The following is a 56,219-nucleotide window of genomic DNA, read 5'->3' as shown; positions in this document are numbered from 1 at the left end:
CTGGGTAAACTATTAAAGTATATCTATAGTCCACCAGTAAACGAGTCCTATCACTCGACATAGACCTGAGAAGAGCCACTCCAGCAGAGGAAGGAGCGCACTGCTTGCCAAACCGGTCATTTAAAAAAGCCAGAGCTAGACGGTTTGGCAACTGCGACATGGGGACAAAGATCGTACTTTTCTGGAGGAAATGTCGCTCATGGGTCTGATGAAGACAACAGAATAGAAACTGTTGGCGCATGAAGAGGAGCATTGTTATGTTCTGGAGGAAAAAAGGGGGAGGCTTGCAAGCCTGAAGAAACCACTCTCCCAAACCGTGAAGCAACGGGGTGCCAGCTCACGTTGTGGGGGTGAATTTCTAACAGGAAGGGCGTTGGGTGCAACTTGCACAAACTATAGATGCGCATACATGCAGGTAGGAAAAGTATGTGGATATATTTGAAGAAACATCTCAAGACATCAGTCAGGCGAAGTTAAAGCTTGGTCGCAAATGGGTCTTCCAAATGGACCAATGACCCAAGACATACTTCCAAAGTTGTGGAAAAATGGCTACAGGCACCAGCAAAGTCAAGGTATATGGAGTGGCCTTCACAAAGCCCTGACCGTTCAATCCCAGTAGAATATTGTGGGCAGAACTGAAAAAGCCTTGTGCGAGCAGAGGAGGTGACTAAAACCTGACTATAGTTACATCAGCTCTGGTCAGTGAGGGTTTGACCCAAGTTAAACAATTTAAAGGCAACCCTACCAAATACTAATTGAGTGTATGTAAACTTCTGACCCACTGGGAATGTGATGAAAGAAATAAAAGCTGAAATAAATCATTCTCTTTACTATTATTCTGACATTTCACATTCTTAAAATAAAGTAATGATCCTAACAGACCTAAGACAGGGCATTTTTACTAGGATTAAATGTCAGGAATTGTGAAAACTGAGTTTAAACATATTTGGCTAAGGTGTATGTAAACTTCCGACTTCAACTGTATATTCGCCTCAATTTACTCAAAAAAATTCTAAATGCTCATTAGCAACAGAGAAGACCTCAGCAAGACTACTAATTCCTGCAGGAAATTACAGGCAAATATATTGATCGATTTGTGCGGTTATCAAAACGCCACGCCAGGATTAGCCTACACAAAACACAGACCTTATATGAAGAAGTTTTAAAATCCTCTACAGAAAAATGAATGGTGGAAAAAACGATTGGAACCATTTCAGGGTTTTAACGCCTGGTTTTGTGGGTATTATGCCGTGGCTAGCTTCACATAGGTGTTCCTCGTCCGAGGTGAGCAGCATGATTATGAAATGGAGTTAGGTTGGGATGCCACCGGGCRGCATGCAAAGTCGGGAAAAGAGGAACATTTGGACACAAAATTGTGGATTTCTGAGGAGGAATGGAGGTGGAAAAAGAGGAAGAAGAGATTGAAGAGAATGATGAAAGCAGATCGAAGAGAATGACGAAAGCAGAGGTTGGATTTGAATCTGAGGAAGATGACCATAACAATGGAGATGGGGTGTCGAAGAAGATTGGTCTTGAGTGCAAATAGAGTGAGCTGTGCACCTGACCGAGTTCTGGCGGTGAAATGGAAGGGAATGAGGGCGAGTTAAGTGAGGTGGAAAGTGTGGTGAAGAGTTCAGAACCAGAGCCTGGCATCAATGGACATGATAAAGAAGAATCTGGTCCAGTAGGAGTTKCATTTTTGGAGAAYGTGYARRRTTGCCTTTTGACAGATCCATTTGTGGTTTCAGGCTGGGTGAGAAAGGAGTTGGGTGCAGTTGAATCAGTGAAGGTAACCTGTAACYTTAGTGGACTTGTGATATCTTTTTGTYTTTCTTCTGATCAGAGGGAGCAGGCACTCGGTGAGTCAGAGTCTCTACCAGACAAAGTCATGTTAGGATATAGCAGTTATCCTGTTAGAGCCTTTTGTGCTGAATCCACTGCTCTGTTTCAGGTGTTTTTTTGTTATTACATACAGCCGGAAATAAATGTTGGATATCAGTGAGGAGGTAACTCACCAGCATTACGACCAGGAATACGACTTTCCCGAATTGGATCCTTTGTTCGTACACCCCAGGGCAATTGAACTTATCCCAGAGGCTGCTCCAAGACGCCACCAGCAGAGAAGAGGTTTTCGGAGTGGACTTCTAGGCATGCACACCATCCACCACTTATTACTCACTCATGTTAAGTCTCTGGACAATGGTCATGTCACAGCAGTTTGTAGGAGGGAGATTCCAAGATGTGGGAAGTGTGCAGGGAGGCATGGGATAGAATATTGTGTGGATAAAGTTTTGTGTCAACTGCAGGGGTGCCCATGTTTCTGTGGATCGGACATGTCCGGTGCGAGAGAGGCAGGTTGAGGTGGCTAGAGTCAGAGTAGTGCAGAAGGTGTCGTATACTGAGGTAGTGAAGAAAGTAGAGGAGGATGGGTCAAGGGTGAGGGATCCTGAGAGGATCCCTGTGAGTAGTAGACCTATGCCTCCATRGAGGGATAGGCCAACGAGTGAAATATGCTTCTGTAAGGTTGGCTTCTTAGCGTTCATAGCAATGGTTATCAACTGTACCGCAGAAATGGAATGTAAATCACAGAAAATAGATGTTGTGGTGGATGCTGCAGAAAAAAGTATTTGGGTATACGAGATTTGACGTCAACAGGGTGTGTTGAGTGGTGGTGTACCGGCCTCCCAGGCCGTTGGCATGGTGCATGAGTAGATGGGGACAAAGTATTGGAGTGGGCTAGTGGGTTTTGAATGAGTGTAAGGTTAGTTTGAAGGGTGTGTTTTATTTTAGATTTGTAAATTTAGTATTTTATTTTCCCCTTTTCCTATTTTGTATTACAAAGTATAATGGATTTATATTATAGTCCAGTTGGGGGCGGTAATGCAACATATTTGACGCAAACCGAAGAAGAATAGGTGTTCCTCTTTGAAAACAGCCTGATACAAAGTTAACACACTCCCACACATTTCTCCTCCTCCGTTTCGCAGCACGTCCACCACACCAGGAAGTCAGAGTCGGGTACGTACGCGCTCTATTTTTGTCTGTTCTTGAAGAACACATAATGCATAATTCAACCTCATAAACGGACATTTAGAAGTTAAGACTATCCTGAACGAAAGGCAGTAGAATAAGACTGCTTGTCTGGACCTGTGACTGACGGGGGTGAACGCTTTTGTCTCTTCAGTTTAAAACTTTAATGCWCTGATCTTGCAAACAAAGATAGCCTATGCTTCGCAAAGAAAGTATCGAGTAGGCCTATTGTAGCTGTATTTGTCATATCACCCCCTATATGGAGCTTCAGCAACCCTTATATAGTTGAATACGAAACGTAAAAATGTTAGATTGTATCAGTTTGGATTGGAACGTTGCAATGTTAGTCTGCACCTGCGCGTTCTTATGGAAGATGTGTCAAGCMTTGTACTTTCATGGCGCCTTCCTGTGTGGTAGTGGTCTACACTGAAGCTTACCCTTCCACCTGTAAGACAAGAACACATTTTGTAATATCTACAATGATTTCCCCCCCCCCCCTGGGTATCATTTCAAGTCACCAATTTCAAGACACCAGACGTCAAATCACTTACTCAAATCAAATTTAATTTTTCACATGCGCCGAATACAACAGGTGTAGGTAGATCTTCCCGTGTATTGCTTACTTACAAGCCCTTAACCAACAATGCAGTTCAAGAAATGGAGTTAAGAAAATATTTGCTTGTTCATTTTTTTAAAACTTTTGTTTATTTAGTAACACAAGAAAATTACATAACGAGGCTATATACAGGCGATACCGGTAACTGGTTAGTCGAGGTAATTTGTAAAGTGACTATGCATAGATAATAAACAGCGAGTAGCAGCAGTGTAAGAACAAGGTGGGGGGGGGGATGTCAATGTAAATAGTCCGGGTGACCATTTGATTAATTGTTCAGCAGTCTTATGGCTTGGGGGTAGAAGCACAGTTGGTTAGGAGCCCGTAAAACGGCAGCCATCTCTTCCGGCGCCATCCAGAGCGACTCAAACGCGATAGCCACATCTGTAGTGTAGCCTACAGTAAGCCAGGCAACAATCAATTTGAGACCCATATGTCTCTCCAGAATCTTCCCTATGTGCTCTGGCAGTAAACTAACATGACTTAGGCATGTAATTACTAATATTTATGCAGATGTTTTTGTTTCAACAGCGTGGATCCAGATGTTACTAAAATGAAGCGGAAAAGCAAAGTACTGAATGATGAAAAATTCACCAAGAAACGTAGATTGGAAGCGGTTAAAGAGGAAGAAGATGGCAGAGAGGATCATGGGACAACATTTAATGACCACTCCACCTCTCCCTCGGTCAGTGCCTCCCATCAATTATCTGATCGATAGATTGATTTGTAATGGCTTACAGTTTTCTTCTATTTTTGTTGTTCATTTTTAGGGTTTGGGAGATATTGGAGTTATTGAAAGCATCACCATAAAGAATTTCATGTGTCACCATTTGCTCGGTCCATTCCAGTTCGGGCCCAATGTGAACTTCATTGTTGGCAACAATGGAAGTAAGAAAGATTTTTAAACTGATACTTTGTATTGGTTAAAGGACTCCCCATATACATGTTTTTGATGCCTTCCCTTAACTTTCTAACCCTTCTCCAACAGTCATTATAACTGAATTTGAATGCTGAATTCAAGTTAGTTTCCCCCTGTCTATAATGGCTTAGTTGCTATTCATTGTACTGTGAGTGGGACCTATTTCTGCTATGTGCCATGGTATTTTCACCTGATTTTGTTTTGCAGGTGGGAAAAGTGCCATACTGACTGCTCTAATAGTGGGCCTTGGTGGAAAGGCCACCATCACAAACAGAGGAGCATCTTTGAAGGGTTTTGTGAAAAATGGTGAAAGGTCAGTTCTAGTTACTTATATTATATTGACACCCATTCCATATCTCTCTTTTTTTATGGACAGTGTAAATTCTCATTACCGCTGAGTTTGCAAATAGATCTTTTGAATGTAATGTAAACAATAGACCAATACTCTGTCCATGTGGGTGAACTTATTTCCAGCACAGCGGATGTTACAGTGAAACTGAGAAACAGAGGACCAGACGCGTACAAAGGGGATGTCTACGGGGAATGCATTTCTATTGAACAAAGGATTTCTAGTGATGGTGTTCGGACGTGCAGGTTGAAGAGTAAAACAGGTAATAGTTTAAATCTGTCAGGTCTGTCTGGCCGTCAGGTTGGTCTGTCTGTCTGGCCGTCAGGTTGGTCTGTCTGTCTGGCCGTCAGGTCGGTCTGTCTGTCTGTCTGTCCGGCCGTCAGGTCGGTCTGTCTGTCTGGCCGTCCGGTCGGTCTGTCTGGCCGTCCGGTCGGTCTGTCTGTCTGGCCGTCCGGTCGGTCTGTCTGTCTGGCCGTCAGGTCGGTCCGTCTGGCCGTCAGGTCGGTCCGTCTGGCCGTCAGGTCGGTCCGTCTGGCCGTCAGGTCGGGCCGTCTGGCCGTCCGGTCTGTCTGTGTCTGTCCGGCCGGCAGGTCGGTCTGTCTGTCTGGCCATCAGGTCGGTCTGTCTGTCCGTGTCTGTCCGGCCGTCAGGTCAGTCTGTCCGTGTCTGTCAGGTCGGTCTGTCTGTGTCTGTCCGGCCGTCAGGTTSGTCTGTCTGGCKGTTTTCTTTATCTCTTCTCTATTTTAATCAACCTTTACCTTTTATTCCAGGGCACTTGGTTTCAAATAAAAAGGATGAATTGACTGCAATTTTAGATCACTTCAACATCCAGGTATTGTGTGTGTGTATATATATATATATATATAGTGTGTGTGTGTGTTTTTTATTGAAAGTGAATGATGTTATTTATTTTTAATTACACTACCGTTCCAAAGTTTGTGGTCACCCGCAATGTCAACAGTGAAGAGGCGACTCCGGGATGCTGGCCTTCTAGGCAGAGTTCCTCTGTCCAGTGTGTGTTATTTTGCCCATACTAATCTTTTATTTTTATTGGCCAGTCCTGAGATAGGTGCTTTTATCTTTGGCAACTCTGCCTAGAAGACCAGCATCCGGAGTCGCTCTTTCATGTTGACGTTGAGCTGTGTTTAGCGGTACTATTTTAATGAAGCTGCCAGTTGAGGACTTGTGAGGTGTTCTGTTTTTCAAACTAGACTCTCTAATGTCTTGTCCTCTTGCTCAGTTGTGCACCGGGGCCTCCCACTCTTCTTTCTATTCTGGTAAGAGCCAATTTGGCTGTTCTGTGAAGGGAGTAGTACACAGTGTTGTACCAGATCTTCAGTTTCTTGGCATTTCTCGCATGGAATACTTCATTTTCAGACCAAGAATAGACGGACAAATTTCAGAAGAACAAGGCACCACAAATGCTGTGCTCCAGATACTCAACTAGTCTAAAGAAGGCAGTTTTATTGCTTTTTAATCAGAACAACGTTTTCAGCTGTGCTAACATAATTGTAAAAGGGTTTTCTAATGAGCAATTTATCTTTTTAAAAGGATAAAACGGGATTAGCTAAACACGTGCATTGGACACAGGAGTGATGGTTGCTGATAATGGGCCTTGGTAAACTTCTATGTAGATATTCCATTAAAAATCTGCCGTTTCCAGCTACAATAGTCATTTACAACATTAACAATGTCTACACTGTATTTCTGATCAATTTGATGTTATTTTAAATGGACAAAAAATTTGCTTTTCTTTCAAAAACAAAGACATTTCTAAGTGACCCCAAACTTTGMAAAGATAGTGTATGTCCATATTTGAAAAGCCTCTTTTGCTGTTTACTGTAAATCACAGGTGGATAACCCAGTCTCAATTCTTAACCAAGAAATGAGTAAGCAATTTCTCCATTCAAAAAGCGAAGCAGATAAGTATAAGGTACAGTTGTAATTTAAGCTCTTTGTCCTTGTTTTGTAATTTAAGCTCTTTGTCCTTGTTTTATAATTTAAGCTCTTTGTCCTTGTTTTGTAATTTAAGCTCTTTGTCCTTGTTTTGTAATTTAAGCTCTGTCATTTTCTTGTCTACATGTTTGTGGTGCTTGTTTTTTTTGTCATTCATTTTTGTCCCATATGCAATTCTAATTCTGTGTCCACTTCATCATGCGCAACCAAAGTTCCTTCCGGGGATTACATTTTTTTTATATTTATGTAGTTCTTCATGAAAGCGACTCTACTGGAGCAGATGAAGAGAGACTACATCCACATCAAACAGACTAAAGCAGTGACCAGAGAACAGGTTGAGAGGCAAGAGGAGGTAATGCTATCGCATGGAAATGACATTTTATGGGGGCCCAAAAATAAATGTATTACATTTTTAAAGTGCATTTCATACATGGTCACACATACACTTAACGAAAAATGTTTTTTTAAATTAGATTTTAAAAAAGATGACAATGTAACACTACGTATGTACCCGGTTTGTTAGATGTTTTCAATTAAATTACCCCGTACAAAAATATAAACGCAACATGCAACAATTTTTTATTTTTTTTACTGAGTTACAGTTGATATAAGGAAATCAGTCAATTACAATAAATTCATTAGGCCCTAATCTATGGATTTCACATGACTGGGAATACAGATATGCATCTGTTGGTCACAGATACCTTAAAAAAAGGTAGGGGCGTGGAAGAAAAAAATAGTCAMTATCTGGTGTGACCACCATTTGCCTCATGTAGCGGGACACATTTCCTTACATTTTCTGGTAACCGCTCTGGTGGACATTCRTGCTGTCAGTATGCCAATTGCACACTCCCTCAACTTGAGACATCTGTGGCATTGTTGTGTGACAAAACTTCACATTTTTAGAGTGGCCTTTTATTGTCCCCAGCACAAAGTGCACCTGTGTAATGATCATGCTGTTTAATCAGKTTCTTGATAATCCATCCAGCTGACAGGTGTGGCATATCTTGGCAAAGGAGAAATGCTCACTAACAGGGATGTAAACAAATTTGTGCACAACATTTTAGAGAAATAAGCTTTTTGTCCATATGGAACATTTCTGAGATCTTTTATTTCAGTTCATGTAGCATGGCACCAACACTTTACATGTTGCATTTCTATTTTTGGTTAGTACATAAATAGGACAGTAAGTTAAGACTCTAACCATGTTTTATCTTTTGCTTTCAGTGTCTAAAGGATCTCAAGCAGGAGTTTTTGCAGAAGAAGGAGAGGTATGAAAACCTGTCATCTGTTGGTAAGATGAAGGAGACTCTGGAGGAACTCAAGAAGATGATGGCATGGTGCTTGGTAGGACTTTACTTGGTTGTTTCTCATTKACCATTTTGTTTAGTTTGGGCTAAGTCAAAGCCATTCAAAAGTGTTGGAAATTCTTTGAAAAACTGCATAAATTATTTTCTGCYAGAAAATAATATGGTCATGTCACCTTTGTTTTGTTACTTTCAGGTGAGAGAAAAGGAGCGGTTGGTCCAACAGCTACAGGAACAGATGGACGCAGAGGAAAGTAATCACAAACACGAAGAAAACCTTCAACTCTGTCAGGTATTTGTGAAGTATATTTGTCTAAGTACACTACATTACCAAAAGTATGTGGATACCTGCTCATCGGAACATCTCATTCCAAAATCATGGGTATTAATATGGAGTTGAACCCCCCTTTGCTGCTTTAACAGCCTCCACTCTTCTTGGAAGGCTTTCCAATAGATGTTGGAACATTTCTGTGGGGACTTGCCATGAGAGCATTAGTGAGATTGGGCACGGATGTTGMGCGATTAGGCCTGGCTCGCAGTCGGCGTTACAATTCATACCAAAGGCGTTCGATGAGGTTGAGGACAGGGCTCTATGCAGGCCAGTCAAGTTCTTCCACAACGATCTCAACAAACCATTTCTGTATGGACCTCGCTTTGTGCAGCGGGGGCATTGTCATACTGAAACAGGAAAGGGCCMTCCCCAAACAGTTGCCACAAAGTTGGAAGCACAGAATTGTCTAGAATGTCATTGTGTGCTGTAGCGTTAAGATTTCCCTTCACTGGAACTAAGGGGCCTGAACCATGAAAAACAGCCCCATATCATTATTCCTCCTCCATCAAACTTTAGTCCTGGCATCCGCCAAACCCAGATTCGTCCGTCGGACTGCTAGATGGAGAAACGTGATTCATCACTCCAGAGAAAGCGTTTCCACTGCTCTAGAGTCAAATGGCGGTGAGCTTTACACCACTCCAGCTGACACTTGGCATTGCGCATGGTGATCTTAGGCTTGTGTGGGGCTGCTCGGCCATGGAAATCCATTTCATGAAGCTCTCGACGAACAGTTCTTGTGCTGACGTTTCTTCCCGAGGCAGTTTGGAACTTGGTAGTGAGTGTTTCAACCATGGACAGACGATTTTTAAGCCCTACGCGCTTCAGCCCTCGGCGGTCCCGTTCTGTGAGCTTGTGTGGCCTACCACTGCCGTTGTTGCTCCTAGACGTTTCCACTTCACAATAACAGCACTTACAGTTGACCGGGGCAGCTCTAGCAGGGCAGAAATTTTACAAACTGACTTGTTGGATAGGTGTCATCCTATAACGATGCCATGTTGAAAGTCACTGAGCTCTTCAGTAAGTCCATTTGACAACCAATGTTTGTCTATGGAGATTGCATGGATGTGTGCTCAATTTTATGTCAGCAACGGGTGTGGCTGAAGTAGCCGAATCTACTCATTTGAAGGGGTGTCCACATACTTTTGTGTGAGTGTGTGTGTATATATATATATATATATATATATATGTGTATGCTGTCAGTTGGATCTGTTGAGAAATCCATTGGAGAAACTCTTATGATTTTCTTAGAAATCCTGCCTGTGTTATATCTTAAAGGTCCAATGCAGCCATTTTTATCTCAATATTTAATAATATCTGGGTTACATTTTAAGTACCTTACTGTGAATGAATTTACTGTGAWTRTTTTTTTTTTTTAAGATTCTTAGCTCAAGCAGGAATTTTGCTKGGGAGTGGGGAGGGGAAAACTGAAATGGAACTCTTATTGACAGAGGCTCAGAACTCTTTTTATTATTGGTCTATTACGGTAACTAATTTACTGCATGGTGATGTCACCATGGAAGGCCAAAACTCCATCCCACCTAAACAGGCTGAAATTTCAGGTGGTCTTTTCAAACAGCTCTTACACTAAAACGGCATATAATTATTTTCACAATTTCACAGTATTATTTKAACAGTGTGGAAATGTATTTAAAACACATGAAAATCTAGTTTTTCACTGCACTGGGCCTTTAATGTTTTCCTCTCTTTTCCCTCCAGAATAAAGTGACAGTAGCTGAAAAGAAATTGCAGGAAATCCAGAGCAGGCTTCACAGTCGGAAAGAAGAGGAGGAGTCACTGTCAGAGGACTGTCGGAAGATAAAGGAAGAAGTAAAGTCAAAGAATAAAGCTCAGAAAGAGCAGGAGGTAAGAGGCTGAGTTGAGGTCAATCCCATTCCAGGAAGTAAATGTAGGTTTACGGCCCAAATGGCACCTATTACCTATGTAGTGCACTATTGTTGACCAGGGCCCATAGGGCTCTGTTCAAAGTAGTGTACTTCATAGGGAATAAGGTGCTGTTTAGGACTAACATGAAATGTCCATTTTCCTCACTAATATCCTTGCTTACCGATACTTTTTCTGTATGTTTGCAGCACTTTGATGAAATGCAATACCTTTGTCTGAGCTGTATTTTATGCTGTTGTATTGTAGGTGGTGTACTTCCGTGCTGTGAACAAACTGAAGCAATCAGAGAAGGAACAGTCCCTTCTTCACGAGAGAATTCACAAAGTGAAAAATATGTGAGAGATGTTTGAGTGATAGTCAATGTTTGYTAGAATATACTGTGAAAGGATTAACTGCCCGTGTTGGATAGTAGTAATTGAACTACGTTTTGCCGTAGCTAGGTAGTAGTTAAACTAAATTCAAATATAGGTAGTGTTTTCAGTAGTTCAATACTTTTTAGCCATGTAGCGGTCTAGCTAACTACTGCAACTTTTTTCCCTAAAAGAACTGAAAGTATGGGTGAAGTAGGCATCACATCTTCCTAATTCTGACTTGAAACAGTTTTTGTGTTTTAATAGTCTAAATGACACGTTCTGGTGACATCTGACTCCAGATCGATCTGTTCTTTCAATTTGTGGTCTATAACATCTCAGATTTAGATAGAATAATTTTTCACMYAGTAGTTTGGATGTAGTGAACTGCTTTTTTAAAGTAACTTAAGTAAACTACATTTTTCTTAACTTCTTCCAGTGCGAAGTAATTGGTAGCTTCACAAACMATGTTTTCAGAGTAGCTTCCTCAACACTGTTAACTGCGCACACTGATTTACGTAAGCATTAATAGTCATTGCATTGTGATCTGGTCCACATTTTTTAGTTACATAACTACTGTCGTTTGGATTTCCTTGCATACATTCAGCTTTTGTTGAAATMATCTTTTGATGTAACCCTGTAGTGGGAGTCAGAACAAGAAGGCTGAGGCAGAGCACACCAAGAGACTGCAGAAGATCTCCAGTCTGAGGACGCAGTTGGAGAAGCATGAGACGCAGTGCACCGCTCTGAATCAGGAGATCAAGGACAGGCAACAGGCTCTGTTCAAAGGGAAGGAGGAGTTGGACAAACTACGGTAATGGAAAACGATTCAAAGTCTATTTTCTTTCTCTTCCAAGAATGTGGCCTTATCATATTGTACAGTATGATAAGATCAGATAAAAACCTGTTATTTTTAAATGATTAAGTCCGATGAATTCTGTTTGCATTTTTCTACCTGTGGCGTTTTTCTACCTGTGGCATTTTTCTACCTGTGGCATTTTTCTACCTGTGGCATTCTTCTACCTGTGGCATTCTTCTACCTGTGGCATTCTTCTACCTGTGGCATTCTTCTACCTGTGGCATTCTTCTACCTGTGGCATTCTTCTACCTGTGGCATTCTTCTACCTGTGGCATTTTTCTACCTGTGGCATTTTTCTACCTGTGGCATTTTTCTACCTGTGGCATTCTTCTACCTGTGGCATTCTTCTACCTGTGGCATTTTTCTACTGTATGAAACAAGTACGACAACAAATACCTACGGACCATTAGCAATTTTACACATCCTCACGGTGTTGAGACTTAAGGGGCCATGGTTCCGGTCTAGAAGCACTGTCGACTGCTCCTACAGTTTTGCTTCGGTACTGCAGTTTAACTGACGCCCGGTCCAGAATGACCATTTCTGTACACYGCCACATAGAGAAGTCAGATTTGGACATTCCTAATAAGACACTTTAGTAATCAACTTTGTGCACAAAACATCCATAAATTATTCAAATAATTGTCYCTGAAGCCTTTTTATTTTATCACTCTTTGCCAAAGATATTAACATTTTATATTCSTTCAATGTGTGGAGTAGGGTGTGGCCCAATAGGGTGTGGCCCGGAAGACTCACATATAGGCCTCAGCAACGTGATCACCACCACTTTCTGCATCAACCATTTGCTCTCACGTTCTTRTTTTAGTACAAGTACTCAAACTTCTGTAATGCTCATGTGTTGATTGAATGCTCTAGATTGGAAGAGAAGAATATTCAGGTGTCGATGGAAGCCAAACTGAAGAGGAAGAACCAGCTCCTGGCCAGTAGATCCAACAAACTGAAGCGTTTTGGAGATAACATGCCTGACCTGCTAGACACCATAGACAAGGCTTACATCCAAGGACGTTTTACCAAGAAACCTCTTGGTCCTATAGGTCAGTGGTTCTCAACCTTCTTTGGTTTAGTATAGCCCAATCATATAGTGGTCTGGCCAAATGGCACGGTCATGTGCAACAGTCTTCCTATTTACCCCCTGTGGGGAAACTTCAGAAAGATGTACTTAACATGAATTCATCTGTTTTCCTTTCTGTTCATTCATCCATCCATCCATCCATTCATCCATCTACCCATCCATCCATTCATCCATCTACCCATCCATCCATCCATCCATCCATGGTTTCCCATCAGGGGCATGTATAAACCTGAAGGACCCTGCCTTAGCTGTAGCAGTGGAGAGCTGCTTGAGGAGCTTCATGAAGACCTTCTGCTGTGACAACTACAAGGACGAGGCCGTCCTCCAGGATCTGATGTCACGCTACTTCTCTAAAGGCAARAGACCCCAGATCATCGTCAGCCCTTTCTCTGGCTCCGTCTACAAGGTTCAAGGACGGTGAGACACAATCGCTCCATCTGAAAWGGCAACATYTTCCCTACATGGCCCATGTCAATAGTAGTGCACTATGTAGGGAATAAGGTGCCATTTGGGACATTACCACATATTGTTTTGTTGTTGAATACCGGTAGCTACTATGGAKCGTATTTGATCCTTGACCATATTTAGTTACAGATATTATTAGAGTGAAACTCTGTGGATTTGTGAATACATTGTCTCATTGTTACCAAATTATTTTGTTAGATGTTCATAACAAACTGTATCTATACTTTTTGTTGTTGTCAGTAAAGCTAATTTAGTTTTTTTATTTGGTTGTGTTTCAGGGGAGTCAATCACCCAGACTACCCCTCAGTACTGGACTCTCTGAGCATAGCCAACCCAGTCATCGCAAACTGTCTCATCGACATGAGAGGCATAGAATCCATTCTCATAATCAAGGTTAGTTTCTTCCCTGATTTAAGCTCCTAGTTGAATGTGCAGTCCAACAAACCGTTTGTTTGAAGGAGTTGGCATTGAGGCATCATACGACAAAGGTAACTTGGAAGATAGAAACAACAGCATTTACCATGTTTCTAACTGTACCGTCATGGAATTGATCAGGCTGTCTTGCATAGAGTGGGAACCAGTGGTGGTTGTAGCCTGTATGGCTCCCTGGGCGAAGGACCCTYCCTTAGCTGTAGCAGTGGAGAGCTGCTTGAGGAGCTTCATGAAGACCTTCTGCTGTGTCAACTACAAGGACGAGGCKGTCCTCCAGGATCTGATGTCACACTACTTCTTTAAAGGCAACAGACCCCAGATCATTATGGCTCACTGGGCGAAACCCCCCTTAAAACCATATAWATATAAAAATATATACAAAAAGAAGATTCATAAATATCAAAAAGAAGTAACAAAGACCAATAGAAACAAATTGTMGCATATAAATACAAATAAAAAAGAGAATGGAATTATTACACTATTACCCTATTGCTAACAAAAACCCCACAAAAAACTAAATTGCACAAAGCCTATATCACACAAATACACAAATAGAATAACACACTTATAAAGAAGAGAASCTGATTATTACACAATTGRACTTCAAACAAGAAACGCACAAACTTAATTGCACAACTGTTCAGTGTGGCTGACATCTGAGGTGCAATCTAGAATGATAGAGAAGCATTTTGCCAGCTTGATGTCACTCACCATTATTGAAAAGACCTTGCTGCTCAAAAAAATCAATGAGTCCATTCTGTATTTGTGGCTAAGGTAGCTGATGGTGTGACTCGAGACCCTTTTTGGACACGGTTAAGATGCTCTTTCATGACTGGATCAAATTGTGCCATCAGTTTAACCTCCTTTTGAAAAATGTCCATTTTGATGGAGAGTAAGTGTTTCTGTGTGTCTCCTTAGTGCCAGATTTCTAATTGTCAGAGACGGCACAATAGCAGTCAAGACATGTCACACCCTCTCTCTCATCTTATCCTCCCAGCCTCCATTAAGTGCCATCTCATGATTATCAATTGTTTCCTCTTTTTTGATCCTCATTGCCAGTTCTTTCTATGTTTTCATGCAGTTGCAGTTTTGGTGTTCTGGACTGCTGTCATGTGAAGTCAGCAAAGAACTTGCATGTTTCCAGTCTGTCAGTCCTGAGTTTGCTAAATACATTTTCTTCTAAGAAAAGAGTTTGCATCAGAAGAGGCTGTTGTTTCTTTCAGAATACACCAACCAACTTCTAGGGATTTATTTTCACCACTCACCAAGGTCTTCCTGGTGACAACTTCTTCCATCACTCTCATTCCTTGGGAACAAAAGTCAGGTGCTACCTCACTTGGTCCTCTGTAAACTAGTTGTGTCTTAATTCTGTGGCTGAGGAGGTGGATGGCTCCTCATCCTGAGGCTCCGAGATCATTTCTGAAGAGGCCTGTGTGGCTGAGGAGGTAGATGGCTCCTCATCCTGGGGATCTGAGATAACTTCTGAAGAGGCCTGTGTGGCTCAGGAGGTAGATGGCTCCTCATCCTGGGGCTCCGAGATCATTTCTGAAGAGGCCTGTGTGGCTGAGGAGGTAGAAGGCTCCTCATCCTGGGGATCTGAGATAACTTCTGAAGAGCGCTGTGTGGCTCAGAGGTAGATGGCTCCTCATCCTGGCCAGTGGGTGCTCCAAAATATTTCAGGAGTGCCCCTAATTTGCATTGAAATACAGTATATGAGTCTGACACCCTAAATACATTTGTCGCACAATTAAATATACATTCATTATGCACAATTTATCAAACTTTCAGAATAGGAACCAAATGAACCATACAACCTCCTTGGCTAATTCTAGCATAAGACACCAAAAAGACTCAATATATCACAAAATATACAAAATATTAGCATAATATAGACAAGTTAGCCTACAGCCTTGGAAATTCCCCTTACTGAGCTCAGGACCTAGTCAATACAATCACACAAAACCCTTATGACGTCACCTCAGTGAAAGTTTTTTTAATATATATATTTTTTTATCCCATTTTCTCCCAATTTCGTGGTATCCAATCGCTAGTAATTTACTATCTGTCTCATCGCTACAACTCCCGTACGGGCTCGGGAGAGACGAAGTCGAAAGCCATGCGTCCTCCGAAGCACAACCCAACCAAGCCGCACTGCTTCTTAACACAGCGCGCCTCCAACCCGGAAGCCAGCCGCACCAATGTGTCGGGGAAACACCGTGTACCTGGCCCCCTTGGTTAGCGCGCACTGCGCCCGGCCTGCCACAGGAGTCGCTGGAGCGCGATGAGACAAGGATATCCCTACCGGCCAACCACTCCCTAACCCGGACGACGCTATGCCAATTGTGCGTCGCCCCACGGACCTCCCAGTCGCGGCCGGCTGCGACAGAACCTGGGCGCGAACCCAGAGACTCTGGTGGCGCAGCTAGCACTGCGATGCAGTTACGCCACAGGGTTCAATTATCGGGCCTAGTCTCTTCTCTGTATACATCAATGATGTCACTCTCGCTGCTGGTGATTCTTTGATCCACCTCTACGCAGACGACACCATTCTGTATACCTCTGGCCCTTCGTTGGACACTTAACTAACCTCCAGATGAGCTTCAATGTCATACAACTCTCCGTCCGTGGCCTCCAACTGCTCTTAAATGCAAGTAAAACTAAATGCATGCTCTTCAAACGATCGCTGCCCGCCCGTCCAGCATCACTACTCTGGACGGTTCTGACTTAGAATATGTGGACAACTACAAATACCTAGGTGTCTGGTTAGACTGTAAACTCTCCTTCCAGACTCAAATTAAACATCTCCAATCCAAAATTAAATCTAGAATCGGCTTCCTATTTCGCAACGAAGCATCCTTCACTCATGCTGCAAAACATACCCTCGTAAAACTGACCATCCTACCGAACCTCGACTTCGGCGATGTCATTTACAAAATAGCCTCCAACACTCTATCTTCAACGAAAGTTGGATGCAGTCTATCACAGTGCCATCCATTTTGTCACCAAACCCCATATACTACCCACCACTGCGACCTGTATGATCTCGTTTCATACTCGTCGCCAAACCCACTGGTTCCAGATCATCTACAAGTCTCCGCTAGGTAAAGCCCCGCTTATCTCAGCTCACTGGTCACCATAGCAGCACCCACCCGTATCATGCGCTCCAGCAGGTATATCTCACTGGTCACCCCCAAAGCCAATTCTTCCTTTGGCAGCCTCTCCTTCCAGTTCTCTGCTGCCAATGACTGGAACGAACTGCAAAAATATCTGAAGCTGGAGACTCTTACCTCCCTCACTAACTTTAAGCACCAGCTGTCAGAACAGCTCACAGATCACTGTACCTGTACATAGTTCATCTGTAAATAGCCCATCCAATCTTCCTCATCCCCATACTGTATTTATTTATCTTGCTCCTTTGCACCCCAGTATCTCAACTTGCACATTCATTTTCTGCACATCCTACCATTCCAGTGTTTAATTGCAATATTGTAATTACTTTGCCACCATGGCCTATTTATTGCCTTACCTCTCTTATCCTACCTCATTTGCACATGCTGTATATAGATTTTTCTACTGTATTATTGATTGTATGTTTGTTTATTCCATGTGTAACTGTGTTGTTGTATGTGTCGAACTGCTTTGCTTTATCTTGGCCAGGTCGCAGTTGCAAATGAGAACTTGTTCTCAACTAGCCTACCTGGTTAAATAAAGGTTAAATAAATAAATAKAATTAAAAACATGATAAAGTTCCCAGCTACCAATGTCTTTTGTCCCGGTTGTGATTGCAGGAGAAGAATGCAGCCAGGAGAGTGATGCAACAAGGCCGACCCCCGAGGAACTGCCGTGAGGCCTTCACTGTGGAGGGAGACCAGGTTTACCCTAACCGGTACTACACTCCAGACTTCAGCATGGCCAAATACCTCGGGGGAGATCTGGAAACAGAAATTCGGCAAGTACCTATTTTATTACTGTGGACTATTATTACATTTATTTTGGTATGGTTGTTGTGGTGTGCTCTTATAAAGTACCTTGCTCCGAAACACATCAGCAGTAAATATTTGTTTATTTATTTTATTTAACCAGGAAGTACCAGATTAAGATCACATTATTGGTCAATTGCACATAAGGTCCAACGGAAATCTGACTTCAGCTTTTTACCCTTTTCCCTCCGAAAGACGCACACATACGTACACTACTGTTCAAAAGTTTGGGGTCACTTAGAAATGTCCTGGTTTTTCAAAGAAAAGCAATTTCTTTGTCCATTTTAAAATAACATCAAATTGATCAGCAATACAGTGTAGACATTGTTAATGTTGTAAATGACTATTGTAGCTGGAAATGGTTTTTTAATGGAATATCTACATAGGCCCATTATCATCAACCATCACTCCTGTGTTCCAATGGCACGTTGTGTTAGCTAATCCAAGTTTATCATTTTAAAAGGCTAATTGATCATTAGAAAACCCTTTTGCAATTATGTTAGCACAGTTGAAAACTGTTGTCCTAATTTAAAGAAGCAATAAAACTGGCCTTCTTTAGACTAGTTGAGTATCTGGAGCATCAGCATTTGTGGGTTCGATGACAGGCTCAAAATGGCTAGAAACAAAGACCTTTCTTCTGAAACTCGTCAGTCTATTCTTGTTCTGAGCAATGAAGGCTATTCCATGTGGGAAATTGCCAAGAAACTGAAGATCTGGTACAATGCTGTGTACTACTCCCTTCACAGAACAGCGCAAACTGGCTCTAACCAGAATAGAAAGAGAGTGGGAGGCCCCAGTGCACACTGAGCAAGAGGACAAGTACATTAGTGTGTAGTTTGAGAAGCAGACGCCTCACAAGTCCTCAACTGGCAGCTTCATTAAATAGTTCCCGCAAAACACCAGTCTCAACGTCAACAGTGAGGCGGCGACTCCGGATGCTGGCCTACTATTGTAAAGCCTTATTACAGCATAGCAAGATTAAAAACAACCAAATCTGTGTGTTTGCTTTCTCCAACATTTTGCGTTGCATGAGGCTTGGTGCTCACGGAATCAGTAGGCTATTAAACACTCAAACAGACAACAGAAGCAGCTTCTGTCTTATTTCTGTAGATATATACAGTTGAAGTCAGAAGTTTACATAGGTTGGAGTCATTAATACTCGTGTTCAACCACTCCACAAATTTCTTCTTAACAAACTATAGTTTTGGGAAGTCAGTTAAGACATCTACTTTTGCATGACACAAGTAATTCTTCCAACAATTATTTACAGACAGATTATTTCACTTATAACTCACTGTATCACAATTCAATGGGTCAGAAGTTGACATACGCTAAGTTGACTGTGCCTTAAACAGCTTGAAAATTCCAGAAAATTGTCATGGCTTTAGAAGCTTCTGATAGGCTAATTGACATCGTTTGAGTCAATTGGAGTGGATGTATTTCAAGGCCTACCTTCAAACTCAGTGCCTCTGCTTGATATCATGGGAAAATCAAAGAAATCAGCCAAGACCTCAGGAATAAAAATTGTTGACCTCCACAAGTCTGGTTCATCCTGGGAGCAATTTCCAAACGCCTGAAGGTACCACGTTCATCTGTACAAACAATAGTACGAAGTATAAACACCATGGGACCACGCAGCTGTCATACCGCTCAGGAAGATGACGCGTTCTGTCTCCTAGAGATGAACGTACTTTGGTGCGAAAAGTGCAAATCAATCCCAGAACAACAGCAAAGGACCTTGTGAAGATGCTGGAGAAACGGTACAAAAGTATCTATATCCACAGTAAACGAGTCCTATATCGACATAACCTGAAAGGCCGCTCAGCAAGGAAGAAGCCACTGCTGCAAAACCATCATAATAAAAAACCAGACTACGGTTTTCAACTGCACATGGGACAATGATCGGGGAGGCTTGCAAGCCGAAGAACACCATCCAACCGTAAAGCATGGGGGTGGCAGCATCATATTGTGGGGGTGCTTTGCTGCAGGAGGGGCTGGTGCATTTCACAAAAGAAATAGCATCATGAGGGGAAATTATATGGATATTTTGAAGCAACATCTCAAAAACATCATCAGGAAGTTAAATTTTGGTCGCAATGGGTTTTCCAAGTGGACAATTACCCCAAGCATACTTACAAAGTTGTGGCAAAATGGCTAAAGGACAACAAAGTCATGGTATTGGAGTGGCCATCGCAAAGCCCTGACCTCAATCCTATAGAAAATTTGGTGCAGAACTTCAAAAGCGTGTGCGAGCAAGGAGGCCTACAAACCTGACTCAGATACACCAGCTTGTCAGGAGGAATGGGCCAAAATTCACCCAACTTATTGTGGAAGCTTGTGAAAGGCCACTCAAGTTCAACAATTTAAAGGCAATACTAATTTGAATGTATGTAAACTTCTGACCCACTGGGAATGTGATGAAAGAAATAAAAGCTTAAATAAATCATTCTCTCTACTATTATTTGACATTTCACATTAAATAAAGTGGTGATCCTAATGATCTAAGACAGAGAATTTTTACTGGATTAAATGTGTGGAATTGTGAAACTGAGTTTAAATGTATTTGGCTAAGGTGTATGTAAACTTCTGACTTCAACTGTATGTATGTGTATATTATTTTAATAATTATATTTGTGTGTGTATTTGTATTATGTGTATGTATATACAGTGAGGGAGAAAAGTATTTGATCCCCTGCTGATTTTGTACGTTTGCCCACAAACAAAGAAATGATCAGTCGATAATTTTAATGGTAGGTTTATTTGAACAGTGAGAGACAGAATAACAACAAAAAAATGTCAGAAATTTTATAAATTGATTTGCATTTTAATGAGGGAAATAAGAATATTTGACCCCTCTACAAAACATGACTTAGTACTTGGGCAGTACTTGGTCAGATGTTTCTGTAGTTGGCCACCAGGTTTGCACACATCTCAGGAGGGATTTTGTCCCACTCCTCTTTGCAGATCTTCTCCAAGTCATTAAGGTTTCGAGGCTGATGTTTTGGCAACTCGAACCTTCAGCTCCCTCCACAGTTTTTCTATGGATTAAGGTCTGGAGACTGGCTAGGCCACTCCAGGACCTTAATGTTCTTCTTCTTGAGCCACTCCTTTGTTTCCTTGGCCGTGTGTTTTGGGGTCATTGTCATGCTGGAATACCCATCCACGACCCATTTCAATGCCTGGCTAGGGAATGAGGTTCTCACCCAAGATTTGACGGGACATGGCCCCGTCCATCGTCCCTTTGATGCGTGGAAGTTGTCCTGCCCCTTAGCAGAAAAACACCCCCAAAGCATAATGTTTCCACCTCCATGTTTGACGGTGGGATGGTGTTCTTGGGGTCATAGCAGCATTCCTCCTCCTCCAAACATGGCGAGTTGAGTTGATGCCAAAGAGCTCCATTTTGGCTCATCTGACCACAACACTTTCACCCAGTTGTCCTCTGAATCATTCAGATGTTCATTGGCAAACTTCAGACGGCATGTATATGTACTTTCTTGAGCAGGGGGACCTTGCGGGCGCTGCAGGATTTCAGTCCTTCACGGCGTAGTGTGTTACCAATTGTTTTCTTGGTGACTATGGTCCCAGCTGCCTTGAGATCATTGACAAGATCTTCCCGTGTAGTTCTGGGCTGATTCCTCACCATTCTCATGATCATTGCAACTCCACGACGTGAGATATTGCATGGAGCCCCAGGCCGAGGGAGATTGACAGTTCTTTTGTGTTTCTTCACTTTGCGAATAATCACACCAACTGTTGTCACCTCTCACCAAGCTGCTTGGCGATGGTCTTGTAGCCCATTCCAGCATTGTTTAGGTCTACAATCTTGTCCCTGACTCCTTGGAGAGCTCTTTGGTGTTGGCCATGATGGAGAGTTTGGAATCTGATTGATTGATTGCTTCTGTGGACAGGTACTTTTATACAGGTAACAAGCTGAGATTAGGAGCACTCCTTTAAGAGTGTGCTCCTAATCTCAGCTCGTTACCTGTATAAAAGACACCTGGGAGCCAGAAATCTTTCTGATTGAGGGTCAAAGTTATTTCCCATTAAAATGCCAATCACTTTATAACACTTTTGACATGTGTTTTTTCTGGATTTTTTGTGTTGTTATTCTGTCTCTCACTGTTCAAATAAAACTACCATTAAAATTATAGACTGATCATTTCTTTGTCATTGGGCAAACGTACAAAATCAGCAGGGATCAAATACTTTTTTCCCTCACTGTATGTGTGTATATATATGTGTGTGTGTGTGTGGTGTATATACATACATACATACATACATACATACATACATACATACATACGTGTATATATATATATATATATATTATAATGTGTATATATTATATATATAATAATAATATAAAATTATAAATGTATGTATATATATATATATATTATAGCGTGTGTTATACTGTAATATATATATATATATATATTGTTGTATATAATATATTATGGTGTGTGTATACATACATACATACATATGTGTGTGTATATATATATATTATTATAATATATATATATTATATATATATATATATTATTATATTATATATTATTATATATATATAATAATATATATATATATTATAATGTATGTATATTTTGTTATGTTGTGTGTGTGGTGTTGTATATATATATATATATATATATATATATATATATATACACATATTTATGTATGTATGGATGATTTATAAAGCCTGGCACATTTAACAGTTAGGCTATTGATTATAGACCTAATTAAGTTGGTTTCCTCTCTCCTTCAATTTTCTTGGATAATTAGGCTAATGCAAGGGCTGTTTCCTCATCTCTGCTGCTGCCTCCGTCGCATTGTTCTCAATCCCAATATGCTGGGTAATTTTGCTATTTTGCACAATTGCAACATAGGGGAAGGTTCCAATTCTACAGTGCGCTATCATGGACAGTGACCATATACAACGCGGTAGAAAGCGCATTTGTTATTAAATTATATTAAATGTATTAGTGTTCCACCATTTATTTTTTACATGATTTAACCATACACAATTTCACTATCACATGATCTTAGAGTGATGGAATCCATCATCTTAGAGTGATGGAATGTGCCATCCCTGTGGCCTCCGCCATGGAACAGTCCACTGAGACAGGCATGAATCAAACAGGTGTCTTGTGCAACATGTAAAAAATAAAAAATTAGTCACAATTAATTTATTACAATCGACCAGTCGACTAAATGGGGTCAGCCCTAATATATACATATACAGGGTTTGGAGAGTTATGGGGGGCTGCCACACTGGGCGCCCGGGGAGCAGTTGTTTTGGGGGATTAAGTGCCTTGCTCGAGGGCACAATAGCAGGCAATGGCATCAAGGATTTGATACCAGCAACCTTTCGGTTGCCAGCTCACGTTCCCCCTCCCCCCACCCACTCAGATTTTTCCAGTCAGACCCGGGATTCGAACTGGCAAGCCTCTTAAACAGCCAGGCTACCTGCCACCTTCATCCCATGAGATGGTACTGTCCTTCAGCATTGTATTGATTTGTAGTTTTATTGTTCATTGTCATTGCCCAGCATGGTGGAGTCAGAGCTGGAGAACTACAAGGCCCAGCTCTCCCGGTTTCAGCTTCACCTGAGCTCAGTCAATGAGGACATCCAGCGCATGGAGGCCAAACTACACAGCACAATCATGACTCTGAAAAAGACTCTGGTAATGTGTTGAACTGTGTTATAATGTGTTTGTCACTGCTCAGTTTTCTTGACCAATTGTTAATTTGAATAGGGACATATGCAATGAAAACATTGACACATTGAACTGACAACAGTCCGATGCATTGCACCATCACTACTCTGAAAAAGACATGTGTTGTAAACGGAAGCATTGCTGTAGATGTATCTGAAAGATATTGACAAATGTCCTGTATATTAATGCAGGGTGTCATCTGTTGTTGAGCATGTTACACCCCCTATGTAACGTAGGACATGCATGCTGTTTAACAGTCTACCTGTATATTTGAATCCAGGCCACAGTGAATCAGGTCAAGGCCGGTGTGACCGAGCTGGAGAATGTTGAGGAGGAACAGACTGATGACATCAGCACTTTGGTAAAGTGTAACTTTATTTATTCATGATTCCAAATGATGCCATGATTTCCTGTAGAGATGATCGATGTTGGTTGGATTGATTGAAGTGTTAACACGGTGCATTTCATTTAAATGTTTAACTTCATCAAATGCTACAGGAAGAAGTGGCTCAAGAGAACCAGCAGAGAATCGATGGTGAGAAGAAAACTGTGGAGGAAGCGAAGGAGGAGCTGGAGGAGCATAAGAGAACTACCAAGGAAGTTGATTGCCAGTATGTTGACGTGAGGAACAGGATAGAACAGCTGGCTGAGGAGACAGAGCCACTGAAGGTACTGTAGACATGTTTGGAGTGCCTGATGCTGTAAAGATGAAAGCGCTTAATAATGCCACTTGACAGACACTTTTATCCAGAGTAACTTTAATCGTTGAAATGGTACCTAATGAAATTGGAGTTATTTGATACAAACACAAACTGTTTGTGATGACGTTGTGCTTTGTGTGTTATTGTTTTGTTCTTGACTGACCAGGAGGAACAGGGTAAGGCTGAAGCACAGTGCAGTAAACTGGAACGAAGCCTGAAGATCTTAGAGAAGAAACTCAAGGATCATCAGGACAACATGCAGGCTATGAGAAGTGATCTGGCTCTGAAAGAAGAGGAGGTCACAGTAAGAGATAATATTTGTCCCAATGTTGGAATCAACCCTAGTGCTGAGCGATTAACCAAAATGTAAATGTAAATAATAATAATTCAACAACTAATTAACCAACGTCAGTTCAATTATTTGAATTCCATGAAGTATATTTTTTTCATATCGTAATCGTGAAGGGATCTAGAGAGCAGCTGTTGCTTAGCGACGTATCGTGAAGGGATCTAGAGAGCAGCTGTTGCTTAGCGACGTATCGTGATCGTGAGGTGATATCGAGAGCAGATGTTGTTTAGCGACTTATCGTGATGTGATATAGAGAGCAGCTGTTGCCTTAGCGACGCATCGTGATGTAAGGGTTTTAGAGAGCAGCTGTTGCTTAGTGACGTTTCGTGATCATGAGGGATCTAGAGAGCAGCTGTTGCTTAGCGACGTTCGTGATCATGAGGGGATCTAGAGAGCAGCTGGTGCTTAGCGACGTTTCGTGATCATGAGGGATCTAGAGAGCACTGTTGCTTAGCGACGTTTCGTGATCATGAGGGATCTAGAGAGCAGCTGTTGCTTAGCGACGTTTCGTGATCATGCGGGATCTAGAGAGCAGCTGTTGCTTAGATAATGTATTTTCAGGTAGTGATATGCTAAGTGATTGATAGCTGGTCTTCAGCAGTCATAAAATGATGCTTTATTTACTTTGAAGAACTACAAAATAGTGATTTAGTCAGACAGGATATACATCAGCTCTATAGAGATGAGATAATGACTTGGAATTAAATAATAGTCATAAAACAAATGTAGCCTAATATACACACTACCATCATGGGACTTTTGTTGTTTTATTTTGTGTTACAMCATTCAACCCAAATAATCTAACCGAAATAGAACCGACCTCAAAAAACACAAATCAACCCATATATGGATATTTATTGGTGAATTATATAAGATGAATTTAAATTATTGCATGCATATTTTTTTTTGTCATCCTGCATGTTATTTTGCTAAATAAAAAACTATGATGAGGCCAAATTGTGCAAAATGAAATGAACATACTGTAAATGGCAGTTGTTAATCTGTTTATCAACTGTTGACAGGAATTTGTGGCCAAAGCCAAAGAGATCAGCCCAGAGCGCCAACAGGTAGATCGCAGCGCCAGGAGTATTGATGTGGAGATCACGAGGTTACGGAGGAAGATCAGCGTTCAGGAGAGTAGCCATGGAGACCACGAGCAGGTGGTTAGGTAGGGTACTCCATCAGTACATATCCAAACGGCATGAATATTTCATTAAACATTGCTCATTTAACTGTCTGTCGTCTTGTAATGTTTCATCTCTCGTGGACAGATGAGGTAAACACCAAATTAGGCAAGATTTTAGTTCTGCGTTATGGAGATTGTGATGTTAGACATTTCTGCCTGCTCCCACATGCTGTACCTACTGTGTCAAGGCATTTTGAAAATATTACTTTTCAAGGCCAATACTGTACGTTTCTTTTGTATATACAGTTGAAGTTGGAAGTTTACATACACCTTAGCCAAATACATTTAAACTCAGTTTTTCACAATTCCTGACATTTAATCCTAGTAAAAATTCTCGTGTCTTAGATCAGTTAGGAACACCACTTTATTTTAAGAATGTGAAATGTCAGAATAATAGTAGAGAGAAGATTTATTTCGCTTTTATTTCTTTCATAACATTCCAGTGGGTCAGAAGTTTACATACACTCAATTAGTATTTGGTAGCGTTTGCTTTAAATTGTTTATCTTCGGTCAACACGTTTCGGGTAGCCTTCCACAAGCTTCCCACAATAAGTTGGGTGAATTTTGGCCCATTCTCCCGACAGAGCTGGTTTAACTGAGTCAGGTTTGTAGGCCTCCTTGCCTGCACACGCTTTTTCAGTTCTGCCCACAAATGTTCTATAGGATTGACGTCAGGCTTTTGTGATGGCCACTCCAATACCTTGACTTGTTGTCCTTAAGCCATTTGCCACAACTTTGGAAGTATGCTTAGGGTCATTGTCCATTTGGAAGACCCATTTGCGTCCAAGCTTTAACTTCCTGACTTAGTCTTGAGATGTTGCTTCAAATATATCCACATAATTTCCCCTCATGATGCCATCTATTTTGTGAAGTGCACCAGTCCCTCCTGCAGCAAAAGCACCCCCAAAACATGATGCTGCCACCCCACCCCATGCTTCACGGTTGGGATGGTGTTCTTCTGCTTGCAAGCCCCCCCCCTTTTCCTCCAAAATAATGATGGTCATTAATGGGCAAACAGTTCTATTTTTGTTTCATCAGACCAGAGGACATGTCTCCAAAAAGTAGGATCTTTGTCCCCGTGTGCAGTCTATGGCGGTTTTGGACAGTGGCTTCTTCCTTGCTGAGCGGCCTTCAGGTTATAGGACTTGTTTTACTGTGGAAATTGATCATTTTGTACCTGTCTTCCAGCATCTTCACACGGTTCTTTGCTGTTGTCTGGGATTGATTTGCACTTTTCACACCAAAGTACGTTCATCTCTAGGAGACAGAATGCGTCTCCTTCCTGAGTGGAATGACAGCTGCGTGGTCCCATGGTGTTTATACTTGCGTACTATGTTTGTACAGATGAACGTGGTACCTTCAGGCTTTGGAAATTGCTCCCAAGGATGAACCAGACTTGTGGAGGTCAACAATTTTTATTCCTGAGGTCTTGGCTGATTTCTTTTGATTTTCCCATGATATCAAGCAGAGGCACTGAGTTTGAAGGTAGCCTTGAAATACATCCACTCCATTGACTCAACCGATGTCAATTTAGCCTATCAGAAGCTTCTAAAGCCATGACATAATTTTCTGGAATTTTCAAGCTGTTTAAAGGCACAGTCAACTTAGCGTATGTCAACTTCTGACCCATTGGAATTGTGATACAGTGAGTTATAAGTGAAATAATCTGTCTGTAAATAATTGTTGGAAGAATTACTTGTGTCATGCACAAAGTAGATGTCTTAACTGACTTCCCAAAACTATAGTTTGTTAAGAAGAAATTTGTGGAGTGGTTGAACACGAGTATTAATGACTCCAWCCTAAGTTTATGTAAACTTCCGACTTCAACTGTATATATCTACAGAAATAAGACAGAAGCTGCTTCTGTTGTCTGTTTGTTAACAATAAATCTGTGGAGAGGTTGAAAAACGAGTTTTAATGACTCCAAATTAAGTCTGTAAACTTCCGACTWCAACTATCTTTGTCTCCTCACCAGAGAGTATGCAGAGGCCCTGGCTAACTACAGGGACAAATCAAACCAAGTGAGAGATCTGAAGAAGTTCATAGATCGTCTTGACAACATAATGTCCGACAGGCAGACCCGGTACAAAATAATGCGCAGGTAATTCGTGATCATTTGACGCATTTCATAAAGGACAATCCCGCTTTGAAAATGCTCATGACTGTTGTTATTTATTTAAACCGCTCTAAACCCCCAAAATAATACTCTATGGCTCATTTCCCAGATACAGATTACGCTTAAGCCTGTACAAATGGATGATCTCCATTGAGCATGCTTTTTAGGACARGACTGGGCCTTTTAGTCCACAACTCGCCCTATGAATACTGATTGTCGAATACCGTATGTTGAATATTCCCACACTCTTTTATGTACCTAGGTCCCTCTCTGTGAGATGCAAGTTATACTTTAATAATTTCCTGATAAAGATGAATTGCTGTGGGTCCATGATGTTTGATCACAACAGTGAGACCCTCTCCATCTCGGTATGTGTGCTAATCCTCATAGTTTTCAAATGGCCTCCGTAGCTTTTACATAACATAAAGTATCTGTATTCGTCAGAATCAATTTGACAAATACATTTTCATCATAATTGTTCAGTTKATTTATTTAGCTTTTTACAGGAATGTGTTTGGCATTCAAGAGGACTGCGTTTAAGACCGCATTAAATCATCAGTATTTACAGACAACAGGACCCACATAACAACAACCAGWTCAAACTAGACACTCAAGCTACGGGTGTGAACCCCAACTCAATGTGTCCTGTTYTCTGTCTGTCCTCTCTAACCTCCTGGGCCTGTGTGTACAGGTGAAGCCGCCAGGCCGTGAGAACGACAGTATGAGTGACATGCGGTCTCTGTCTGGAGGAGAGAGATCCTTCTCTACAGTGTGTTTTATCCTCTCCCTCTGGGAGATCACTGAGTCCCCCTTCAGGTGCCTGGATGAGTTTGACGTCTACATGGTAAGACAGACCTACATGCATATGCTTGTTATTTACACACCTGGATTCACATAGTTAGTAAAATAGTATTTAATCAAAGTTCAAGTTAATGCTCATCTCCAAGACCTTAGTTTGAGCTGACGTGCTGATGAGACATTTTGAAATCGTTGAAGATTACAACTTCTATGACTAATTTAAAGGCCCAATGCAGTAATTTTTTTTATTCATATGAAATAATTTCTGGGTTACAACTAAGTACCTTAATGTAATACACTGAACAAAAAACTAAACTTAACATGCAACAATTTGAAAATATTTGACTGAGTTACATTTCATATACATTTCATAAATCAGTCAATTGAAATGAATTCATTAGGCCCTAATCTATGGATTTCACATGACTTGGAATACAGATATGCATCTGTTGGTCACAGATAACTTAACAAAAAAAAGGTAGGAGCATGGATCAGAAAACCAGTCCGTATATTGTGTGACCACCATTTGCCTCATGCAGKACGACACATCTCCTTCACATAGAGTTGATCAGGCTGTTCGCACAGCCATTGAAGAGGATTGGGAATGTTGTCACAATCCTCTTCAATGGCTGTGAGAAGTTGCTGGTTATGGGCGGGAACTGGAACGCGCTGTCGTATACATCGATCCAGAGCATCCCAAGCATTCTCATTGGGTGACGTGTCTGAGTATGCAGGCCATGGAAGAACTGGGACATTTTCAGTTTCCAGGTATTGTGTACAGATCCTTGCGACATGGGACAGTGCGTTATCGTGGTGATGGTGGCGAATGAATGGCACGACAATGGGCCTCAGGATCTCGTCATGGTATTTTTGTGCATTCAAATTGCGATCAATAAAATGAAATTGTGCTCGTTCTCTGTAGTTTATGCCTGCCCATACCATAACCCCACTGCCACCATGAGGCACTCTGTTCACTATGTTGACACCAGCAAACCGCTCCCCCACACAACGCCATCTGCCCGGTACAGTTGAAGCTGGGATTCATCTGTGAGGAGCACACTTCTCCAGCGTGCCAGTGGCCATCGAAGGTGAGGATTTGCCTACTGAAGTCGGGTTACGACGCTGAACTGCAGTCAGGTCAAGACCCTGGTGAGGACGACGAGCACACAGATGAACTTCCCTGGAACAGTTTGTGCAGAAATTCTTTGGTTGTACAAACCCACAGTTTCATCAGCTGTCCTTGTGGCTGGTCTGACATTCCCACAGGTGAAGAAGCCAGATTTAGAGGTCGACCGATTATGATTTTTCAACGCCGATACCGATTAATCGGACAATTTTTATATATATATATTTGTAATAATGACAATTACAACAATAATGAATGAACACTTTTTTATTTTAACTTAATATGATACATCAATAACATCTATTTAGTCTCAAATAAATAATTAAACATGTTCAATTTGGTTTAAATAATGCAAAAACAAAGTGTTGGAGAAGAAAGTAAAAGTGCAATATGTGCCTTGTAAAAAAAGCTAACATTTAAGTTCCTTGCTCAGAACATGAGAACATATGAAAGCTGGTGGTTCCTTTTAACATGAGTCTTCAATATTCCCAGGTAAGAAGTTTTAGGTTGTAGTTATTATAGGACTTTTCTCTCTATACCATTTGTATTTCATATACCTTTGACTATTGGATGTTCTTATAGGCACTTTAGTATTGCCAGCCTAATCTCGGGAGTTGATAGGCTTGAAGTCATAAACAGCGCAATGCTTGAAGCACAGCGAAGAGCTGCTGGCAAATGCAGGAAAGTGCTGTTTGAATGAATGCTTACGAGCCTGCTGCTGCCTACCACCGCTCAGTCAGACTGCTCTATCAAATATCAAAACATAGACTTAATTATAATATAATGACACACAGAAATACGAGCCTTAGGTCATTAATATGGTCAAATCCGGAAACTATCATTTCGAAAACAAAACGTTTATTCTTTCAGTGAAACCAAGTCTAAATATTGCTGTTACATTGCACAACCTTCAATGTTATGTCATAATTATGTACAATTCTGTCAAATTAATTACGATCTTTGTTAGGAAGAAATGGTCTTCACACAGTTCACAACGAGCCAGGCGGCCCAAACTGCTGCATATAGCCTGACTCTGCTTGCACAGAACGCAAGAGAAGTGACACAATTTCCCTAGTTAAAAGAAATTCATGTTAGCAGGAAATATTAACTAAATATGCAGGTTTAAAAATATATACTTGTGTATTGATTTTAAGAAAGACATTGGTGTTTATGGTTAGGTACACATTGGTGCAACGACAGTGCTTTTTTCGCAAATGCGCTTGTTAAATTATCATCTGATTTGATGATAAATTAACAGGCACCCCATCGATTATATGCAACGCAGGACAAGCTAGATAAACTAGTAATATCATCAACCATGTGAGGTTAACTAGTGATTATGTTAAGATTGATTGTTTTTATTATATAAGCTGCTAGCTAGCYTTAAACTTATCTTGGCTCCTTGCTGCAATCGCGTAACAGGTAGTCAGCCTGCCACGCAGTCTCCTCGTGGAGTGCAATGGAATCGTCCATAATCGGTGTCCAAAAACAACGATTACCGATTGTTATGATAACTTGAAATCGGCCCTAATTAATCGGCCATTCCAATTAATCGGTTGACCTCTAGTAGATGTCCTGGGCTGGCATAGTTGCACGTGGTCTGCAGTTTTGAGGCCGGTTGGCCGTACTGCCAAATTTTCTAAAACGACTTTGGAGGTGGCTTATGGTAGAGAAATAAACATTTAAATTCTCTGGCAACAGCTCTGGTGGGCATTCCTCCAGTCAGCATGCCAAATTTGTTTACATCCCTGTTAGTGAGCATTTCTTCTTTACCAAAATAATTCATCCACCTGACAGGTGTGGCATATCAAGAAGCTAAATAAACAGCATGGTCATTGCACAGGTGCACCTTGTGCAGGGAACAATAAAAGGCCACTCAAAAATGTGCAGTTTTGTCACAACACAATGCCACAGATGTCTCAAGTTTTGAGGGAGCGTGCAATTGGCAGGTTGACTGAAGAAATATCCACTAGAGGTATTGTCAGATAATTGAATGTTTGTTTATCTTCCTTAAGCCGCTTCCGACGTCGTTTTAGAGAATTMGGCTTTATGTCCAACCAGCCTCACAACCGCATTTCATGTCTATGACGTTGTGTGAGTGAGCGGGTTGCTGATGTCAACATTGTGAACAGAGTGCCCCGTAGGGTTATGGTATGGGCAGGCATAAACTACGGACAACGAGCACAATTTAATTTTATTGATCGCAATTTGAATGCACAAAAATACCATGACGAGATCCTGAGGCCCTTTTTTTTTACGGGACATTACATAACCAAAAGTGTATGAACATCTGCTCATCAAACGTCTTATTCCAAAATCATGGGCAATAATTTGGCGTTGGTCCCCCCCTTTGCTGCTATAACAGCCTCCACTCTTCTGGGAAGGCTTTCCACTAGATGTTGGAACATTGCTGCGAAGAAAAGCTTCTATTCAGCCACAGGTATTAGTAAGGTCGGGCACTGATGTTGGGTGATAAGGCCTGGCTCGCAATCTGCATTCCAGTTCATCCCAAAGGTGTTCGATGGAGTTGAGGTCAGGGCGCTGTGCAGGCCATTCAAGTTCTTCCACACTGATCTCGGCAAGCTATTTCTGTATGGACCTCCCTTAGTGGACAGCTGAAAAGGGCTTTCCTCAAACGGTTGCCACAAAGTTGGAAGCACAGAATCGTCTAGAATGAACTGTAACTCAGTAAAATCTTTGAAATTATTGCATGTTGCATTCATATTTTTGTCAGTATATTTTATTTGTTTTTATATCCTCTTTTGATCCCAGGAAGAGTAGCCSCTGCTTTGACAGCGGCTAATTGGGGATCCCAACAAAATAGTAAAATAGTAGGTCTTACTGAATCAACGCTGGAAAAAAATTGTCTCCAATTTGTTTTTCAAAGGACATGCACAATCGTCGTATCTCACTGGATCTCCTCCTGGAGCTGTCAGAACGGCAGCACCTTCGTCAGTTCTTCTTCATCACCCCCCTATCTACCAGGTAGGAGGAGATAGGAGGAGGACATTGTACATGTGTATATTGCCCTTATCCCTTATTGATCTTCAAATCAAATTTGAACACAGAAAATAAAAAATGTGTTGTTGGTGATTCTCTCACTTTTTTCTTTCAGCAATTTGCCAAAAAGTGACCACATCAAGATACATCAGCTGCAGGATCCAGAGAGGGCAGGAGGACAGGCAGGAGATGAAGACCTGGGGTAGTTGATAGATGTCAATTTGGTTAGTAAACCAAATTCCAATTTGTACTTCCGGAATTTAAATGGAGTTGACCCCAACCCTGATAGATGGTGGATTAGGCCATCGTCATGCCTAACAAGCCATTAGAACAGTYTGGGATTTTTAAACACATTCTATTAATTTTTGCTAGGAGTGAATACGTAAGTCTCTCTGGGAGACTTAAGACTATGCTTTATTGTTGTGCGCCATGCAGACGGWTGAATTATGAAGAATTCCCCCTATGATGCCGTATGTAGGCCTATATACTTTCATAGTGGCTGTGTGGATACATCTTTGTTGTATTGTCAACACCGTTACTTTCACATATCTCTATGCATATTTTACATTTTCTACATATTAAAGCTGCAATATGTAAATMTMTTAGTGTGACCCAACCAAATTTGCTTAGAAATGTGTGTTATAGTTCTCATAGAAAGCAAGTCTAAGAAGTGACAGATCTGTTCTATGTGCGCTATGTCTATGCTTCTCGTTCTTAAGTTTTGTCTCTCTTACTTTCGGTTTTGTACACCAGCTTCAAATAGCTGAAAATACAATATTTTTGTTTTTGGAAACGATATTTCACAGCTGTTTTTAGATGGTACAATGATTCTCTACACTATACTTGCTTGTTTTGTCACATAAACTGAAATTAGTCGACTATTCAAATTTTAGCAACCAGGAAATMGAGAGTGATTTTTGCATAGTGCATCTTTAATTGCTTGTAATTTAAATTCTGTAAATTAGTTTTTTGCTGATTTTTTTTATTTTTATTTTTTTTCTGCTTACTGTATGTGTACAGTAGATGTAGATATCTTTTGACTTTGATTACAGTTAGTAATACACTGTATAATTTTGATACATTGGGAACTATGTTTTGTTTCATTCTTTGTTCAGAAACAATTTGCCCAACCCTGCTATTGATTTTATCTGCAATATTTTTAGGTTACTGTATTTGGTTTTTAACATATTTGAATGCCGATGATGTGCTTTAAACTACTGTCAACTGAAAGATGTTTTACGCATCCAAGTTTTCTAACCTAATTTATATGTTAATTCTTGTTACAATAAAATGGATTAACAAATARTAGCTGATCCAACTGTCGTTGGTTGTAATACATAATATTACAGACATGGAAATACCTGTTTCTTAAATTAGAGAATCTTGAAAGATTCCAATAATTCACCTCGAACAACAACAACAAAATGCATATGTTTGGAAACCTAACAGGTTGCTAAACAGCATCATTTTTTAAAATGTTGGATAAGCAATCAAGGAAATATGTACCYTTCTTGATTGCCTGGATAATAAATAGAATCACACTTACCAGACCATGCCTTTTGTAAAAGCCCATAGATGTTTATTTGATTGAGTTTCTTTAGTACTACATAAAGAATGTAACCATGTCATTTTGGGTGCAACACATGCAACATGTATAAAAAGAACAAAACTAACAAAATACACTTATCTTTTTTTTTAATTGGATTTTTCAAATTTAGTATAAACATTTACTTGACAAAGATTCTTGCCCATGGAGTTAGGATCACCCTGTTGTAGTAATAATATAGACTAATGTTAATTAACAGCTATGAGCATTCAAGTCTACATGATGCTGTATCCAGAACTATGAAAAACAGGGCCAGATTCCACTGGTACAGTAAGTGGACTGCCTGCCAGTACATGCCTGCATAGCTTCCAAGTGGTAAATCAGTCTGGTTATGTTCAATACAAAGTACATTTTCACAATATCTGTAATCCATATAGGTGTAAATTTGACACAGGYCTGCAACCTTTAGTTTCAGAAGCTATGTTTTCATCCTAACACTTGTATCTCGTGGAGGATCCTGCATCTTTTAAAGACCATTGTAAACTTAGATTGAGATTAGAAGATGAAACCTTTGATAGTTTTTTAAAAAATTTAATAAAAAAGTACTGTTGGTGGTAATGCAGTATGTCCGGTAAACTCATGTAAGGCTTTTCTGCTCTGGAAATAAGCGCTTCATTTACAAGCTCCAGATGCCATGTTCTGTGTTACGGTAAACATATTGATATGTATGACGTAACTTTGTATTGTAAATAGTGGGAAAACGTACAGGCTGAGAAATCCAACCTATTAGGATGTTATGGCGTATAATGTATCCAGCAATGCTAAGAGTGATGGGTGACTGGTATTGAAGATAGATTAGTATTGGCCTGGTGATTTGATTGATTTGATTGAAGCAACAGAATAATATAATAGATAGATAACTACTGGGCACAGACGTCATTTCAACGTCTAGTTTTGATTTACATTTGGTTGAGTTGTCAACTAACGTGAAATCAACAACAAATGTCACCATGTCATTGGATTTAGGTTCAAAGTTGGGTAAAAAAAATATTAAAAAATTAAATATATTTTTTTAAAATGTGGAAATAACATTCTGCCCAGTGGGTAGTATATTATCAGCAGCAGATGTATTCTCTAGTTTTTCAATTACTGCTGTGCTTTAATTCAATACTAAATTTTCAGATACGTCTTCTGTATGTGTGAGAGGTTACAACCAGGGCCCATATTATCTGTCGTTCAAGAACTCAAGTGTCACATTAATTACACATGTATACGTTATTAAATATGAGGGCAACAACCACCCACAGAAGGTTAATCATGTAATGGTGAGGTGAATCACTACTGTACATCCCATGCAACAATACCAAACGCTTTTCAGGGGGGGGGGTTCTCCTTGAATACCCCCCTTGCAGATGCAACAGTATAACAAGAGGTTAGAGTATAGAGTCTGAACACAAAACACATGCATGCAAATAGAACCTACACATCAGTTTCAGTCAGTCTGAACAGAACACCTTATTTGGAAAGAACAAGGATCTCCTCTATTTTTCCAAGAGCTCAATAAGTTTGGGTATTATAGAGACAAGTTACAATGATCATAGGAATGATTGTTCATTACCAGCATGTTAAGCATTAGCATTAGCAGCTAGCATTAGCAGCTAGCATTAGCAGCTAGCTGCAGCAGTGGACATGGATCATCTAAATACTGCAGGAACAGAATCATTCAATTTATAGCGCTTCACTGATATACAAGCTAGCCTAAAAGTGAATGGGTAAATGGAATAGGATTACTTGTGCACAATTCACATTGGCAGGTCAGGTTCGATAAAATATAAATGMATCATGATACTGTGTAATGTTATATATTAAAAATTATTCCGCTATTTGACATTCTCATGCATACAACCACAAGAAGCAAGTCCATTGAAAAATAGTCCAAGCATAATTTTTTTCCTGTGGAAAAGGCTGAGAAGAAGAACTTAATGAAACATTTAAAACATGTGCTGCCTGTCCGCAGAGTGTGTGCATGTCTGGTTTTATACAGACGAGCACCTCCTCACTTCTGCATATCACACTGCAAGAGGAGCACGATGGACGGATCACTCTTGGCCGCCTCTTTGAACTCATCCAATGAGATCTGGTCATCYTTATTCTTATCCATCTTGCTGAAGATCCTGTCCACCCGTTGCTCCGGTGTCAGGCCATCCTCGTTCATCTTCATCATGATCACAGTGCCCACCATTTTGTATATGGCCTATAGACAACCAGGGTTGATAGGTGAGGCGATACCACAGAAAGGAACAAGGGTGTAATGAATTCAAGAAAGACCTATTTTCACACAGTCTTGGTTAATCTGTTAACATGTTCAAAGTTTAATCTTGATACTTCTGAATTTATATACCAATGTTCCCCACTGTAACATATAKATATATATAACATAACACACTGCCCTTACCCACCTGGACAAAAGGAATGCATACAGTGCATTGGGAAAGTATTCAGACCCTTTGACTTTTTCCATGTTTTGTTACGTTACAGTCTTATTCTAAAATGTATTAAATAGTTTTTTTCCTCATCAATCTACAGACAATACCCCATAATGACAAAGCAAAAACAGGTTTTTAGACATTTGTGCAAAAATGAAATCACATTTACATAAGTATTCAGACCCTTTACTCAGTACTATGTTGAAGCACCTTTGGCAGCGATAAAAGCCTCAAGTCTTCTTGGATATGATGCTACAAGCCTGGCACATCTGTATTTGGGGAGTTTTTCCCATTCTTCTCTGCAGATCCTCTCAAACTCTGTCAGATTGGATGGGGAGCGTTGCTGCACAGCTACTTTCAGGTGTCTCCAGAGATGTTCGATCGGGTTCAAGTCCGGGCTCTGGCTGGGCCACTCAAGGACTTTCAGAGACTTGTCCCGAAGCCACTCCTGCGTTGTCTTGGCTGTGTGCTTAGGGTTGTTGACCTGTTGGAWGGTAAACCTTTGGCCCAGTCTGAGGACCTGAGTGCTCTGGAACAGGTTTTCATCAAGGATCTCTCTGTACTAGGCTCCGTTCATCTTTCCCTCGATCCTGACTTGTCTCCCAGTCCCTGCTGCTGAAAAACATCCCCACAGCATGATCGCTGCCACCTCCGTGCTTCCAGAGGGATGGTGCCAGGTTTCCTCCAGACGTGACACTTGACATTCAGGCAAAGAGTTCAATCTTGGTTTCATCAGATCAGATAATCTTGTTTCTCATGGTCTGAGTCCTTTAGGTGCCTTTTGGCAAACTCCGAGTGGGCTGTCATGTGCCTTTTACRGAGGAGTGGCTTCCGTCTGGCCACTACCATAAAGGCCTGATTGGCAGAGTGCTGCAGAGATGYMTGTCTGTCTGGAAGGTTCTCGCATCTCCACAGAGGAACGCTGGAGCTCTGTCAGAGTGACCATCAGGTTCTTGGTCACCTCCCTGAACAAGGCCCTTCTGCCCCGATGGCTCAGTTTCGCCGGGTGGCCAGCTCTAGYAAGAGTCTTGTTAGTTCTAAACTTCTTCCATTTAAGAATGATGGAGGCCACTGGTTCTTGTGGACTTTCAATGCTGAAGACATTTTTTTGGTACCCTTCCCCAGATCTGTGCCTCGACACAATCCTGTCTCAGAGCTCTACGGACAATTCCTTTGACGTCATGGCTTGGTTTTTGCTCTGACATGTACTGTCAACTGTGGGACCTTAAATAGACAGATGTGTGCCTTTCCAAATCATATCCAATCAATTAAATTTACCACAGGTGGACTCCAATKAAATTGTAGAAACATCTCAAGGTTGATCAATGGAAACAGGATGCACCTGAGCTAAATTTAAAGTCTCATGGCAAAAGTTCTGAATACTTATGTAAATAAAGTATTTATTTTTTATTTCTAATACATTTGCAAAAAGTCTAAACCTGTTTTCGCTTTGTCGTTATGGGGTATTATGTGTAGATAAGGATTTTTTTATTTATTTAATACATTTTAGAATAAGGCTGTAACGGAACAAAKTGTGGAAAAAGTCAAGGGGGTCTGAATACTTTCCAAATGCACTGTATGTGAGGATGCTGTTTATCGAGTATGGCTCGTCCTTCAATACCATAGTGCTCTATGAGCTAATTACAATCGGCCCTGGGTTTGAACTCCTCCCTATTAAACTGTCCTGGACTTGCTGATGGGCAGCCCCCAGGTGGTGAAGGTAGGCAACATTACCACCTCGACACTGATTCTCAACACGTGGGCCCCACAAGGGTGTGTCCTCAGTCCCCTCCTGTACTCCCTGTATACCCACGACTGKKTGGCCTCACACAGTTACAACTCCATCATCAAGTTAGCTGARGACARGACAGTAGTAGGCCTGATTACCAACAACAACGATACGGCCTACKGGGAGGAGGTAGGCACTCTGACGGCTTGGCGCCAGGTAAACAACCTCTCCCTCAACGTTAGCAAAACAAAGGAGCTGACTGTGGACTTCAGGTGGAACCAGGCTGGACACACTCCCATCCTCATCAACAGGGCAGCCGTGGAGACAYTCAATGACATCAAATTCCTCTGCGTACACATCTAAAAGAAGKTGAAATGGTCAAACCACTRGGAGACCATGGGGAAGAAGAAACGACAGCAACTCTTCAACCACAGGATGCTGTCCCCGAGGCCCCTCAGTGTTCTATGGGAGCAGCATCGAGAGCATACTGTCAGTCTGCATCACAGCCTGGTACGYCAATTCCACCACCGCAGACAGCAATGCACGTCAGAGGTTGATACGTGCAGCCGAACGCACCATTTGGGTGCACACTTCCTGCCCTACAGGACACCTACACCACCAAGTGTCACAGGAAGGCCAAGATGATCATCAGGGACCCAAGCCACCCAAGACACGCCCTGTTCTCCCTGCTTCAATCACTTAGATGCGGGTAGTACAGGAGCATCATGGCAAAACTGGAAGACTGGCCAATAGTTTCTACCCTCAGACCATCAGGCTGTTGAATAGTCAGCAACCTACTCCCCCAATTGACATTTTCTCCCCACCCCCCGTCAACGGTCACTTACCTGCTGCTCCACCTAGGGACATCCCACCCCCCTCAACGGTCACTTACCTTCTGCTCCACCTAGGGATATCCAACCTCCCTCAACGGTCACTTACCTTCTGCTCCACCTAGGGACATCCCACCCCCCTCAACGGTCACTTACCTTCTGCCTCCCCTAGGGACATCCCACCCCCCTCACGGTCACTTACCTTCTGCTCCACCTAGGGACATCCCCTCCCCTCAACGGTCATTACCTTCTGCTCCACCTAGGGACATCACCACCCCTCAACGGTCACTTACCTTGCTCACCTAGGGACATCCCACCCCCTCAACGTCACTTACCTCTGCTCCACCTAGGGACATCCCACCCCCTCAACGGTCACTTACCTTCTGCTCCACCTAGGGACATCCCACCCCCTCAACGGTCACTTACCTCTGCTCCACCTAGGGACATCCCACCCCCTCAACGGTCACTTACCTTCTGCTCCACCTAGGACATCCCCCCCTCAACGGTCACTTATTCTGCTCCCCTAGGACAACCCCCTCAACGGTCACTTACCTCTGCTCCACCTAGGGACATCCCACCCCCCTCAACGGTCACTTACCCTCTGCTCCACCTAGGGACATCCCACCCCCTCACGGCACTTACCTCTGCTTCCCTAGGGACATCCCACCCCCCTCAAAGGTCACTTACCTTACCTGCTGCTCGTGTAACAGTTTTTAACTTTAAGACCGTCCCCTCGCCCCGACCCGGGCGCGAACCAGGGACCCTCTGCACACATCAACAACAGTCACCACGAAGCATCGTTACCATCGCTCCACAAAAGCCGCTGCCCTTGCAGAGCAAGGGAAACCACTACTTCAAGGTCTCAGAGCAAGTGATGTAACCGATTGAAAGGCTATTAGCGCGCACCACCGCTAACTAGCTAGCCATTTCACATCCGTTACACTCACCCCCCTTTCGACCTCCTCCTTTTCCGCAGCAACCAGTGATCCGGGTCACGGCACCAATGTAACAGTTTTTAACTTTAGACCGTKTCCTCGCCCCGACCCGGGCGCGAACCAGGGACCCTCTGCACACATCAACTACAGTCACCCACGAAGCATCGTTACCCATCGCTCCACAAAAGCCACGGCCCTTGCAGAGCAAGGGGAACCACTACTTCAAGGTCTCAGAGCAAGTGGCGTAACTGATTGAAAGGCTATTAGCGTGCACCACCGCTAACTAGCTAGCCATTTCACATCCGTTACACTCGCCCTAGGGATATCCAACCTCCCTCAACGGTCACTTACCTGCTGCTATCCCTAAGGACACACGTTCTCCTTATTCATCTAGCGGCTAAACTTGATCGTCCTCTGTCTCAATGTTTCTTTTAGTCATGTTTGTCTTTGTAGCATACATTGAAGTAACATGCACTGCTGATTAATTAAAACTGGATAAACAACTTAAACAGCTAGTATAAGCTTCATGGGTACAAGTAAATCAAAAAACATATAGGGCTGGTTCCCGGACACGGATTAAACCTAGTAATGGACTAAAACGGCTTAATCTGTGTCCGGGAAACCAAGTAGGCTTAATCTGTGTCCGGGAAGCCAGCCATCAGTGTTATTCCTTACCTCGATGATCTCTAACATCTCCACCCTGGTGATCTTGCCGTCTCCATCCAGATCGTACATGTTGAAGGCCCAGTTGAGTTTCTGCTCGAAGCTGCCACGCGATGTGATGGACAGGGCACAGATGAACTCTCGGAAGTCGATGGTGCCGTCGCTGTTCTTGTCGAAGGTCCTGAAGGCGTGCTGTGCAAACTTCGACGCATCGCCGTACGGGAAGAACTGCAAAGTTGAAACATTTATTGAGAGACAGCTGTGATATCCAACTATTTAAAAACATCTATGTTTAACTAGCATTATGATTGGTTAATATGACAGGGAAAAAACATGAGCAACAGTGCAGTTCTAATATAGAGAAATCAAACCCTGATTCTGTCTGTTCRAGCTTCACAAAGGTTTCTTACAATCACATGATATAATCAGGATATCAATCATTTCCCTAGCTAGGAGTAATAACACCATATACATCATTTCTCCAGCATCGGGTGTACCACACCTCATACACACCTTGATATAGAGTTGTTGAAACTCYTCCAGGTTCAGTCTACCACTGGGGCAGTCTTTGAGGAAGCCTTTGTACCACTGCTTCAGCTCGTGTTCGTTAAACTCTGTGCTCTTCACCAGGTCCTCCATCACCTCAGGGGTCAGCTTGCTGTTCTGTTTTCCCATGATGCCTGTGGTGCAGGAAGGATTTATTTTGAATAGAAAGGAAACTCCAGCACACATTTAATAGATCATAGACCAGCGTTTTCGGTCTCAATAAACCTTCATCAAGGTATTGTTCTACTAACATGTAGTACAATATAGCACATATAGCACAATATAGCACAATATAGCACAGTGTGTAAGACATGCCTTTATTTGATTTATATCATGGTTATAGAAAAAGCCTATCACACATTCAAATGTATGCTGTGCATTATAGTGCGTTATGCATAGCGCATAAGATGTTATAAACATGCTTATAATGCATTATGATGGGAGGGTTTTCATAGGAAGTTTTACCCACAATTTTGCTCTCAAACCTGTTTTGTGTCAAACAGTCCTTTTGTAAAAAWTRKAAKAAKAAAAAAAGACAATAATGAATTGCTTGGTTGATTTCAATGAGGTTGATTTTGACATGCACAGATGCTTTCCCTGCCTGACGGCAGTGTTCTATTTGTGTTCTCTAAATCTGTTGGCACCACATCACATCTGGCCTGACATCACACAGTGTCGGACAGGACCACTGCCGTCAGCACGACCACTTCATCAAGCGTTCGATCATCACCTATCAGGTTACCGGTCTGCATTTTACCTGTAGCCTGTAGTCTTGTGTGACAGACTGTCGTACACCAATTTTGGTTCCATGATTACCTGTAGCCTGACACATGGGATGCTTCACAAAGGACACCCTATTCCCTTTATAGGGCTCTGCTCAAAAGTAGTGCACTATATAGGGAATAGAGTGCCATTTGGGACATACTCCTGGACTTTTAATTGCAGTTTATGTTTAATAACCTCGATGTAGAAACCTCCAGAGGAATCTATTCATTAATGGAAACAGAGTGAGTGATAAGGTATCCATCACATAGTGGAGGGATTAGATGAAGTCAGTGTGTAGCCCGTAGGGTGTGTGGGCAATAGGCTATCGTTGGTACTTCGGTGATCATATAAAGCCTTTTGACTAATGAATAAACAAGGGAATCAGCCCATCTGGTGAGCTGCTCTCTGATCCTCTTCAATAATAAAAACGTGCAATTCTGACAGCCTGGATTAACAAAAGCTGCTGCTGACACCTGTCCTGCAAATATGTTGACCACAGTACATTATGTAAACTATATGGGTGTTGATATTGTAGCCTATATGCGAAATGTCAGATGTTATCCTGACCTGTCCTGGAAAACATAATCCAAATCAAATTAACTCTGACTATTTATAAATTGACAATTGAGGGAGATCACGATAACTGGAACAACCATCATATGATAGAAACAAGTTGATGGCCTTGGGTGTAGGCTAGGCAGTAGGATATGCATACAGTATATTGTCATGTAGTCATGGACAGCGAGCACTGTGCTTGAACCAACAACCATGTGTTAAGGTCACAATTTAGTAAGGAAATCCCCTCACCTGGTTGTCTAGGGCTTKATTGAAAGGGAAAAACAAAAACCAGCAGACAGTTGGGCCTCCATGGAAGGAGTTTGACATCCTGACATACATAACCATTACACGATACACAGGCACAGTATATTGACATGGGCTTGGCTTATTTGCAAAGTAGGTTATGTTGCATACCCAACATTTTGCGCAAACTATATTTTTCATTAAAAAATGACATATATTTAGATGATGCAACCAAAAGGCTTGTGTTGAAATAATTTAGATGTTACATAACATAAAATGAGCCTAAATCATTAGGCTACTATGCATCGAATGACCTTGAGGAGAAACATATTGAGCGAAGATAGGAGAGAGAAATTATCAGGGGCAAGGTGAAAATGGGGTTGGCTCCTACGGTCTATTTGTTCATCTAAGATTAACGTCGTTAGACATTGAACAAGGTATAGGTGTCCACCTCACATGTACGCGCAAAACTAACATGTGATGTGGATAGAAATAGGCTATTTATTTGCAGATAGAACATGTCGTTTCAGTTATCCAGTTCATGGTACGAGTCTGCTCGGACAGAGAGAGAGAGAGAGGTATGCAAGTGCATTCCGATAGAAACGACGCAGTGGTGAGGGAATTAAACCCCGTAAGTGATAACCCGCCTGAAATCACACCACTCTYTTTCTCATGTCATTTTTCACCATGCGCATAATCTTAAAATATGATAAAAACTGACAATCAACCCATAAAATGACATGATTGTCTGGTCATTCTCATGAAATGTGAATAGAACAACGAGAAAAACACGATTTTGATGTTATTTTCTAAATATAATGAATTAACTCAGGATGGTTTTAAAACGTTATGCATTAATTTTAATGATGGATGCGCAGGTGACAATTCCTCCCCCAAATAAAACGCCAAATCTCTCCCCAAATCTCATTAATCAAATGTGTTTTTAAGGGCAGGATACACCCATTATGAGATACATCGTGAATGGAAATGATTAGCCTATGTCTCTAGACAATCATACAAAATAATTTAAAATATATGCTATGACAACATAAAAACAACATTCACTGTGTCTGCTGCAGACAAATGCTTCTTACCTTATTTTGGAGATGCTACCGCTAATGGCAGTCTGTACTGTCGTCTGTCAGACACTGTAAAAACCTCCCGATGATCAAGAATGCCCAAATGGGACTATCCCTGAAATTGGCCTCTTCAGGACGCAGAGAAAAAAATAACGGTTTTCCGTGCTATTCCAAATGAGGCAGGCAGCAGCGGCAGTATAGGGACGGATCCCACGCTCGTCTCGTCGTTGGTTATGCGACTCRAGACATACGGCGTCACCCCACCTCAGCCCCTACTCCGTGCATTGCTCCATTGCTTGATTTTATACATTTGCATCGATAAAATAAGTATAGGCCTGTCTATGACTTAAAAGTCTTGTTCCCTTTCAACACAAACAATGATATTATTGGATAGGTGTATGGATAAATTAAGAATGGGGTGACCAAAACCAGTCAATAAACACATCGTGGATTAACTAAACATTTATTTTACCTGGTGGATTGCATGCTGTTTTGTTGAAAGGCTATGCTTCAAATGGGATATACAATAAATAATTCAATTTTAACAGTTATATTCATTCAGATTGAAATGTACATGCAACTGCAAAGCCTGCTGCAGTAAGGCCTAGTCTACGTGCACCTGTTTCTGCATATAGCCTAACCTACAATAGCCAGGTCAATCCCAAAGCAAACATGACTGAAAGAATAGACTATGAGCCAAACAAAGGATAGGCCATACTGTTTAACGCATTCAAATATACTGAAGTAAGCCTGTAGGGTAATACATTATTCTGCATCAGGAGAAAACATAACCGTCTGAATCGACACATGATTGTGTCACATTTGGTAACATGTCATTATTATTTTTACACGAGTCCCAAGCTTGATTTCATTCTGAAAGATGCTTGATATCAACAAGAAAGATGCTTGTCAGACCACACCTTGTTTCCTTAATATTTTTTAAATTTTATTACTTAGATAGGATACACAGCCAGGTTAAATACACACATTGATTGATTTCCATTTAAGTCTCACAACACAAAAGCAAACATGAGATATTCAATACATTGAGAACTTCTTTAGCACCAGTACAAATTAATTAATCCATACAGTGGTTATTCTCTGATTTACAGTATAGATCTTTCCAATATTATTTTCAAAATAAAAGACCTAGTCCCAGGTTGATTTGACTTGGCATGAATGACATGTAATTGTATACAGCAGCATTGACGTACACAGGTTACTAAAAAGTACACATACTGCCAAACTGGCGTACACAAGCAATGCTATATGGCCTAATAACCCAATACTGTAGGTCAATTGAAGTTATGCAGTGAGTGTTCTCATCCATTGCTCTCCAACTCTGTTTCGAGAATGATATGTAGTAAAAATGTCCATAGTAAATACGTTGTGAGGAGGCAAGATCGAATCCCCGAGCTGACAAGGTAAAAATCTGTCGTTCTGCCCCTGAACAAGGCAGTTAACCCAGTGTTCCTAGGCCGTCATTGAAAATAAGAAACTGCCTAGTTAAATAAAGGTAAAATAAATAAACCAAATAAAAAAAGAGGCTGGAGATCATTATTTTATTAAACTATAGAAATGTCTCATTATGTGTTGCAGCACAAACATGATCTTTTTGGCAATTTTATCAAAACAATATGTAAAACAATATGCAAAACAATATGTAAAACAATATGTAAAACAATATGCAAAACAATATGTAAAACAATATGCAAAACAATATGTAAAACAATATGCAAAACCATTTTAGTTTACATTATTTTGTGTAAATAACAAAACCAAGTATAGTAATGTTTAACATCACTGTAGCTTCCTGCTTTTAAATCACATGCATTGATGTGTTAAGAACTTCATCAACAGCTTTAACCCTACTACATATTCAAGTCACTGTTGTAAAGGTATAGAATAAAACAATACGGGACAGCTTTGATGTGTTTGTCACACATTTGTGGAGACCCCCCCCCCCCCTCTTTTAAATATCCTTTAAAACAAAGTTATACCGCAGATTTGAGACCAAGTATAAATAACAGTTTATCTAAAATAATTCACACTTCTCAACAGATCATAAACGTAACTTGGTATGTTTTATAGGTGCCTTAATAAGCTAATTTATAGGACAGCTGTATCTCTCTTCCAGGTATTGTCAACCAGTGTATCAGTTATGCATTCCACAATTTGCATATTTTGTAATCTGTATAAACCAAAACCTTGTTTCAACAGAAAAACTAGAATATCCAAAAACGTATTCTGTCACGATCACATGATCACATTGTTTTCTTTAGATACATGATATATGAAAATGCAAAAATAACCAGTAAAATATAGCGTCTCAAATGGCACCCTATTCCCTATATATTGAACTAGTTTTAACCAGGGCCAATAGGGCTACGGTCAAAACGAGTGGGTTATGGGTACCATTTGGAACGCATCCACAAAGTTGGGTCCCACKGATTGATGACGTGAAAAAATGTTCAGATTTAGAACTTGTTTTGTTTTAGTTTGTCGATGTGATAGCAGAGCTTCAGGGCTGGCCCCAGCTTCAGTCCTAGGTACTTCATCATCATGTCACTCTTTAGAAGTAACAGCGCGTTGCCGTCTATCTCCTGTGGGATAGAAACAGAAGCTCAGGTTATATTAAATCTCCACTAAAAGTAAAGTGGACACATGTATCAGGGTTGTTTACTGAACTGGGAGTGACCCCAATCCGGGTAAGTATTTCACAAAACATCACATRCAGATTTAAWCCAACCACTCAAATCAAATCAAAACATCACATGAAACATAACAACTGAAAAAGAAAAGGGGTTTCCCCCAACTGTTGCAGATCCAGGCCTCAATCTCAATTTGTCTTTCAGCGATTCCTCACATCCTTGTCTCATCCTCAACTGGATTGGAAGAGAAGGTCCGAGGTCCCTCCCCAAGGACCTTCTCCTCCAAGGCGTTTTGAGAAGGTTCGGAGAGAGGATACGAGGTATCAAGGAAATATTAATTATGAGCCCAGGGGTAGCCTACATGCTTCCTGAAGACGTCCGCGTGAGGGCCCAGGGACTGCGGGTCAGCGTCTCTGATGAACCACACCACYTCCTCTACACTCCAGGTGGAAGGGTCCTTACTGGGGGGCGGCTTGGACTCCTGGGAGTCCTGAGATGGATTGTACGCTGCATGAGAAAAGAGAAAGAGGTCAAGAAGGATTTCTATGCTGGTCTATTTTACCTGGTTAGGGCATTGTGATTATAGCAAGAAACACATTTTCCCCAAATCTCCAGGTTTCCCAGAAATCCCYGTTGGAAGATTCCCGGAATCGGGAGYGAATATCCCGGAAAACCTMGACATTTTGGGAAATTTACCAGAATTTTGCAAGCATAGTCTCCACTCTCCAATCTCTTACCTATCCTGTTGCCTTCCATGAAGGTGTTAGGGCTGGACGTCTGTCTACACATGCCCAAGGGGGAGGAGCCGTTGGGGAACTGCTGCGAGGAGCGGAACCCATAGGATGGTTTGGATGAGTAGGAGGAGCTTATGGCACTGAAGGCGGAGTCACCTGGGTCCATTGAGTAGCGTTTGTCTGACGGGTCCAGAAGATACTCCTCTGGCATGGAGGTTTCAGCTGTGATATGAATGGAAAGAGATTACATAAGTAAAACATATTGACAATACTTTGAATAACTTTCGATAGAAGCTGAAGCCTTTAAAGATGTCTATGAAATGTCCTTCTGTGCTTTTATGGTCCAATCGGAAGAAACAAACCCTGTTTGGAGAATTGAGCGTAGGGTTTCCCTGGTGCTCTTGTTTAGGTTCAAGAGAATGTTCTAGGTAGTGTTCTGGCATGGAGGTCACATTTGTTTAGGTTGGAATACAGGGATTTGGATAGTGGATTAGGATTACCAGGGATTACACAAGTAAAACACCAAATGATGTGTATTTGACAAAATGTCATTCTGTGCTTTCATGAGCAATCTGACGCAATATAGCACAATATTTGAGGAACTGAGCCCACAAAATGTCTGAGGGGCGAGATCTTCAAAAGCTCTTGTTAAGGCACAGGATTGTTCTAAAAAGTATTATAAACCTGGTGGTTCGAGCCCCGAATGCTGATTGGCTGAAAGCCGTGGTATATCAGACCGTATACCAACGGGTATCACAAAACATTCATTTTTACTGGTCTAATTATGTTGGTAAGTAGTTTATAATAGCAATAAGTCACCTCGGGGGTTTCTGGTATATGGCTAATATACCACACCTCCTCGGGCCTTATTGCTTAAACAATCAATGTATCATATCTGCACCTCTGCCTACACCATTTCCCTTGTGGGATAAAGAAAGCATTTTGAATTCAATTGAATACAGGACAGTGCATTACCCTCTGATTGGTAGGAGGCATTATTATGCTGGGGGATTGGTTGGTCGCTGAAGAGGTTTTCACAGTGCAAGCTGCGACAGAGCTTCTTGAGAAAGCGTAGAACGTAGCCCATGCTGTTGACCACAGGAAGACTCAGAAGGTGCTGCTTCCCATCGAAAGTGGCTGGAACACAAAGGAACACTTGATTAACCCATTGGGTTGCGTCCCAGATGGGACCCTATTCCAGAGCCAATGGKATCTATGCATAGTCACTTCAATAACTCTACCTACATGTACATACTACTTCAACTAACCGGTGCCAACGCACATTGACTCTGTACTGGTACCCCCCTGTATATAGTCTTGCTATTGTTATTTTACTGCTGCTCTTTAATTACTTGTTACTTTTATCTCTTATTCTTGTCCGTATTTTTTGAAACTGCATTGTTGGTTAGGGGCTCGTAAGTAAGCATTTCTCTGTATTTGGCTCATGTGACTAATAACATTTGATTTGGAGTGTTGCTCTGTGAATAGGGTGCTATTTGGGACGCAACGCTGGAATATATTTTAATTTCCCATTGCAGTAAATCTTGTTGCAGTTAACTTTGCTCTAGGGGACACATCTRTACAGCCATGTCTCAAAGCAACAGTTACAACCTAGGATGGCCATTGCATTTCATCCACTGACATCCAAAGATGGAAATGGCCAATAACCCCGGGGTAACAGATCCGGATGTTCTCAGATGTTCTCATGGTTACTAGATTATCTAATCAGTGTATGTCAATTTCTATCATTTTCCTCAGGCCAGTTGCTACGAATAAAATTAATAAATATAAAACCAAAATCTCAGTGACACTGTACAAGCACATGTATGAGCACATGGCCCTAGTTATACCTGATATTTTCTCCCCTCCGTAGCCCTGTGTGAGGAGAGTGAACACAGCTTTCTGCTGGAAGGCGCTGTCGATGCATCCCTGGACYGCCTGCTGCAGCACCACRGAGGGCCTGTCAGGCCCAAAATGATCTGGGAGCTGCTGCAGCTTCTTCCTGTCCAGGTTAGGACCCATGTTGACATGCTTGTTGATGTAGATACACACTGCAGGATACACAAGAGTGGAGAGAGCGCGGGTTAGTACCCATGTCCACTGCTTGATGATGTACGAGCGAGGGTTAGTACCCATGTCCACCTGCTTGATGATGTACGAGCGAGGGTTAGTACCCATGTCCACCTGCTTGATGATGTACGAACGAGGGTTAGTAACCATGTCCACCTGCTTGATGATGTGAGCGAGGGTTAGTAACCATGTCCACTGCTTGACGATGTACGAGCGAGGTTAGTAACCATGTCCACCTGCTTGACGATGTACGAGCGAGGGTTAGTAACCATGTCACCTGCTTGATGATGTACGAACGAGGGTTAGTAACCATGTCCACCTGCTTGATGATGTACGAACGGGGTTAGTAACCATGTCCACCTGTTTGATGATGTACGACGCGAGGGTTAGTAACATGTCCACCTGCTTGATGATGTACGAACGAGGGTTAGTAACCATGTCCACCTGCTTGATGATGTACGAACGGGGTTAGTAACCATGTCCACTGCTTGATGATGTACGAACGAGGTTAGTACCATTGCCACCTGCTTGATGATGTACGAACGAGGGTTAGTAACCATGTCCACCTGCTTGATGATGTACGAACGAGGGTTAGTAACCATGTCCACCTGCTTGATGATGTACGAACGAGGGTTGTACCCATGTCCACCTGCTTGATGATGTACGAGCGAGGGTTAGTACCCATGTCCACCTGCTGAGATGATGTACGACGAGGGTTAGTACCCATGTCCACCTGCTTGATGATGTACGAGCGAGGGTTAGTAACCATGTCCACCTGCTTGATGATGTACGAACGAGGGATGTAACCATGTCCACGCTCTTGATGATGTACGAACGAGGGTAGTAACCATGTCCACCTGCTTGATGATGTACGAACGAGGGTTAGTAACCATGTCCACCTGCTTGATGATGTACGAACGAGGGTTAGTAACCATGTCCACTCTGCTTGATGATGTACGAACGAGGGTTAGTAACCATGTCCACCTGCTTGATGATGTACGAGCGAGGGTTAGTAACCATGTCCACCTGCTTGATGATGTACGAACGAGGTTTAGTACCCATGTCCACCTGCTTGATGATGTACGAGCGAGGGTTAGTAACCATGTCCACCTGCTTGATGATGTACGAACGAGGGATAGTAACCATGTCCACCTGCTTGATGATGTACGAACGAGGGTTAGTAACCATGTCACCTGCTTGATGATTGACAACGAGGGTTAGTAACCATGTCCACCTGCTTGATGATGTCCGAACGGGGTTAGTAACCATGTCCACCTGCTTGATGATGTACGAACGAGGGTTAGTAACCATGTCCACCTGCTTGATGATGTACGAACGAGGGTTAGTAACCATGTCCACCTGCTTGATGATGTACGAGCGAGGGTTAGTACCCATGTCCACCTGCTTGATGATGTACGAGCGAGGGTTAGTAACATGTCCACCTGCTTGATGATGTACGAACGAGGGTTAGTAACCATGTCCACCTGCTTGATGATGTACGAACGAGGGTTAGTAACCATGTCCACCTGCTGATGATGTACGAGCGGGGTTAGTACCATGTCCACCTGCTTGACTGATGTACGAGCGAGGGTTAGTACCCATGTCCACCTGCTTGACGATGTACGTAGATACACACTGCAGGACACACAGCAGGAGGGACAGAGGAGACAAAGATATTTAGGTCGGCTACTTTGGTGACGTTGCTTTCCTTAAATTAACGAGTACAACATGCTTATAACTAACAGAATACAAATTACATTTGAAATGTGATTACCAACATGACTTTTCATAACACCCAAGATGTTTCACCAGACAAAGCATTATGGAGGGAGACATTGGAAGAGTGAGGCAAACTCTGTGAGCGCCTAGGGCCTTGTTTATCAGATGTGCATAAGCACAAAAAAGACAACCTTGCATGCACCACTTTTCCCGCAAAGGTTGGTATTTATCAAATTTGAATTTGACGGGAAAGTGTGCATATCTCAGACCATGCGTACTCACAACTTCTAGTGGTTGAAGAATTGTATTACAAGTCAATACTGTTGTTTTGAGTGTTTGACACAAGGGAATTATAATAAAGCGTTGCTAGGGAAAAATGTAAACGTAGCCTAACGGTAAGAAGATCACATAGCGGCCTTCGTAGGAGCGCAACACCATTTTCTATTTAATCTCAGAGACTATACCAAGACAGGTGATATAAACYCAYTCATCTATTGACAAACAAAAGAAGTGTGGGCTGTAGTATTTATTTTTTGATTGTTTGAACAGACAGTCAATCATCCAGAATGTGAGGTCAGCGAGTGCCAAACACTGACCTTAGTTTGAAAAAAGTCACTGCAAAAGATTAAAACATTCTGCCCACACCTGTATAGAAATGTGATAACATTTGCTACTGCGCTTTCTTTTAGAAACTGTCATGGCCCAGTTCCAACATTTCRAAATCATACAGCAAATGAGGGTGTTTTTGTTACCATAAAAGMTGAATGGAGGGCGMTTTCCAGGCGGGGTTGTAGTAAAAATATAGTATGGCTCTGATTTATCAATGYAAACATGTGTATATGTTGCGTACGACAGTTTGATAAATCCCAATAATTTGTTGTGCACGCAAATCCTAGAATCTCCACATACGCCAGAAATTTGTACAAAATTTACGCACGGTTGAAAAATGAGGCCCCAAGGGCGTGGCAGAGTGGGGGTGGGYSCTACCTGTGAGCACCTGGGGCGTGGCAGAGTGGGTATAGTTAACTGTGAGCACCTGGAGCCTGGCGGGGTGGGTATAGTTAACTGTGAGCACCTGGAGCCTGGCGGGGTGGGTATAGTTACCTGTGAGCAACCTGGGGCGTGGCAGAGGTGGGTATAGTTAACTGTGAGGCACCTGGAGCCTGGCGGGGTGGGTATAGTTACCTGTGAGCACCTGGGCGTGGCGGAGTGGGTATAGTTAACTGTGAGCACCTGGAGTCTGGCGAGGTGGGTATAGTTAACTGTGAGCACCTGGAGCCTGGCGAGGTGGGTATAGTTGAACCTGTGAGCACCTGGAGCCTGGCGAGTTGGGTATAAGTTTAACTGTGAGCACCTGGAGCCTGGCGGGTGGGTATAGTTTACTGTGAGGCAACACTGGAGCCTGGCGGGGTGGGTATAGTTTAACTGTGAGCACCTGGAGCCTGGCGAGGTGGGGTATAGTAACTGTGAGCACCTGGAGCCTGCGGGGTGGGTATAGTTAACTGTGAAGCACCTGGAGCCTGGCCAGAGTTGGGTATAGTTAACTGTGAGCACCTGGAGCCTGGCGGTGGGTATAGTTAACTGTGAGCACACTGGAGTCTGGCAGGGTGGGTATAGTTAACTGTGAGCACCTGGAGCTGGCGGGGTGGTATAGTTAACTGTTGAGCACCTGGAGCTGGCGAGGTGGGTATAGTAACTGTGAGCACCTGGAGCCTGGCGGGGTGGGTATAGTTAACTGTGAGCACTGGGGCGTGGCAAGAGTGGGTATAGTTAACTGTGAGCACCTGGAGCCTGGCGGGGTGGGTATAGTTAACTGTGAGCACCTGGAGCCTGGCAGGGTGGGTATAGTTAACTGTGAGCACCTGGAGCCTGGCGGGGTGGGTTATAGTTAACTGTGAGCACCTGGAGCCTGGAGGGTGGGTATAGTTAACTGTGAAGCACCTGGAGCTGGCGGGGTGGTAATGTTAGCTTGAGCACCTGGAGCTGGCGGGGTGGTATAGTTAACTGTGAGCACCTGGACGTGGTAGGTGTGGGTATAGTTAACTGTGAGCACCTGGAGCCTGGCGGGGTGCAGTATAGTTACTCGTGAGCACCTGGGCGCTGGCAGTAAGTGGGTATAGTTAAACTGTGAGCCACCTGGAGCCTGCCGGGGTGGGGTATATTACCTGTGAGCACTGGTGGTGTGGCAGAGTGGGGGATTGTAGCAGCATCCTGGGGGGAATGGAGCTCATGTCTGGTTCTGGCGCGCCTGAAACGCTTCGCCTGGTGAGGAAGACTGAGAAGTGGCCCAGGGGAATTCAAGCACCATCCTGGGCTTCACGCTGCAGGAAAACAGTGGGGATTGGATCCAGTATCTCAATTGTAAATAATACATGGCAATTTATACGCGTTTGTCCAAGCGACTGGATAGTCCACGGGCATCATTTTTACATTATGGGTGGCCCCCGGGAATCGAACCACACAACCCTTTCTTGTTGGCAAGCGCCATGCCATACAAGTCTTGAGAAATAGCAACAATGACTAAAAAGAGTGACGGTTCTCAATTGTGGCCATTAGTAAAACACTCAACAGAAAATTCTACACTTGGATATTTTTACACAGGAAAACTTTGTAAATTAAAATAATTCTCACCTCTTCGTATTGGCAATATTTAACCAAGCATTAATTTTGGGCTAGGCATATACATGGCCCAATCAGAAGTATCAAATTAAAACAAGTCCTGAATTATAACAAACAAGGAGAGCTCCTCATGTTAATATATATTACTCCCAGCTAAAATTCTAAATTGAAGTTAGGTCTGTCAAAGCTACCATCATCAATATGCATTTTGTTAACATACTGCATCCCACTGGCCCCTCTCCTTTCCTCTCCTCCAATTCCTATCAACCCTCTCCTCCTCCCTAATCCCATCGCCTTCCCTTTGCCCTCTCCCCAATTCCCATCCCCTCCCCGTTCCTCTCCTCCAATTCCATCCCTTTTTCCTCCTCCCAATTCCCATCCCACTCCTCTTTCTCTCTCTCTCCTTTCCCATCCATCGCCCTCCTCTTTCCCTCTCTCCAATCCCATCCCTCCCCTTTCCCTCTCCTCCAGATCCCATCCCCTCCCCTTTCTCTCTCCTCCCATCCCCTGCGCTCTTTCTACTCTTTCCATTCCCCCCTCCCCTTCTCTCTCATTCCATCCCCTCCCTCTTTCCCTCTCCTCCAATCCCCTCTTCTTTCTTTCTCTCCCATCCCTTCCTTTTTCTCCCCTTTCCCTCTCCCTCCATTCCCATCCCCTCCCCTTCTCCTCCTCCAATCCCCTCCTCTTTCCCTCTCCTCCAATCCCCTCCTCTTTCCCTCTCCTCCAATACCCTCTTCTTTCTCTCTCCTCCCATCCCTGACACTGACCTTGAAGCCAGGTTTTCTCCCCCTCTTCTTGGGCACTTTGAGGGGAGGGAGGGATTCAGGGTAGCGGGTTGGAAAATCCATCTTGCGATGTAGTGGGGGTCTCCCCCTCTTCCTGCCTGGAATCTTTCCTGGCTGGCTGGGGAGGAAGGAGGGAGACACTGCAGGTGACTGCATTTCACTGTTGCTGTCTGCTTTCTGTGCTGCTGCTGCTGCAGGTACACTCATTGGAGCTGGAGGGAGACACAGGAAGGAGGGAAACACAAAGGGAGAAATAATTATATTAATTGAAGACTGCATGGCACATAATAAAAAACAGTGGCAGTTRCACCATCCAGTCCATCCTATCCTCAATGTGCATGAACCCCAACATTCTGTCTGCTTGTCTCCCAGAGCTTCCATTACCTGATCTCCTTTGATCTAGAACGCTTGAGAACCAAGCGCTTCCCTTCTTAGATCCCGGTTAGATTCCAGAATAGCAGAAGAAGGTTCTAAACCCTGCACACTGCCTCAGCAGGCTGTTGAAGCCATCTTGCCTTTAGCTGCTGTGCTGTATGTTTTCTCTCTGCTCCTCTCGTCTCTGCTGCTGCACGGCACACAGGCTGGCTGGCTGCAGACTCCTCATTACACTAATGCATTCAGCAGTGGCAGAGGAAGGGAGGGGGAGGGGGAATTGACTTCACCATGGCTACACAGCTATGAATTAGCATTATGATGACAGCGTTCACCATAATCTTAAAAAAGCAGCAGCCTCAAGAGTCAGCCTAGCCTACTGATGAAAACAACATCAACATGCATGTCTCATATATAGAGCGCAGAAGACTAGACACACAGGCAATGCTGAATTATTACAGTGGTTAAAATATAGCATTAGCATGCAGCATGCTTCATCCTTCCTTTGTGCAGACAAAGACAACAGAAAATAAAGGGAGATAWAACAGAGCCAGTATGCACACACCATCAGAATGAATGAGGATAGGAGAGTATATCCCTTTTCAGTTGTTCTCCTATTGAATCACCCTCTGTCCTGTCTGTGTCTTTGCCTGCTTCTAAATGTCTTCAACTGCACCGCAGAGTGGAATCTCCAAGCAAGGCAGATTCCACTGTAATGGTGTGTGTGTGTGTGTCAGCCAGTGCCGGGAAACATTCGCCTGTTGTCATGGCAACAAGCCTGTAACACCCTGCCGGCTGTATCTCCCATGTCTTGCTGCTTGATACTCAGGCCCAAAACTGGGTGGATGTATAATTAATATAGAAGCCACCCTCAAATCAACCGCTAATTACAATAGGAATTKATTTGAAAGTGTTGAGAGTGTACATAGATATGGTGTGTGTGTGTGCGTGTGTGCGTGATTCCATGCCCTGCGATTAGTGCTTTTTGAGGCCGGTTCGGTTTCATTTTTTCCCGAAACATTAAATGCACTATGCATTATGTGGGTTGAATTGCTGTTACACACTTATTGATAAAACTCAATTAATAATACGCACCTCATCCCGATGCACTGGCCTATAGACGCGACTGCCCAATAAAGCTCACTGCTTTCACTTACTTAACCCAACTTGCTATCTTTTTCACATTACTTTAATAAATCTTCACATACATTTCAGCTCTTGTTGTGTAATACCTGGAGGCAACTAAGAACTCTGCTCTTTCCATGATATAGACCTGACCAGGTGAATCAGATGAAAGTATGATCGCG

General features: G+C 42.3%; 3 protein-coding genes across 5 annotated transcripts; 1 reads left to right on the top strand and 2 right to left on the bottom strand.

Annotated features, from left to right (window-relative positions):
* Nucleotides 1–2,948: 2,948 nt before the first annotated feature.
* smc6 (structural maintenance of chromosomes 6) lies at nt 2,949–33,887 on the top strand. Of its 3 annotated transcripts, none has more exons than XM_023987059.2 (27): nt 2,949–3,018; nt 4,175–4,328; nt 4,414–4,531; nt 4,770–4,875; nt 5,037–5,173; nt 5,682–5,743; nt 6,764–6,844; nt 7,118–7,219; nt 8,095–8,214; nt 8,371–8,466; nt 10,222–10,368; nt 10,654–10,742; nt 11,401–11,571; nt 12,490–12,668; nt 12,922–13,123; nt 13,450–13,564; nt 17,392–17,552; nt 23,138–23,273; nt 23,587–23,667; nt 23,805–23,975; nt 24,174–24,311; nt 25,379–25,524; nt 27,518–27,643; nt 27,921–28,026; nt 28,350–28,502; nt 32,470–32,567; nt 32,698–33,887. In XM_023987059.2, the coding sequence occupies exons 2-27, from the start codon at nt 4,197–4,199 to the stop codon at nt 32,786–32,788; spliced, it is 3,264 nt and encodes a 1,087-aa protein (XP_023842827.1). In that variant the 5' UTR covers nt 2,949–3,018; nt 4,175–4,196; the 3' UTR covers nt 32,789–33,887. The 3 variants fall into 3 exon arrangements, with proteins under 3 accessions (XP_023842827.1, XP_023842828.1, XP_023842829.1); XM_023987060.2 differs by lacking the exon at nt 2,949–3,018 and adding an exon at nt 3,029–3,162; XM_023987061.2 differs by lacking the exon at nt 2,949–3,018 and adding an exon at nt 3,186–3,477.
* A 250-nt stretch (nt 33,888–34,137) lies between these two features.
* vsnl1b (visinin-like 1b) lies at nt 34,138–44,224 on the bottom strand. The gene is made up of 4 exons (XM_023987112.3): nt 43,978–44,224; nt 41,285–41,451; nt 40,784–40,999; nt 34,138–36,382 (listed from the first exon to the last, which is right to left on the bottom strand). The coding sequence occupies exons 2-4, from the start codon at nt 41,444–41,446 to the stop codon at nt 36,185–36,187; spliced, it is 576 nt and encodes a 191-aa protein (XP_023842880.1). The 5' UTR covers nt 41,447–41,451; nt 43,978–44,224; the 3' UTR covers nt 34,138–36,184.
* Nucleotides 44,225–44,883: 659 nt separating this feature from the next.
* On the bottom strand, nt 44,884–52,261 carry LOC111963080 (sex comb on midleg-like protein 4). The gene is made up of 6 exons (XM_070443462.1): nt 52,124–52,261; nt 49,198–49,398; nt 48,323–48,484; nt 47,351–47,569; nt 46,975–47,120; nt 44,884–46,565 (listed from the first exon to the last, which is right to left on the bottom strand). The coding sequence occupies exons 2-6, from the start codon at nt 49,367–49,369 to the stop codon at nt 46,440–46,442; spliced, it is 825 nt and encodes a 274-aa protein (XP_070299563.1). The 5' UTR covers nt 49,370–49,398; nt 52,124–52,261; the 3' UTR covers nt 44,884–46,439.
* Between the last annotated feature and the right edge of the window lie 3,958 nt (nt 52,262–56,219).

The sequence above is a fragment of the Salvelinus sp. IW2-2015 genome, linkage group LG4q.2, assembly GCF_002910315.2.
Source record: "Salvelinus sp. IW2-2015 linkage group LG4q.2, ASM291031v2, whole genome shotgun sequence".
In the NCBI taxonomy this organism is placed as follows: domain Eukaryota; kingdom Metazoa; phylum Chordata; class Actinopteri; order Salmoniformes; family Salmonidae; genus Salvelinus; species Salvelinus sp. IW2-2015.
Note: the sequence above shows the minus strand (reverse complement) of the source record. Positions and strands in the feature narration are given on the sequence as shown.